General features: G+C 43.7%; 1 long non-coding RNA gene across 1 annotated transcript; it reads right to left on the bottom strand.

Annotated features, from left to right (window-relative positions):
* Positions 1–49,721: 49,721 nt before the first annotated feature.
* Positions 49,722–65,278, bottom strand: LOC116978794. The gene is made up of 3 exons (XR_004413556.1): positions 65,232–65,278; positions 54,328–54,331; positions 49,722–49,732 (listed from the first exon to the last, which is right to left on the bottom strand). It is a non-coding gene; the product is annotated as an uncharacterized LOC116978794 (long non-coding RNA).
* Positions 65,279–72,089: the final 6,811 nt, after the last annotated feature.

Below are 72,089 nucleotides of genomic sequence, written 5' to 3'. Positions count from 1 at the left end.
GCAAAACAAAGTTTCTCATTGTACCTCTGTATACGTGACAATAATAAACCTAAAGTTAAACCTATGCAGAGTGGTTGGGCTCTCATATGATAAAAGTTGGACATACTTAGTTTAGTTTAGTTAATTGTCACATGCACCGAGGTACGGTGAAAAGCTTTTGTTGCATGCTTTCCAGTCAGCGTAAAGACTTTACATGATAACAGTCGAGACATCCACAGTGTACAGACACGTGATGAAGGGAATAACATTTGGTTCAAGATAAAGTCCAGTAAAGTCTGATTAAAGATAGTCCGAGGGTCTTCAGTAAGGTAGATTGTAGCTCAGAACAGATCTCTAGTTGTTGATGGGATGGTTCAGTTGCCTCATAACAGCTGGGAAGAAACTGTCCCTGATATTTCCCTGTCCCTGAATACTTGGCCCTGTACCTTGTACTATTCAGAAGAGTGAGAGAGTTTAGCTGTTTAAAGCATAAAGGAGATGGGATTTCCTCTGTGCGGTTCATGTCTCTTCCTCAAAGGTTGGTGGTAGCATAGTTTTTGACTATTTTTTATGGCAGAGATAAATAAGTAAGGAGTAAAGTAAGTAAGGAGGTGAAAAGTTACCAGGAGTAGGCGTCAATGTACAATTGAACATAGCACATAGAACATAGCACAGGAAGAGGACCTTTGACCCACAATGTCTGTGCTGAACATGATGCCAAGTTAAACCAATCTCCTATAGAACATAGATTGGTATGATGAACCATTAATCACCGGCACAGTGGCGCAGCAGTAGAGTTGCTGCCTTACAGTGCCAGAGACCCGTGTTTGATCCTAACTACGGGTGCTGTCCACACAGCATTTGTACTTTCTCCCTGTGACTGCGTGGGTTTTCCCCAGGTGCTCTGGTTTCTTCCCACCCTCCAAAGACGTACAGTTTTGTAGGCTAATTGGCTTCAGTAAAGATTGAAAATTGTCCCTCATGTGTAGGATAGTGTTAGTATACAGGGTGATCGCTAGTCAGGAGAGGTTACAGAAGCCTCCAGAAGTAACAGGACGGAAAGTTTAAGAAGGGAAAAGATAATAAGGTCAGGTAAAATTGGGACCAATGTGAGTGCAGGGGTGGTGAGTACCGAACTAAAGGTGTTGTATTTGAATGCACGTGGTACAACGAAAAAAGTGGATGAGCTTGAGGTTCTGCTAGAAATTGGTTGGTACAATGCTGTGGGGATTACAGAGATGGGGCTGCAAGAGGATCGGAGCTGGGAGCTGAATATCCAAGGTTACATGTCCTATCAAAAAGACTGACAGGGGGGCAGAGGGGGTGGGGTATCTCTGCTGATGAAGAATCAAATCAGTACTTATCAAGGGGTGACATAGGATCAGTCCTTGTGGGTAGAGCTCAGAAACTGCAAGGGTAAAAAGACCCCAATGGGAGCTGTTATTTACAGAAAGTAAGCATGCAAGTAAAACAGGCAGTGAAGAAAGCTAATGGCAAGTTGGCCTTCATAAAGAATGGAGTTGAATATTGGAGCAAAGAGGTCCTACTGCAGTTGTACTGGTGAGACCCTGGTGAGACCACACCTGAGTATTGTGTGCAGTTTTTGTCTCCTAATTTGAGGAAGGAAATTCTTGCTATTGAGGGAGTGCAGCATAGGTTCACGAGGTTAGTTCCAAGGATGGCGGGACTGTCGTATGATGGAAGAATGGAGTGACTGGGCTTGTATTCACTGGAATTTAGAAGGATGAGAGGGGATCTTATCGAAACAGATACAATTATTAAAGGGTTGGACACGCTAGAAACAGGAAACATGTTCCTGATGTTGTGGGTCCAGAACCAGGGGCCACAGTTTAAGAATAAGGGGTCGGCCGATTCACTGGATGCATTCAAATGAGAGTTAGATAGATCTCTTTGGGCTAGCGGAATCAAGTGGTATGGGGAGAAGGTAGGAACGGGGTACTGATTGTGGATGATCAGCCATGATCACTTTGAATGGTGGTGCTTCCTCAAAGGGCCGAATGGCCTACTCCTGCACCTATTGTCTATGTATCTACAACCGCCTAAAAAATATTAATTGATGACCTCCACAGCCTATGACCGCATCTATGACAACCTACGTCCACCCACGACAAGCTACAACAGCTACGACCCTGTCGGTGACAACTGAAGACAAATCAGCCGTTGGTACCTGTCGCCAGTTGACGTAGTCGCCAATGGAATTCACCAAAATCAGCACCGGCGAAAACCTACGTCACCTGGCGACAACCTACGACAACAGGCGACAACCTACGACAGCACCTACATCAGGAGAAGTCAAGCTACGCTCATTGGCGTCAACTCACTGTCGCCAACATTTTTTGAACATGTTGAAAATCCAGCGGCGACCAGAAAGACGCTACGACTGTTTGGCCGACTGAGGAGACTACTCACGACCATACAGGCGACACCCCGACGACCATGTAGCGACAGCCTAGTCGCCTAAAAAATAGCCTAAGTGGGACAGGCCCTTTATGCTTTATCCAGTCAACAAAACAAGCAGTATTCTGCCTGCCCTCCATTTTTCAAGTTTCGTTAATTTATTGTTATACTGTTTTAATCCCTGTTTGTACATTTTATTATATTATTATCCCTTTTATTATAAAAATGTAATCACAAAGCTTTTCCCTGAAGGAAGCTGACATTGTTACAAAATGTGGAATTAATATTTGTGTTCAGACACTCATTTACTTAATCGAATGCATTGGATTTGTTTAGTTTAGATTAGAGATACAGCATGGAAAACAGGCCCGTCTGCCAACCCAGTCAGTGATCACCCCGTACACTCACACTATCCTACACACTTGGGGCAATTTTACAGAAGTCAATTAACCCACAAACCTGCACATCTTTGCAATGTGGGAGGAAACCAGAGAAAACCCACGCGGACACAGGGAGAGCATGCAAACTTCACACAGACAGCACCCAATGTCATGATCAAACCCAGGCCTCTGGCACTGTAAAGCAGCAACTCTACTGGTGCGCCAGTGTGCCACACATACTGTATGTGTGTCACTGGCAGACGCAGCATGTATTAGTGATGTTTGGTGGACTCTGTGGGGTGGGAGGACCCATTGCTCCTCCCGTGCAGCAGGTGGCGCTGCACAGGACAAAGGGAGATTGGTCTTTATTTTTGTGTTATTTCTTAAAAGATTTAATTTAATAATCTGTTTCAAAACTTAAACTCTCTAATTATTTGTCATGCTTATAAATTATGCACCAGAGGAAGGATATGATAAGAATTTCATTATTCTGTTGTCAGTACAAATGACGATTAAATATTCTTGAATGCTAACTCTCCTGACTCTTGATTGTTGAATTTAGTTTAGTTTATTATTGTTACATGTACCGAGGTACAGTGGATGTTTGAGTGCTATCCAGTCAAATAAAGGACTATTCCTGATTACAATCAAGCTATTTGCAGTCTATAGATAACGGATAATGTCTTGTATATAGTTGATTCCAAAGATTATAGAGCAGAGCAAGATGCGCCACTCTGCGAAAAAAGCGTAGTATGACATGGGTATGACACGACGCCATTTTATTGAGCAGCAATTTACAATAATATTAATAAAATTTACAAGAATATTAACTAAATATGTGGTGACCGATTATATATAACACACTTTTCCCTACAACACTGATTACACCAAAGATGATAGAGCGGATCAAGCTTTGGAACGGATTACACCAAAGCTACTAGAGAAGCATTGCCCGCTGCCTCGGGAGCGCCGACCGCGGGCAGACGCTTGAGGCTCTCCTGCCGGCCGCCTTCATCTGGTATCGGGGGACTGAGAATCAGTCCTGGATCAACTCAGGAGTGGAGGAAACGTCCTCTTCCCCCAAAGATACTAGAGGAGCCTCTAGTATCTTTGCTTTTCCCTGCAACCTGATGTAAGAGCAGATTTGATAACTGTGGAGTCCGTCCCCGCTACCAAAGATGTCGCGTTTGGCATAAACAAATGGTGGCCGTGATGTTCCGTTACGTACTACACGTCAGCCCATTGGATTTCGGAGGAGTGGTCTATCTTGCACTGCTCTATAATCTTTGGTTGATTCTGTGCGTTGCAGCCATTTTGAGTTGTCTTGCTACCAGCACATGGGTGATGTTGAAGTAATGTAATAAAGATTTTTGTTGTACCTTGAAGACTCTCAAGTACTTGTGCAGACCTAGAAGATGAACACGAAAGTAGTGTTCATTATTTGTCTGTACCAGCCTTCTATTCCCAAAGGTAGACACAAAATACTGGAGTAACTCAGCGGGACAGGCAGCATTTCTGGAGATAAGGGAATGGGTGATGTTTCGGGTCGAAACCCTTCTTCAGACTGATGTCAGGGGAGTGGGCGGGACAGTGATAGAATGTAGTCAGAGACTGGAAGACTGGAGGGAGAACTGGGAAGGGGGAGGGGATTGAGAGAGAGGAAAAACAAGGGCTATTGGAAGTTATAGAAGTCAATATTCACACTGCTGGGGTGTAAACTACCCAAGCGAAATATGAGGTGCTGTTCCTCCAATTTGCTCTGGGCCTCACACTGACAATGGAGGAGGCCCAGGACAGAAAGGTCAGATTGGGGATGGGAGGGGGAGTTAAAGTGCTGAGCAACCAGGAGATCATGCTGCCTCGACAAAGCTACCAGCATAATCAATCAGGAGATCAGGAAGGTTGAGGCGGACTGAGCGGAGGAGTTCAGTGGAAAAAATCGCCGAGCATGCGCTTGCTCTTTATTTTTGTGTTATTTCTTAAAAGATTTAATTTAATAATCTGTTTCAAAACTTAAACTCTCTAATTATTTGTCATGCTTATAAATTATGCACCAGAGGAAGGATATGATAAGAATTTCATTATTCTGTTGTCAGTACAAATGACGATTAAATATTCTTGAATGCTAACTCTCCTGACTCTTGATTGTTGAATTTAGTTTAGTTTATTATTGTTACATGTACTCAGGTACAGTGGAGGTTTGAGTGCTATCCAGTCAAATAAAGGACTATTCCTGATTACAATCAAGCTATTTGCAGTCTATAGATAACGGATAATGTGTAGAACATATAGTGCAAGATAAAGTTCTATAAAATCTGACTAAACATAATTCAATGGTCTCCAATGAAGTATATGGGATGTTAGGACTGTACTCAACGTAACGAGAGGACGGTTCAATTGTCTTACTGCAGATGGGAAGAAACTGTCCCTGAATCTGGAGGTGTGCATTTTCAAAGGGGAGACGAGGAAGTGACTGAGATGAGATTGATTATGCTGGTAGCTTTGTCGAGGCAGCATGAAGTATAGATGGAGCCAATGAAAGTGCAAGGAAGGGTGCATAGGAGATTCACCAGGATCTTGTGTAGGGAGCAACTGCAGATGCTGGTACCTTCCCCTGCAACCACAGGAGGTGCAACACCTGTCCCAATCCCACCTCCCTCATCTCCATCTAGGGATCCTGACAGTCCTTTCAGGTGAGGCAGAGGTTCACTTGCACCTCCTCCAACCTCATCTACTGTATCCGCTATTCCAGTTTTGGTCTATATATCGGCGAGACCGAGCGCAGACTGCAATAATTTCATTGAACACCTTTGCTCAGTCAACCTCGGCCTACATAATCTCCCAGTTGCCAAATACTTTTAACTCCTGTTCCCATTCCCACACTGACATTTCTGTCCTGGGCCTCCTCCATTGTCAGCGAGGCTAAACATAAATTTGAGGAACAGCACTTCATTTTTTATTTGAGCAGTTTACAACCCAGCAGTACGAATATTGATTTCTCTAACTTCAAGTAAACCTTGCATCCCCTCTCTCTCCACTCCATTCCACTCTAGTCGTCGTACTAGTTTTACCGTTGTCCTGTTGCATTCCACTGTCTGTATAACTCGTTATCAGCTAACCCAAGCCAACAATGGACCATTGTGGGCTCCATATTTCCTAGATTATTGTTGCTTTTTGCATATTTCCATTCATTTGCCCAAGTACCATCTATATCTCTATATCTTTTTTCCCCTTTCCCCTGAGTCTCAGTCTGAAGAAGGTTCTCAATCCGAAATGCCACCTATTCCTTTTCTCTGGGGATGCTGCCCGACCTGTTGAGTTACTCCAGATTTTTGTTTCTGTCTTCACCTGGCATGGAATGTTTCAACAATGAGGTGAGATAGGGTGGGTTCAATTCCTTGGAGAGGAAATAGCTGAGAGGGGCACTAGTTGAGGTGTACAACATGATGAGGGGCATGTAAAGTACAAAACATTACACCTTAGCTGAGGTTTCTGAAAATGGAGACCTTGGGTTGATGGAAACGAATCAAAAGTCTAGAGTCAAGAGTATTTTATTATCATACATACGGACAGGAAGCAATGAAAGGCCTTTCCCACGAGTATGCAACCTGCATGCGGCAAGCGCGACGAAACCAGAAGCGGGGGCCGCGCGGAGGTCGAGTGATCCCCGTACAGGGCCGGTCCCACCAGCATGTGCAAGCATGTGGCGAGCGCGACCAAACTGGAAGTGGGGGCTGCGTGGAGGTCGAGTGAGTGACGTGAAGTTCGAGCGAAGTCCGCGGGAAGTTTGCGCGTGACGTACGGCATCAAGATGCTGCGTACAGCGTTGAGACGCCTGTCGAGGCGGTGCATATGCCGTCAAGGTGGCTGCGAGCCGGCAGGCCGTTGCCGCGCTGAATTTTTGAACACGGTCAGTTTTTCGGAGCCCCGCGCGATGTCGGGACCAGCTCCGCACAACTCCATACGGCTCCGGCGATCGAAGTGGGACCGGCCCAGCGAGGCCGTACGGCTCAAGTGACCACCTTAGGTCGCGCTTGCCGCATGGAGTCGCATGCTCGTGGGACAGGCCCTTTACTGTGTCGGAAGGAATTGCAGATGCTGGTTTAAACCGAAGATAGACACAGAAAGCTGGAGTAACTGGGACAGGCAGCCAGGCATGGAAATCGCTATCAAAATATGGAGGGGACAGGGGGGACACAATTTCTTGGCGGCCGCACGAGCATGCGCACACACACACACACACACACACACACACACACACACACACACACACACACACACACACACACACACACACACACACACACACACACACAAGTGTGCGCGCTCGTGAGGCTTCGGAGGCTCAATCTAGCGCTAAATGCAGCTCACCTCTGCCTGTTTCGCGCTGGCTGTACACCTGGGCCATATTTCCCGCAAGTCTAGGCAGGGCTGTAGGTTAACCTGACAGAACAGCAGAGTTGAGTTGGGTTTAGCGCTGCTTCTCTGCGCTGGCTGTGGGCCGGGGGGCACAGCTCCCGTCTGACTCCCGACGTCTTTGGCCACCCACTAGCATGGGGGGGAGGGGGGGCACTCAGGTGGGGATGGAACAGCGCAGGAGAGCCGGGATCGATCCTGGCTGCGGATGAGGCGCAGGTCTGTGCTGTGAGTGTTTTGGCACGTCTCCCTCCTCCAATCACCGCGCTCTATCCTCAGTTCCCCCCCCCCACTCCTCCCTCCTCCAATGATCGCGCTGAATCATTATGTCCCGCCCCCATTGCCTGCTGACCGACGTCTCTCTCGTCCAATCGGCGCCCTCGATCAGCAGTCCCACCCCCACTGTCTCGCGGAAAGTGGAGATTTCACTGGGTTTTAAAATCCGGATTACAAAAACTTGGTGGGGTCTGTCCCCCACTTCTCAAACCGGGGGGGGACGTGCCCAATCTGCCCCACCTGCCCCCCCCCCCAGGATTTCCGCCCCTGCAGGCAGCATCTCTGGAGAGAAGGAATGGGTGACACTTCTTCGGGTTGAGTCCCTTCTTCAGACTGGTTAGGGATAAGTGAAACGAGAGATATAGCTGATGATGTAGAGAGATAAAGACCAATGAATGAATGATTTGCAAAAAAGTGACAATGGTAAACAAACCAGGCCATTGTTAGCTGTTGGGTGAAAATGAGAAGCTTGTGCGACATGGGTGGGGGAGGGATAGAGAGAGAGGGAATGCCGGGACTACCTGAAGTTCTTATTTATTTCCTACATTTTTACTTGCACAACAGGTTTGGAAACACAACAGATAATATAATAAGCAAACAAGCAAAATAAATTCAATAAATAAGATTTGGAGGGATTTGAGGAAGATTTTATTGTCGAGTTAGAAGTTGAAACTTTTGGAGACAGGGTCAACTTGAATGAAGTCAATAAACTTGTTTCTCTATCTATATTTACACTGCCTTTCTCTACACTGTCTTGTACAATTCATGTGTAATTAAGGATTTTGTGTGTTGTCTGCATCTATATGCCTGTGAAGATACTGCAAGCGAGATTTTCATTGACTTGATATGTCTATGCAAATAATTGGTGCTGCATTGCCCTTTACAGGTGTTTTGTGGAATAATCCCTTTTGTGGTATTTTATCGAAGACCTTCTGAAAGTCCAAATAACGGGTTTACCATTATCTGTTCTGCTAGTTAAAAATAAAATATAAAATGATCCATCAAACGCAATTTCCTTTTCAGAAATCCATATGGATATCTGCCCGATCCACTATTTTCGCAGTGCTCTTTCACCACATCCTTAATAATAGATCCCAACATTTCCCCCACTACTGATGCCATGTTCTCCGAGAGGACAGATGAAATGTTGCATCTGCCAGAATGAATTCCTTTCTTGGTTTGTTTTTCAGAGTTAAGTCATTTTGCTCAGTCCTCAGGAGTGATTCTTGCTGTCCTGCTCGCTCTCTGCGTTGCTTTATGTTGTAAATACGTTCAAGAATTCAGTGAGCGCTTTCCCCTGTGAATTTCTTCGGTAGCAGCAGCTGGGAGACTTCTTGCATCTACATGCTGATTGCTATCTTTCTGTATTGATGTATCTGGTGCCTGCCAATGTGAGCAGTTTACTAAAACACTATCTAGATCTTGAACTTCTCCTTGGCCTGAAGTACAGGTATCCATCTGCCAAATTACAACGTTTCTTTTCTCTTCCTTTTGTGAATGACAGGCTCCTGTCAGTGCACATTGCTTCTTCAAGGTTGTTAAAACTTATTTCATGGGGTTGTGACCATTGGTATTCAGCATTTACTTTCATTAGTTATTTCAGGTTCGTCATTCACCAGGTTTCATAGAAAGACAATTTTGATGCAATTAATCTTTGGCTTCAGAGCAATCCTTTCCCAACGACTTTCCCCTGCAACTTATTCCTTCACATTCCCATCAACTCGCCCAATACTCTACCAGTTAACTGCTCAATTACTTTAACAATTCAGTTCTAACATCTGCATTTTGGCCTTAGTTTAACCAACAATGTGTTTCAGCCAAAAATTAATAAATGTAAAGAAACCTGGCGAATAATATCCATTTCTCTTGGAGTGATCTTCATGTTGAAATGGGAAGAACTATGAAGGGTGGACTCCACAATGAATTCCACGGATTCACCACCCTCTGAAAAAGAAATTCCTTCTCATCTCCTTTCTAAAAGTAGGTCCTTTCGTTGTGAGGCTACTTTTATTTGCCTTAACTCCATCTGGTGAGCATTTGCCTTCATACGTTCATAGTTCATAAGTTGTAGGAGCAGAATTAGGCCATTCATGGCTGAACTATATTTTCCTCTCAACCCCATTCTCATACCTACTCCCCATAACCCCTGACACCTTTACTAATCAAAAATCTGCCAATCTCCTCCTTAAAAATATAATTGACTTGGCCTACAGAGCTGTCTGGGGCAATGAATTCCACTATTTGATACACCACCTTCTGAATAAAGAAATTCATCTTTGTCTCCTTTCTAAAAGGAAGTCTTTTTATTCTGAAGCTATGGACTCTGGTCCTAGACTCTTCCTCTGGTGGAAATATCCTTTCCACATCCACTCTATCCAGGCCTTTCACTATTTGGTAAGTTTCAATGAGGACCCCCTCATTCTTCTAAACTCCAACAAGTACTAATTCTTTGAAGAGTTAACATTCTTTTTCCTTAATTGAACATTTAGCGAGTCCAGTCTTCTCAGTTCTTTCCATTTCATCATGAAGTTCACTCTAGGGAAATGGATGTTATTTGCCAAGTTTCCTTACATCTTATTGATTTTGTGCTAAAACATATCGTGGCTTACTCTAAGGCCAATAGGCAGATGTTAGAAGTGAATTGTTAAAATAATCTGTTAAACATCAACAGTAAAGATTTCTCATCGAAGTTCACCTCTCAATACCAATCATTTTGCACCAGATGCGTAGAAAATGTTAGCTTGACCAGCTTATAATATTCAGCATGAATTTTGTGCATGATTTCTACCTCTGTTCACCCACCTTTCAGATGTTCATGGTCTTGACGTTTATCACATATCGGTATTGTTCAGCTTTGAGTACATGCTCTCTCATTCGGTATAATTGTTGGGATTGTTTTAAAATTATTAATCTAAAAGCAAATGTTTCCAAATTGCAACAAATGAGAAGTGTCTACGTTTTTATTGATTTATATCAGAAAAAAGTTAAAAAAATAATTTATTCAAGCTTGGCAGTGATGTAGAATTGCATTATAGCATAAAATGTAAATAAGGAAATCTACATGAGAAAAGAATGTCAAAGTAACTGTTGCATCAAATGTCGTTAAGCTGTACAAGTATCACATGTGCATCAAATTTTTATGATTTACTTACAAGACTATGAGAGTCAAACCAAATCATTTTGAGTCTAGCTGGTAATTCAAACATAAACTATCTGAATTCAAACACCACTTGAAGTCAAACTTGTTTGGGACAGTGTTTCTATTTTCATGAGATTAAACCTATTTAGATATCTCCAAATTTAAAAGCTATACAATGAGACGTACTTCAATCAGTCTGAAGACAGGTCTCGACCCGAAACACTACTGATACATGTTCTTCACAGATACTGTCTGGTCCAGTGTTACTCCAGCACTTTGAGCCCTTTTGTGTCCTTTAATCAGCATCTGCAGTTCTTTATTTCAGCATTTTAAAACCTATTCTTTAAATAAATGTTAAAATGAGTAATCCGTAATCATGGTGAACATTTGATGACACAATTGAAAAAACTGGTGCGAGTAAGCATATTTTGTCCTAGACTAGATTGATGTTGTGATCAGCATCATCATGGCAGGCCGAAGGGACTGTTCCCGTGCTGTACTGTTCTATGTTTGATGATAAATTAACCATCATATTAACCTGAATTTTATAAAATTCACATAAATCTGTTCTAGTTACAATAGTAAATTAGTTAGGAAATTAAAAACAAAATAATCTTTGTCTATGTACTGATTAGCACCTTTGCTTCCAAAAGATTCAGGTTCAGTTTAGTTTAGTTTGGAGATATGGCATGGAAACAGGCTCTTTGGCCAATCAAGTCCACAACGACCAGCGATCACCCCATTCACTGGAACTATGCTGCACACTAGGGACAATTTACAAACTTTACTGAAGCCAATTAACCTACAAACTTGTACCTCTTTGGAATGTGGGAGAAAACTGGAGCACTCAGGGAAAACCTATGTAGTCAGGGAGAGAATGTACAAAATCCATAGACAGCGCCCATAGTCCGGATCAAACCCGGGTCTCTGCCGCTGTAAGGCAGTAACTCTACCGCTGCGCCGCAGTGCCGCCCATATCTGTGTGTTCTCCTTGGTGGCCTGCAAGTTGCGGAAACTGCTGCTGATGATTAGTTCACCCAGAGAGTGCGGTCAGTTTTTGTGAGGTTGCTGTGCTGTGGACAAGGTCAGGTGTTGAGATTATCAGTTTGAATATAACGCAAAGAATCACAGAGAACAATCTGTGGCTATCCCCTGTTTATGTAAAATCATAATTTAATTAACTATGCAAAAAATAAATGTCACTGTACCTCAGTATATGTGAAAATAAAGAACAATTGACTATTAATCATTGAAATCAATTTATGCTGAATGCATTGAAAATTCCATAAATATTTCTTCCCTGCATTGAAGATAGACAAGAGATGCTGGAGTAACTCTGTGGGTCAGGCGGCATCTCTAGAGAAAAGGAATAACTGAAGGAAACTAGAGGTATGAAAAGGTACAGAATAAATCAAAGCCGGCATCAATGTCTATGGAAAGGTGGTGCCCACAATGGTTGGCTGTGGAAGAGGTGATAATGAAGGGATACGAATGGGGAAACCAGCAGGATGGCTGGGGTGGGGGAGGGATGGAGAGCGAGGGCATGCAAGAATTAATTGAAATGAGAGAGAATCTTCCCAACTTTATTGGGAGTACAATGCCAGAAATAATAGAAGCCAATGAAGTGAGTCTTAGCCAATATTGACTTTAACCTGAAGGAATCAGCATCTCATCCAAGGTTGCATATCGATGTTAAGTCTAATTGGACAGGAAGGCAATGGAGTGGCCAAGTGTGGAAATGGAGAGGTGAACAGCTGTCATTAGTTTTCAATGTTCTACCAAGGTCCACATTGTGGAGAAACAAGAATTTGCTCTGTAATCATTATTCATTGATCCCAGGTTGGAAAGTGCAAATTGAGTATTTTAACCACAGTGGGAGAATCAAGAATCAGAGGATATAGGTTTAAGGAAAGAGGGGGAAAGATTTAATAGGAACCTGAGGAGCAATTTATTCACAGAAGGGATGGTGGATATATGGAATGAACTGCACTTGGAGGCAATTAAAACAAGTAATATCACACCATTTAAAATACATTTGGACAGGTACATGGATAGCAAAGATTTAGAGTGATATGGACCAAATGCAGAGAGGTGAGAATAGCGTAGATGGGACATCTTGGTCAGGGTGGGCAAGTTGGGATGAAAGGCCTGTTTCCATGGCCCTTATGACTTTAACCCACTTCTAGTTGCTCCTGCCCAATCTGGTGTTCAGTTCTTCCTCAAAGGGATCTTTTAGGAAATTAATCATTGTTTTTAAAGCCTTTGTATGTGATAGTACACACTGTAGCCGATGTGTACTTGTAATGGAGGATTTGAATGCCTAGGATGGTGGAAGTGAAACTAATACCTAAGTAGGATTGGAGTGGCTCTGCATCATTGCAAACAGATAATACATGGTAATTTTGGTGCATTGAGCCAGTGTTGTAACTGTATTGGAAAAGTATACCAGTATTGGGGTTGATAATTTATTGATTCTTTTGTTCATTACAGGGTGGCACAGTGGTGCAGCAGCATAGTTGCTGCATTAGAGTGCCAGAGATCCGAGTTCGATCCCGGCTACGGGTGCTGTATGTACGGAGTTTGTATGTTCTCCCAGTGACCGTGTGGGTTTTCTCCAGGTGCTCAGATTTCCTCCCACACTCCAAAGATGTGCAGGTTTGTAGGGTTAATTGACTTCTGTAAATTGTCCTTATTGTATTGATTGTGTTGTGCTGATTAGCGCGGAGTTGGTGGGCCAAAAGGCCTGTTTTCACACTATCTCTAAACTAAACTAAATATATTATCTTTGCTTATTGTGTTTACAGACCTTGCTGTTGCAAGTACAAATTTCAGCAACAATGTTCCATTCCTGGTACATATTACAATTAAACACTCTTGACTTGACTCTCTTGAGTCTTGAGTGCCTGGTTGGAGACACGGTAAATGCTGGAATTGTAGCGGATGAATTATGACAATCGGTAGGTTGGAAAATAATTTATTCACAATCTTCATTCACCGATAACATTGGTCACAAAACACAACCGGCCACAACAGTGGTCCTGGAACGACTGGTGGGCAGAGCCCAGAAACCATGCAAAAACCCGACCCCTCCCAGAGTCACGTGCGCGCGGCTTCCGACCGCAGGGTTCGATACTGATGAGCACCAGTAGATGCCGCTACATGCCCCCCCCCAGAAACTGAGGTACGGAAATGCACCAGGAGCTGAACGGTACGGCCTGAACACGTAGTCCTCAAACGCGGGACGGGCGTGACAACGGGACCGGAAGAACAGAACCGGAGGGAAGCGAAGAATGCGAACAAGGGGTTGGCGTAACAATGGTGATAGGCGAAACAAGGACGGGAACAACAGGGTCAGGGGACAGCAGAACGGCCGGCAGACAACCTCTAAGCCTTGGTGCAGCCACAACCTCGTCCACGTGCGCGGGCTTATGGCGGCCAATGGAGACAAACTCCTCCCGGCCGTCCACATCCAACGTGAACGTGGCGACTCCAGTCCTCAGCATCCTATATGGCCCCTCATAAACCTGCTGTAGCGGCGAGCGGTGAGCGTCCCTGCGAAGGAAAACATAAGCACAATTCTGTATTGAAACTGGAACATGCAACGAGGCCAGCCCGTGCCTGGAGGTGGGGACGGGGTCTAACGCGCGCACCCGCTCATGCAGCTCGGCTAGCACCGCCAAAACCAGAACCTCCAGACCACGGGTGGTGGGCAGGAAATCCCCCGGTACTCGTAAGGTCGAGCCATAGATGAGCTTGGCCAAGGAGGCGTCCAGGTCCACCTTGGGCGTTGTTCTGATGCCCAGGAGGACCTAGGGCAACTGGGCAATCCAATCGGGGCTGGTAAGCTGGGCCTTCAACACCGACTTAAGGTGTCTATGGAACTAGTCTATGGAACTAGCTCAACTAACCCATTTGCCTCCGGGTGATAAGCGGTCGTCTGGTGTATGCGGGCGCCGTATAGCTGTGTTTAGCCGGACCAAGGTAAACTGTGCCCCACGGTCTGTGGTGACGTCAGATGGCACCCCGAAATGAGCGATCCAGTTTGACACGATAGCCCAGGCGCAAGCCTCCACGGAGGTATCTGATAACGGGATAGCCTCGGGCCACATAGTGAACCTGCCCACTATAGTAAGCAGGTGCGTGGCACCACGCAAAAATTGTAAGGGACCGACAAGGTCTACATGAATATGTAGGAACCTGCCATCAGGCACAGCGAAATCCTGCACGGGTGGCCGTACATGTCACTGAAAATAGGTATGTTGCAAAGCCTACCTGAAGCGTCTTTGAAAATCTGCCGCTGCGGGTGTGCGCGATTTTGGCGCCGTTTAGAGGGGGCGGGTTTAAAACGCGATTTTCTCTAGGCTGTTCAAATCGAAGATGTTCAGCCTAGTTAATTATTAACGAAAAATCGCTGGAAGACCCCGTCGCAAAAGCTATTATTAGGTTTAAAGGCCTCGTATAATAGTTATAGTAGTTTAAAAATCAATCTCTAAACCCGTGACCGCCAGCAACCGCAGGGTCTCATAAAGCAAACCACAGAAGGTAGGTTGTATATTTTAACATTAAAAAGGGCTTCTAAAGATCCCTTTATACAAAGTTTAATATTGCGAGTAGCTCATTTTGGGCCCATTATATCGCGCAGTATTTTTCTCGGCATTTGGGGCACAAATCTACCGCAATGTGAACGTTCTAAACCAGCGCGTTCCACAGGGACCCACTGGAAAGCTGATTTAAAATGGGCATTTATTTACAGCAATTGAACACTGAATTCCTTCCATTTGGCCTATAAATTAATGTAAATGAGATTTTAAAATCATGTTTTATTGTGAATTATTTGTGAATATTATTTGGACATTTAGGCTATTTAAAAATGTTAATCATTTATTAAGAAATGGATAGATGTTTAGATCTAGTAATTGAAGTCTGAAATTAGCTACAATTAGGTAACTAACTAATTATATGCTTTAATTTCAGGTCATCCAAGTAAGATTATTTTATATTTGTTTCAGAATGCTTCAATCTATGATAACTGAAAATTTCATTCAGTTCTCTTAATTTTTAAGAAAGTTATGGGCTTTTGACTGTTCACGATCACAACTTTTTTGTTATGTCCATAGAAAATCAATAGGGAACAAGATGCTCATTTCCGAGTATGACAATGGCCATAACTTTTTAAATACTTGAGATATGAAAGTGAATTAGGTGTCAAATTAAACTTATTTTTATGCTTTATCTGATGGGATAAATTACAGACTTGATTTTTAAAATCTCAAAATTTTGTAACATTGCTACTGAAAATTGGTGGTCTGGCATGGTATGCAAGCACGGGCCCAAGCGGCCACCTGCTTTCATAGCACGTGACAAATGAATTTGGATGCTACCAGAGCGGACGTGGCACGAATGGACAGGTGGGCCAAACTGTGGACTGTGTCAAAAACTCGCCGTCTCCAACTGACTGGAATAACCGGGCGGGCTCTACCCGTGGAGATATCACAGAGGACCTTGACCCCAGCCACGCCGCAAGGCACCTCGGCTAGCTCAAGGCCTGTTGGGCCTCTTCCAGCTCAGTGTAGTCAACTCCCATGTCTAGAGCTGAAACCGACGGGATGGCCGGACAAGCCAACGTGCGGCCACGACATTAAGCTTCCCCGCTACATGCGAATGTCAGTCGTGAACTCGGAAATGTATGCGAGGTGCCGCTGCTGCCTGGCGGACCACGGGTGGGCGATTTTGCCCAATACAAAAGTGAGCGGTTTGTGGTCCGTGAAAGCAGTGAAAGCTCAGCCCTTGAGGAAGTAACGGAAATTCCTGATCGCTAGGTAGAGCGTGAGGAGTTCCCTGTCAAATGCGCTGTACTTACACTCCAGAGGCCGAAGCTGCCGGCTGAAAAACGCCAGCGGCTGCCAGTGGTCACCGACCTGCTGCTCCAGAACTGCTCCCACAGCGACATCCGAAGTGTCGACCGTGAGTGCAGTGGGAGCGGACGTCCTCGGGTGCACCAGCATGGTGGCATTAACCAGCGCAGCTTTAGCATCTTCGAATGCCGTGTCGGCCTCATCCGACTATACCAGGTCCCGCGGTTTACCCGCGAGGCACTGGAATAGGGGGCGCATGATAGCGGCGGCTGATGGCACGAACCGATGGTAAATATTTACCATTCCGATAAACTCCTGCAGACCCTTGACAGTGAGCGGCCTAGGGAACTGGCGAATGGCGTTGAACTTCTCAGGCAGTGGCTCGGCGCCATGAGGGGTAACCCGATGCCCTAAGAAGGAGATGGAGCGCAAGCCAAAGTGGCACTTTGCAGGATTAATCATCAACCCGTGCTCGGGTAATCGCTCGAACAAAAGGCGATGGTGACTAACGTGTTCTGCCTGCGAACTGCTGGCAACCAGGATATCGTCTAAATAAATGAAAACGAAAGGCAAACCCCGGCCGACCTGATCCATAAGCCGCTGGCCGTTTCGGTGGTAATCAAGCTGACGCAACCGGACGGGTGATGCAAAGACCTCCTGTCGCCTCGTGGTTCATAGTTTGTTGGCCCTCTCGGCGAGCTGCTGGGGGTTGCTGAAATCAACTCCAGCGAGTATTAAGTGTATGTGTACGACCTGAGTCCTGGGTTCAGCCGCGGGCCAGCGGCTGCGTCCGCTGGACTGGAGGGCGGCAGCTTCGACCACCCCGGGCCGCGGTGTTTGAACCGGCCCGTTTGCGGGGTTCGGTGAGCCGCGGGACTGTTTGTGCCATCGCCCGGTGGGGAATCGCCTCAGCGCAGAGGGTGAAGAGGAGGAAAGAGACAGTAACCCTAAGATTTTTGCCTCCACCACAGTGAGGAGGTGCTTGGAGGATACACTGTGGTGGATGTTAATTTGTGTTTATTGTTGTTTATTATTGTATGATTGTATGTATGACTGCAGGCACGAAATTTCGTTCAGACCGTAAGGTCTGAATGACAATAAAGGTATTCAATTCAATTCAATTCAATTCAATTCAATTGTCGGGCATCTGCTCTACGGCTGACCCCGAAAGGTATGCAGCAACCGGGCCTTGAGGCCGTCATACTTGGCCGTCGCTGGCGGGTCCCCCATTTGAGGCCGCAAATATGAGGCCGACTCCTGCGGCAGGGCCCCCATCACGTGGAAATAACACGTCTCGTCCGCGACGATGCGGAGCAGGTGGAATTGCGCCTCTACGTGTTCAAACCAAACCTGTGGCTGATCAGGCCAAAAATGAGGCAGTCGAAGGCTGACAGAGTCCTGTTGAGCGGGAAAATAATTGTCCTGCATGATCTTAGATCTAACTACGGTTAGACTCGACGGGGTCACCAATTTATCGGATGAATTATGACAACGGTAGGTTGGAAAATAATTTATTCACAATCCTCATTCACCGATAACACTGGTCACAAAACACAACCGACCACAACAGTTGTCCTGGAACGAAACCTCGCGAAAACCCGACCCCTCCTAGAGTCACATGTACACTACTTGGAATCTCTTGATGAACATGGCAGTAAATGCTTCAGCCTCGTCTTTCACAGTTACTTAGGCCTCTCCATCACTATGGATGGGATGTTCTTGGAGCCTCCTCCTTCAATTTGCTTGCTCATTCTCCTCAACCATTCAGTGACTGGATGTGGTAAGACTGCAAAACTTTGATCTGCTCTATTGACTGTAAAATAACTTGGTCTACTGCAGATTGTCAAGGAAATTGACTTAGAAAGAAATTAAAGGAAATACGGGGACTTTGAGTTTCGCTTCAAGAGGTTTTATTGCATGATATCATGGAGAGATGGTGGCTGTCAACTGCTCACTCGTTCTCTGTCTTTTCAGCAGAATTAGCCGACAGTTATACAGTGCAGTAAACAACTTTTCTTTTGTTAAATACAATTATACGAAAATATATTTCGTCCTTGGCTATATGTTTTCCTGTTATTACTATCTATTACATGGGTATTAATTATTTCATTGGTCATAATATACTTTTTGTTTATGTTAATCTTATTCAACAATGATGGTTGATATGTCAAACATAATATAAGGGGATCTTGACATCTCATCTTTCCCCGCTCCCCGAACCAACCATAAGCCCCCATTGTCTGCAACGTTTCTGCGCTACTAGCGGCAGGGGGCGCGGGTGGTCTACCCAACTATTGCTGTTGTGTGTGGTTCACCAACATTACACCTTCCCAACCAATAAACACATGCTAGGAGATAACATGTCTGAAAATTGTTTTGCTCTGCAGCTGGTCAACAAGATATGACAATTGCCACATATGTACACCCCATCGTTACCTTCTTTAATTCCAACCATAATTAAGTATCTGGAGATTAAAAAAATTATTCTACACAGATGTTTTTGCTGTCTCGTCGCATGTTCATCAGGTCGTCACCTCACTTTGGCACTGGTCTTGCTGTGCCTTTCTACATTCCTCATTGACCAAGAGTTGACCCCTGACTTGATCGTAATGTTAGAGTGAAAGATATGCTTTGATATGAAGCTCTGGATTGTAATAGTGTAGATTTCTGCTGGTCCTCACATCTAACAGATGTTCAGTTGTATTTTTCTAGATCTGATGGAGGATATCCCAGAATGAAGGTAGTCAAACCAGCTAACAAATTATTCTCCATGAAGGTATCATTGAAGGTATGGAATTGGTTTTAAGTACACATCTCTTCCAATTACACCATCTACACTTCACACTGCCTTGGCAAGGTCACCAGCATAATCAAGGACCAGTCTCACCCCGGACACTCCCTCTTCTTCCCTCTCCCATCAGGAAAGAGGTACAGAAGTGAGCAATTTCATCCCAGATGTCATCAGGGAACTGAACCGACCTCTCACCACCTAGAGAGCAGTCCTGATCTTCCATCTAACTCATTGGAAGCCTGTCATTATTCTATCATTATTCAAACTTTATTGAATTTTGTCTTGCACTGAATGAAATACCCTTTATCCTGTATCTGTACAGTAGGGACCATTTGATTGTAATCATGTATAGTCTTTTTGCTGACTGGATAGCATTCAACAAAATGCTTTTCACCGTACCTCGGTACACATGACAAAATGAAAAAAGCTAACTATAGTGTCAATTTTACTTCGGGGTCACATGAGTGACTACGTGAAGAACCCGCTCAGTGCGCAGGCGCGGCATTACACCAGCAGTGCAACAGCGGCTGCCACGGGAGTTAGGCTTTCCCGTTACAGGATGAACCGGACCGTCAGGTGAGTACCCTGAGGTCGGGTTTTCTTTTACAGGTGAGCCTTTTTCTGCTTGTGTTTTTTACAGGCAGAGAAAAAGGCTCTGGAACAAAACTGTCCCCCGTTTTCCCGTTGGGGAGGGGGGCAGCAACAGGCGGTAGGAGCGTTACCCGGTGTTCCGTAATTCCCCGACACCGTGCCGAGGCCAGCCCGCTAGTACCTGAAGCAGCGGGCTGGACGCATAGCCACTCGAGAGGCATCCGGCAGGTGTTTCCCGATGTCGGATGGGACGTCTCTCCATCCGCACGGGGGGAGAGAGAGCCGCCTGAGCCGCTGGAGCGGCTCACGGAGCAGGTGCCTGCGAGACGCGCTGCTTGAGGGGCGCTCTCGCTACTACAAGGCACAAAAGCTCCTGAAGAACCTGTCCCCCGCTCGACTCCAGCGGAGGAGCGTTCCATTGCAGGGGGGGGCAGCAACAGGCGGTAGGAACAATTACCGGTCGCACCGCTATCCCCATCACCGCGCCGAGCCCAGTCGCGCTAGTGCCTGAACTGCGGGCTGGATGTCTAGCCATCCGAACAGGCATCCGGCCGGTGGCGTCCGATTCGTCGGACGGGGACATGTCTCCACCTAAATGGAGGAGAGACAGCCGCCTGAGCTGCATCCAACAGCAATTGGAGCAGCTCCAGCGAGATGCGCAGAAAGAGCGCTCTCGCGGAGGGAGGTCAGGCACCCCCTCCACAGTGCTTCATGCACTGCCCTCTGCTCCCTCATTACTGGAGGCTAGCATTGGTGACCAGGGCTGGGCTGGTCTGGAACAGGGGCAGGCGGACGAATTCGGGAGTATGCCAGGGGTGCAGGAACATGAAGAGCTGTTGGGTGTGATGGACCGCTTGTAGCAACCCCACGGGCTGGAGCACCGCTGGAACCAAGAATGGCGGCCAGCATCAACCATTACTGGAAAAGGTGCTCGCTGAGGTGCTGAAACAACACAGCACCAGAAAACGGTGAGGCCCTCAAAGTAAAAAGTGTCAACAGCCAAATCTGGGGGCATGTGGGTCACACATCCAGACCCAAGAACTCAAGCTACAGCGGATCCTAAGGCTCCTGACGTCAGCCATCACAGCCTTTGCTCGTTCCATGGAGACCACGGAGATGGATACCTGCCAGCAGGATGTGCTGGCATTAATGTGTACCACACAATTTGAGATCAACAATCTCCGGATGGAAACATAAGACCTGCCCTCAATCCCAAATTTGCTGGCTTGTGTAAAGCCCCAGCTGCGGAGACGGACGCGCTGCAATTTGGGAAAGATTTCAATAAAAAACTGAAGGAGATGCAGGAAGCATCAAAAACCTTCGGCCTAATGAGGGCAGGCCCCGGGACGAGCAAACCAAGACCTCCGATACCCAAGCGGCAGCACCCCACGGCATCCACCAGTCGACGTCCGCAATATGGGACTGGTGAACGCTTGGGGTCCGCACATTATCCCCAAAGATCTTTCAGATCAGGGCCCGCAGTGGACCCTCTGGAAAATGCGCCTCCCCCCAACGTCGCCAGCACGTCAGAACAAAATCTTCAGGAAAATGAAGAAACAGAATCGCCAATAACCATGGAGGTAGGTGGGTCTGGTCCCTACCAGCATATAGAGAATAAGGGTGCTTTATTAACAGGGGGGAGATTACACTTGTTTAAAGAAGCATGGGGTATGGTCACGAGTGACAAGTATATACTCAACAACATTACAGGATATAAAATACAATTCATGTCAGAAAAAACGCCGCCAGTTCAACAATGGCCCCAAAGGGTATTTCTCCCTCCGTCAAAAAGAAACGTGAGGGACAAGCTGAACTGGTGAGACTTATCACAAAGGGGGTCATCGAAAAGACCAAACATGAACCTTTGGAATTTGTATCGAATATATTCACTAAAACCAAAAAAGATGGTGTCTGTCGCATCATCATTGACTTAACATCACTAAACAAATTTGTTAAGTATATACATTTCAAAATGGAGACATATGTTACTGCCAAACAACTGAATTCCAAAGGACACTTCATGGCAAGCATTTATCTTAAAGATGCTTACTATCTAGTACCCATATACAAGGATCATCGCAGATACCTAAAATTTATCTGGATGGTACAAAGCATTGCCCTATGGGCGAACTTCAGCCCAAGATTATTCACCAAAATATTGAACCCAGCCATAGCAATACTAAGAAAACAAAAACATATTGTCATGGCATATCTGGAGGATATTCTCATAGTAGGGAAAACGATGGAATTGGCTGTGGCAGCAGTATCAGCTACAAAACAGCTCCTCGAAACTCTGGGGTTCGTCCTACATCCAGTTAAATCTAAGTTGAAGCCATCCACTATCATGGACTACCTGGGCTTCACAATTAACTCAGTCCATATGACTGTTACCTTGCCAAAGGCAAAAATGGTTGAATTAACACAATCATGCAACAAATTAATGGTCAACGAGCGACCAACTATTCGACAAGTAGCAAGAGTAATTGGGGAAATGGTAGCAGCATTTCCGGCTACACAATTCGGACCTTTGCACTATCAAAAAATTTACAGAGAGCAAAGGTACGGGCAATAAAACGACATACAGGTCACTATGATCGTGTCATGAACTTACACACTGAAGCAATATCAGAGCTACAGTGGTGGGCAGAAAACGTTTGGCATAGTTTCAGCCCTATCTTTATCACTAACCCTACTTTAGTTATTCAAACAGATGCCAGTGCTCAAGGCTGGGGAGCGACTAACTCCATATCCAGCACAAGTGGTAGATGGACTAAACTAGAGTCATCATTACTACTTACACTGGGCATTAACTATCTAGAGATGTTGGGCGCCTTTTATGGTTTAAAAGCATATTTATCTAATATGCAGCACTTGCATTTTCGGTTACAAATTGATAAATACTACGGTGATGGCTTATATTAACCATATGGGTGGCATAAAATCATTATCATGCGACAAATTGGTCAACATGATTTGGCAATGGTATGTCGAAAGACATATTTGGCTATCAGCTACTTACCTACCAGGTAAGCTAAACACCCATGCCATGAGAAAATTAAACGCCTGGGTTGCAAGTTTGAACAGACCTTACCTGGAACTGGGATTGTCCAAACAAACCATCACCACCATGTCGGCATCCCTTCGAACATCCACCAAGAGGCAGTACTTAACCAGCATCAAAAAAGGGAGAAGTACTGCCAGGAAACATGGACAACATACGCAACAGCTACAGCCACCAACATACTGGAGTTCCTGGCCATCTACACCACGATGTAGGGATCAGCTACAGTGCCATCAACACAGCGCAGAGTGCTCTTTCTGCTTATCTCAAACCAGCGGCAGGACAACAGGCGATGGGATCCCATCCACTGGTGGTAAAACTGATGAAGGGCATTTACAATATCAAGCCCTAAGCCCAGGTATACCCATATTTGGGATATCAGTGTGGTCCTGACATATCTCAGGGAATGGCCACCAGCCAGATCCCCCGGCCTCGAGCAAGCTACACTAAAGACGCTCATGTTGATGGCACTTGTATCCGCTCAGAGGGTCCAGTCACTACACCTATTGCGACTGGACAACATGATCACAGCTCCAGACCAGATCTGTCGTTATCCAGCGACTGGTCAAACAGAGCAGACCAGGAACACATAATCCAGTCGTGGCTTACCCACCAGAACCACGGTTATGTGCCATGACCCACCTGCTATCCTATATAGACACAACCAGAATATTCGAGGGAGATGAAAAGCCTTGTGGGTCAGTCACAAAAACCTTATGGTGGGGTACGAGCCAAACCATTGCGAGATGGCTCAAGCAGGTGCTAGAAACTGCTGGGATAAACACTAACATGTACAAATTTTATTCCACCAGGGCAGCATCCATGTCGACGGCTAAAGAATGGACATGCCTATAGACCACATCCTGGCTACAGCAGGATGGTGGGAAGGGAAAAGACCGTTCAGAAATGTTATAATAAGCCGTTGGCAAAACCTGGTTTATTTGCAGTAAAGATTTACGAACTGCAAATATTTAATTTAAGCCCAGGGGAGCAACTTAATTCTTTGTTGTTATTGTTTAAAAAATACCATTGTGTTTTTCTACAAATAGACTCATTGGTTCATTACGATAACACTTCCTCCCTCAAGAACTTCGGCAGTGAGTGAAATGAAACTGTTACACGGTTTGAAATCACAGAGCTTTGAAATCTTCACGTAGTCACTCACGTGACTCCGAAGTAAAATAGTAAGATTAAACGAGAACTTACCAGTTTGAAGTTTGATCTGTATTTTATGAGGAGTTACGATGAGGGATTACGTGCCCTCCGCTCCCACCCTCATTATATGGATCAAACTAATAAATTGATGTCTCCTTATCTTTACTATGTTTACTTCAAAATAACTGTGTCTATCTGTGATTCCACACCGCTGCTTGGAAGTATGCCGCGCCTGCGCACTGAGCGGGTTCTTCACGTAATCCCTCATCGTAACTCCTCATAAAATACAGATCAAACTTCAAACTGGTAAGTTCTCGTTTAATCTTACTATTACTGGTCATAATAAATCTCTGGATAATTTTACTTTTCTTACCCTTGTTTCTCACGTTGGATCTTTCGCCTCAAACTTTAAATCTATGTCACCTGGTCTGATGGAAAACAATATTTCCTTGGATGTTCTAGCAAATCCAAACATGATTGAGAAAACTTCAGTTATGCCCCTGTCCCACTTAGGAAACCTGAACGGAAACCTCTGGAGACTTTGCGCCCCACCCAACGTTTCCGTGCGGTTCCCGGAGGTTGCAGGTGGTTGCCGGAGGTAGTGGAAGCAGGTAGGGAGACTGACAATAACCTCTGGGAACCTCCGGGAACCGCTCGGAAACCTTGGGTGGGGCGCAACGTCTCCAGAAGTTTCCGTTCAGGTTTCCTAAGTGGGACAAGGGCTTTCATCTCTGCTCAGACTCTGTAGGGGGAATCTTGTGCTATACCCTTACCCTATATCTGAATTTATTCAGATATGCACAGACACATAGTAAAACAGCTGGTATATCAGTGGTGAATCTATCGAACAAGTCAGTTTATTAAAGGCCTTATCGATCTACATCGGGAAAGTATGAGGAGACTCAAACTGCTTTAATAAGCTATCGTAACCACAACATTTTTATATCTTAATGATAGTGGTTACTTGTGGAGTTGAAATAAATCATTAATAAATGAATCTGCAAACTTCCATCCTTGTATTTCCCAAGAGTTAACTTTATCCTTACGTCTCTTGTTGTTTTAAAAATCTCTCTCCTTTCTATCTAATAAATAGATACCATAAATGTTAACGTCCCTGTAGGGAGAATTGATTCTACTCTCTAAATGGGGTACCCTCTTTAAAAATTCCCGCCAACAGCCTCTGTATAACCTTGCAGCTGAAACGTCCCATCCCTGGAACCTTTTGTGGAAATCTTCTCTGCACCTTCTCCCAGACGTTCATATCCTTTTAAGTGTAGTGTCAGATATTGGAAATGAATACTTAAAGATTAGCTATGATCTTACTGAATGGCAGGCTAGTCAGTGAAGTGCCCTCTTCCTATTCCATCTCTTATATTATTATAACTTGGGCTTTCTGAATGTACCACATAGCTTCACTGCTCCTATACTCTATATATAAATCCATTATGCCGTCATGAAGCGGTGGGAATATTTGGCAGTAAGAAAACTCAAGCATAAAGTTTCAAATAACCAGGGAGGAACATATTTAAAGTGCTCAAGATTTGAAACATGGTGTCTGAGATAAACAGATTCAAATGGAGTCTTCAAATAGAAATTAGATGAACATCTTCCATACAGTTCTATTGTCTGATTCTATGAGTCAGACTTGAAGACAGGAGGGACAATTTCCAATGTCAGCTGAAAAGTTACACAATGCATATTATATTATCTTATACATCTTTTTTCATTCAACAAGTTTAATGTTAAACAAAAAGCAAAGTGTTGGAGGAACTTAGCAGATTAGGTAACCTCTGTGAGAGAAAAGCACAGAGGTAGTCCTCTTCAGTAAAAGTGGTTTCACCTCTGCACTATGGATAGAGCCGTCACCTGTATCCTCTCCCTTATTTCCCCTAGTTCTGCTCTTGCCACCATGCTCATCACAGACAGAGCAGGGATAGATTTCCCCTGGACCTCATCCCATCAGCCTCTCTGCCCAACATATCATTCTCCAACATTTCCATCACCGGCCTGATGAAGGGTCCCACCTGACATATCATCATCCTTTTTGCACCACAGATGTTGCATGACCTACTGACTTCCCCAACACTTTGCTTTTTGCTCAACACTAATAATAATAATGGATGGGATTTATATAGCGCCTTTCTAATACTCAAGGCGCTTTACATCGCATTATTCATTCACTCCTCAGTCACACTCGGTGGTGGTAAGCTACTTCTGTAGCCACAGCTGCCCTGGGGCAGACTGACGGAAGCGTGGCTGCCATTCTGCGCCTACGGCCCCTCCGACCACCACCAATCACTCACACACATTCACACACAGGCAAAGGTGGGTGAAGTGTCTTGCCCAAGGACACAACGACAGTATGCACTCCAAGCGGGATTCAAACCGGCCACCTTCCGGTCGCCAGCCGAACACTTAGCCCATTGCGCTAAAGCATCTGCAGTCTCTTGCGCCCCAAGGTTGAAATTAACCCTGTTTATGTCATGCCCTTCACAATGCGCACAAGCAAACCAAGCAAACTGCATTCCAATTCCACTAGTGATGTTCATTTGCCATGTTAAACCAGCAGGATGCAAAACAAGGTATTTGTTTTATGTAAATTGAGCAAATTTAGGTAAATGTAGATCAAGTTAATTAAGAAGGAACTGCAGATGCTGGAAAATCAAAGGTAGACAAAAATGCTGGAGAAACTCAGCGGGTGCAGCAGCATCTATGGAGCGAAGGAAATAGGCAACGTTTCTGGCCGAAACCCTTCTTCAGACCTTGGATGCAGATTCTGGAATCTTGGATAAAATACAAAGTGCTGTAGTAACGTAGCCAGTCAGGCAACATCTTGTTAATCCTGGCTAAATTGGAGCAGCCGGGATATTAAAATTGAGCAAAGGCTTGTGTGCTGCTAGGCCATTTTGGCCGTTAAATGTGCCTTTTGCAGAACTGGGTCAAGCTGCTGAATGGTGCCAGTTTGTCTGTAGCCTAGATAAGAGCTGCAGGGAAAGAATGGGACATCTGCAGATTCTTACAATAAGGTGTAAATTGCATGGAACTGATTGGGTCAATGCAAACCAAATATACATAGTGTAAATAATGCTGCAATGCCTTATTTGGATAGTTGTTAATTGGTTAAGATGTTGAGCTTTTTCTGGGTTGTCTGAATCCCAAAGCACTAAACTTCCATCTAGAAGCTTCGTCAGATACATTGTATTAGTTACTGTGTTATTGGGTTTCGGAACTGTCTATCATGTACTGTGTTAATCGTTATGTGTTATTGGACAGTATTGAGACCATCCCCATGTGGTTCAGCCCTTCAAGGTTCGGGGACCTATGAAAGGTAGCTCCCATGAGGTCCGATGTTGATCTTCTGGTAGAACGCTTGGGACTGTGACCTTTTGGAGTGTCTGCTTGAAGGAGGCTAGAAAGGCTTGGACAAGCAGATACAAGGATCAAACCCACTGTGGTTAGGTATTGAATAGGGGAATTTGTGTTGTGTTATCCAAAATAAAGTTTAGTTGCTCAAGTGCTTGATTCAGTATTTTATTGACTGAAACTGGACTGTGGAGAGCTATTTACAAAACAGGGTATTTGTTTTATGTAAATTGAGTAAATTTACGTGAATTTCGATCAAATTAATTGATGTCAGCTAAATATTTTTGATGATAAATGTTTTATTTTTTTCATTTTGTGTGTATTGGCTATTGGCAAAACAGAGAAAAAACATGAATACACAAGGAACTGCAGATGCTCGAATCTTGGATTAATACAAAGTACTGAAGTAACGTAGCCAGTTAGGCAACATCTATGGAGGTGAGGGATAGGCGATGTTTTGCGTCACGACCCTTTTTCGGTGTGATGAAGGGTCGCAGCCCAAAACGTTGCCTATCCACGTCTTCCAGAAATGTTGGCTGACCTGTATTCTGTGTGTTTTACTAGGAAAAATCTTGATGGAAATCAAATATTTTAAAATCTCAAGGCGTTAGTAATTTCTTCTGATTCTCGCTCTTAACCAAAGTGTTTGATTGCTTTACTGGATATAAAATGGGAGAATATACATTTTCTAGCACTACCATTCCTCAACAGTGACACTTATCATGCACTATACCATAATATAATCAAATTCTGGTCCTCAAGATGCAATTAAAAAAAATATATATATGACTACAATCTATCACATTTTTATATAGAATAGAATATAATACCTTATTGTCAGAGTATAATTCTTTGCTTGCATACCTTGCCAAGCAAAGTAAGCCCATAAAGGCCGCTTAAAAAGTTACCGATTCCCCCACCCCCCTTGCCAATTCCCCCTTTGTTCTTCCTCCACTCCCTCATTGCCGTCCCCCACGCCAGGTCCCCAATGCCCATTGTTCTTCACGGTGGTCACGCCACGCCGGGTCCTCCATTGTTCTTCCCCCTCCCTCATGGCGGTCCCCCCATGCCGGGTCCTCATTGATCAAAGTAGAGCTGATTCAATGCCCTGACTTTTGTTGATATGCATTTACAGACTATTACTAAATTGGATATCATTTTCAGCACTAGACTGATCCTTGCATCAGCTCACTGAGCCTCCATGTACTGTATCTGTGGGTGAATTCATGGTGAATGATGGATGTAAACCAATTTATATTTCTTCTAGAAATCAGTGACGGTTCTGTGTCATTCCTATTCTATTTCTCTTTCTTAAACGTCTCCCTGATTCTTGGTTTGCTTTTCGGAATTGGGTTTTCATGCAATTTACTATGAAGTTGGAGTTTTCTTTTTCACCTTTCAGTTTTCTCATCTTCCTGGCATACTTGCAACAATGCTTTTTTTATCATTTGTCTTCTCACTGCAGCTAAACCTGACTGTATTCTGGTCCACTGCACTATCTGGTTTGAACATATTTTGTTCATTCATTATGTGGTTAAGAGATGGCCTTTAATAATCAAAATGAACATGGTCATAGCGGCAGAGTCACACTGGAAACAGGCCCGACGGCCAAACTTGCCCATGCCGACCAACATGCCCTAGTCTACACTAGTCCCACCTGCCTGCCTTTGACCCATATCCCTCTAAACCTACCCTATCCACCTGAACATTTCTTAAACATTGCAGTAGTACCTCAAACACCTCATCCAGCAACTCGTTCCATACACCCATCACCCTGTGTGCAAAAAAAATGACCCCTCAGATTCCCATTAAAGTTTCTCCCCCAACACCTTAAACCGATGTTATCTTGAACTTGATTCCCAACATCTATATAATTAAAAGTCTCATCTTGACCACTTCCTGTTTGCACTGTGCTTTGATTTTTGAAAAAACGCTACCACATATGGCTGTCATTTTTTGGCCATCTTACTCAGAGTCCTCCTCTGCTGTGCAGACACTGAGGATTTTTCCCATCGATGAAAAATAAAAGACTTATTAGTGTTTTTAAAATCTTGAGATTCTCTCTCCTGTCCATCACCGCCATGAAAGACAGAAGTGTGGGCGTGGCTCAGTCTGTCTGCAAGATGGCGAGGGAGAGGTCACAACTCTCTGTCTGAGCTGGGAAACTACAGAACACTGTGAGTATGCAATAAACTTGAATAAATCATTTGTTAGCCCTTAATGAAAATGAAATGAGTTGTTTGGCCTGCCTTGTGCTTGAAACTGCAATGACAATGGAAATGGAGTGAAAATGCAATGAGCTGTTTGGATTGGGCCTGCCCTGTGCTTGAAACTGCAATGGCAATGGAAATGAAGTGAAAATGCAGTAAGCTGTTTGACTTGAGCCTGCCATATGCTTGAAACTGCAATGGCAATGGAAATGTAGTAGAAATGCAATGAGATGTTTGGCTGGAGCCTGCCCTGTGCTTGAAAGTGCAATGGCAATGGAAGGGAAGTGAAAATGCAATCAACTGTTTGGCTGGAGCCTGCTCTGTGCTTGAAAGTGCAATGGCAATGAAAATGAAGTGAAAATGCAATCAGCTGTTTGGCTTGGGCCTGCCCTGTGCTTGAAAGTGCAATGTCAATGGAAATGAAGTAAAAATGCAATCAGCTGTTTGTCTGGAGCCTGCCCTGTGCTTGAAAGTGCAATGGCAATGGAAATGAAGTGAAAATGCAATCAGCTGTTTGGCTTTGCCTGCCCTCTGCTTGAAACTGCAATGGCAATGGAAGTGAAATGAAAATGCAATGAGCTTTTTGGCCTGCCCTGTGCTTGAAACTGCAATGCAATTGGAAATGAAATGAAATGAGTTGTTTGGCCTGCCTGAAACCAATAATTTCGGCCCACAAGCCCCTATTAGCCGAGAAACCAGTTCCTTTTGCCCAAAATGCCCGGGAGGAGCATTTTGGCCAAAAGGCCCGTGCCAGGCCAGGAAAAGTCCAGAAAAAGTGCCTTTCTCTGTGATTTCACTCAGATTTTTTTTTAATGAGCCCCATTGGCCCATCAGGCCTGTAGTAGCCCAGGAATCCCTTCGGCCCATCAGTAAGTATTCCCCCTGCTAGTATTAAACCTCACCTCAGTATTTTTCTCCCTCCCTTCATTTGCTCCCTGTGAGATCCAGGCCAGGATAGACTTTCCCCCTTCATTGCTGTGATCTGCAGAAAAAGGTGAAAAATGTCTAAAATTGATTCTTCACCCTCTCCCCTTCTCTCTCACAGAGTCTCTCACCTGTTTTGGGCAGATTTTCTCGCAGTTTCTGAGCTGCCAGCCCACCAGGCCTGAGTGACTGAGCTACCAGCTCACCAGGCCTGAGTGAGTGAGCTGCCAGCCCACCAGGCCTGAGTGACTGAGCTGCCAGCCCAAGAATCCATTCGGCCCACAATGTTCATACTAGCTCTCTGGAAACCAGTCCCTTCAGCCCACAACACCCATACTAGCACTCCAGAAAGCCCCCCCCCCCCCCACCCACTGGCCAGTAATATTTGAATTGGTGGAGAGGTGGAATATTGCTTTGGGAGACCAGCCCTCCCGTGTGAACATGGGACCCAACGGGTCCCACTCAGTCTAGTGATTGCAAAATTTAACCAAAAATATTTCATAAGTATAAGAGAAATTGATCCAATTCAGCAGTTGAACGGTATTTGATACAGAGCATCAATAAATAAATAGCCTATTTGATCGACAGGTTATTATCTTCATTCACTAATCCTCTGGGAGATTGAATCGACCCCAAAGCTCACATGTCTAGATTTTCTAGTATCTTTCTCTGCAGATAAGAATGAATGAAACTTGTTACAGCTGGGACATATAATATGCCATGGGTGTGATCTCTTGTCTGATCATGTGAGTTTTTGAGCAAACCAGTTTCAGGAAATTGATCGTGACATTGTGGAATGCCTACTAAGTGTTGTTCTGAGACAGGAAATCAATATTTTATTGGCCTGCGCTACGCGAAGGGTGCTCCTGTCTCTCTCTCACCAGCCTGAGACATGGTGTTCTCATCATGGCCAAATTCTATTTACCAGCAGACAACCAGTCTATATCTAATCTGTACATGATCATTAAAAATAAGGATACATTGCACTTGGATTAAATTCAATAAGAAATACTGTTTTATGGATTCAATGTTAATTTAATCATATTCTTCAGCCCTGCATGATTGTGCAGGGGCGGCACGGTGGTGCAGCGGTAGCATTGCTGCCATACAGCGCCAGAGAGTTCGATTTTGAACTTGGGTGCTGTCTGCGCAGAGTTTGCACGTTTTCCCCGAGACCATGTGGGTTTTCTCTTGGCGCTTCGGTTTCTATCCCAAAGACATGAGGGTTTGTTGGTTAATTAGCCTCTGCAAATGGCCTTGAGTGTAGGGATTGAATAAGAAAGCACAATAACTTAGAACTGGTGTGAATGGGTGATTAATGTTCAGTGTGGACTCACCCAGTTTCCATGTTGCATCTTTCAATCGATTCTCGCTCGCCCTCACCCTGATACCATACAAATAAACCTTCCCTGCGTCCTCTTTAAAATCCTGACATACTCTCAATTAGTATGACATTTCTTTGTGCATGATTTTATAGGAATCTTTAATCATTTAAGAGGCATTGTTTATGTTTTATAGTTTTATAATGATGGATGTATACCTATTATTTATTGAATACTTTATATTTAGAGGCATAGTCATAGAGTAATGTATTGTGGAATCAGGCCCTTCAGCCCAAATTGCCCACACCGACCAACACGTCCCATCTACATTGGTCGCACCTACTTGCATTTGGCCCATATCCCTCTAAATCTATTCCATTCAGGTACCTGTGTAAATGTTGTGCCAGTCTTGGTTTATTATTGTCACATGTAATGGGATACAGTGAAGAACTTGGTTTTGCATTCTATCCGGGCAGATCATACCATACATGAGTACAACAGGTAGTGCAAAAGGGGAAATAAACAAGGTACAGAATATAGCGTTACAGCTACAGAGAAAGTGCAGTTTAAAACAAGTGTGAGATTGCAAGATGGAGAATGCATCCTTAGCACATGAGAGGTCCGCTCAATAAGTCTGATACCTGCAGGGAAGAAGCAGTTCTTGAATCTAGTGGTATGTGGTTTCAAACCTTTGTATTTTCTCCCCGATGGTAGAGGGGAGAGAGAGAATGAAAGTAGACAAAATTGCTGGAGAAACTCAGCGGGTGCGGCAGCATCTATGGAGCGAAGGAAATAGGCAACGTTTCAGGCCGAAACCCTTCTTCAGATTAATAAACCAAGACTGGCACTTACATTTCTAGCATTATTTTGAGGGCTATGACAAGGGCAGCTATCTATTTAGTTTATGATAATTTGTAACTTTATTTATGATAATTTATGATAATTATGATAATGGGAGTGGTGAATCTCTGGAATTCTCTGCCACAGAATGTAGTTGAGGCCAGTTCATTGGCTATATTTAAGAGGGAGTTAGATGTGGCCCTTGTGGCTAAAGGGATCAGGGGGTATGGAGAGAAAGCAGGTACAGGATACTGAGTTGGATGATCAGCCATGATCATATTGAATGGCGATGCAGGCTCGAAGGGCCGAATGGCCTACTCCTCCACCTATTTTCTATGTTTCTATGTTTCTATGTAACCCCAGCCTGAATTGAGCCCTTTTCATTTGCCAACGTTATATTCTGTCTATATTCTAATTGTTTTACTCCTGTGGTTCAATTTTATAATCCATGTTTTCACCATCAACAAGGTGAGAAGATGTTAAGTACTTGTTTAATTTATCCAGATATTGAGCAAACAAGAGCACACTTTAAACGAAATAGCTTTAAGGTGAGCGGGGATACTTTTTTAATAAAAACCTGAGAAGAAACTTTTTTTACCCAAAGGGCAGTGTGTGTATGGAACGAGCTGCCAGAGAAGGTAGTTGAGGCAAGTACTATCACAACATTTACACAGGGACCTGAATGGAATAGATTTAGAGGGATATGGGCCAAATGCAAGTAGGTGTGACCAGTGTAGATGGGACGTGTTGGTCGGTGTGGGAAATTTGGGCTGAAGGGCCTGATTCCACAATGGGAGAAAGAGAATGACTTGGGTATTAGGGATCCTTGATTATGTTGGCCATTTACCCGGTGAAGTGTGAAGTGTTAATGAAGTCCTTAAGGCAGAGTGGAAAAGGAGGTAAGTAGAGATGATGTGTGTGATATTCTGGATTGTACCACAACTCTCTCCCATTTATTTTGGTATGGGGCAGAGCAGATGCCGTACCAAACATAAGCTGCATCCAGATAGGATGCTTTCTATGATGCATCTGTAGAAATTGGTAAGTCATTGGTGGCAGACTGAATTTCCTTCGTCTACTGTGGAAATAGAGGCATTGGTGTGCTTCCTTGGCCAATCAATATGGTTGGACCAGGTTAATTTGTTAGAGATATTTACAACTAAATACATGTAGGTCCTGACCATGGCCTCTTTAGCACCATTGATGCAGAATGTCCATACCCACTTCCTGAAGTCAATGACAGCCCCTTTGTTTTGACGACATGGATGGTTTAGTTTTTGTCTTGATACCTTGTGGCCAAGCTCTGTATTTTATTCCTGCAGTCTATCTCGTCATGTTTTGAAATCAGGCCCACTACAATGGTGTCATTTGCAAACGCGTAGATCAGGTTACAGCAGAATTTAGCTGTACAGTCATGCATGTATAGGGAATATAGTAAGGGACCAATGAATGACACAGCCTTGCGGAACACTGATGTTGAGAATGATGTTCACAGACCTAACCAACTCTCCATTCTTCAAGGCATCTAATTGTAAAAGGCCTAATAGGAATTTTATTTGGATATCCCAAAACAAAAAGATTCAAATTATAGAAACAAGGAACTGCAGATGCTGGTTTATACAAAAGGACAAAAGAGCTCGAGTAACTCAGCGGGTGAATCAACATCTCTGGAGAACATGGCTAGGTGACGTTTTGGGTGGGAGCCCTTTTTCAGACTGACGGTAGGAGGGTGGTGGGAGGGGGGAGAAAACTGGAAGAGAAGAGAGGGATTGCATTACTTTTTATAAGAACTGTGTTTTTAGAATTGAATTAAGGGAAGAGAAATATATAGAGAACCCGAGAGGGTTGTGTCGATCATGAGAGAGTTGAGTGCCTGGCAATTCATCTCTTGTTTCACAGAAATAGTTTAGAAAATATTTGTAATGCCTATAATGACCTATGATCTATCAGACAAATTATTTATACACTTCAGATTATAAAGATATCTGACAGCAACCAATTCTAACCCGAGGGCCTGAGGGCAAGCAAGAAAGCAGCTAATTAATAATGCATTGTGGACAAAAAATACTGCATTTTCTGTCACTTCATGTTATTTTCAAATGTTATGATTGAAAGCATAGTGGCTGATTTTAGAGTTAGTCTAGAATGGTGCTAATTTGTCAGCAATGTGTAAACCTACTGCATTAAGGGATCAAATTACAGTACCAAATGCAAAAAGCTTTCTTTCTGTCAGATTTAATATTAATGAGGCTAAAGAGAGCCTGCTAATGAAACCCATGAACCTCAATGAACTAATTCCCCTCAATAAGATCCCGGTGTCAGAAAAAATATGATGCATTGTGATTGTTGTCACAATTCCTAATTAAACAACTGATATGGATGGACTAACACCTCTGAATGTTGTATTGAAATTATTCATGACAGCTTGAATATTATCTATGATCGATGAACTCACCAGAATTCACTGACTGCTTGTCCTTCAAAGTGTTTCATTTTCATAATCACTATTCTCTTCTTCATTTCCTTTCTTGGACCCACTCTAGCCCACATCTAAAATATTCTTTGGCTCTTCAGGCAAAACAAAAGCCCTGCTCGACTGAATTTGGCCTTTCATGGGAGGTATTCTTGTCTTTGCTGCCTGGCAAATAATCCTTCAGAACTGATCTTCCACCAGTTATAAAATCTATACAATTTCTCACCCATTGGATTGATAGGATTGAAAATGGACAAGCTATGCATACAAGCAGATTACCATCCACTTGGTGTTTGTGAAATGTAACCTACCCCAAATTTCTTACACTAGTTTCCTGCTCTGGGACTTCGAAACCCTCACGACTCATAGAAATGTTACACCATCAAACGAGACAATTTAATCCATCAAGATTGTGCAGAGTCTAAGTGGAAAAATCATATTGGCCTCATTCCCCCAAAGGTATTTTCTTGATATTCCTTCTCTTTATATTTTCATTCGTACCTGTGGTACTTTGTCTTCCAGCATGTATACCATGAATACCTGAAGCCACTGTGTCCATGTTGACCATCGATATCCTATTCATGGTTACATCTCGTGCCAGCCATGGGGGATAGGAAATGACAACAGGAAGAAGATGGCCTTTTGTTGCCAACAACCCACTTTAATGTTGAGGTGACATTCTGTTAAAGCTGCATATGTCAATGAAAACAGGGTTTGGAACCCTCTAGTATATTCAAGGACACTTCCTCTGGCTTCTTGCCAACTTTATAGTTGCCACACTTTCAGGAAGATCAGGACTGCAGTCCTCACTTGAAAAGTTGCTTGCTTTAATTCGACAAATGTCAGGTGTTATCATTTTAATGTTTGGTATTACAACATTTTGTATTATGGTGTTCAAATCAAAGCAAATAATGGTTTCTTGCAATCTTTTTTTCCTTGGGATCATTCCTTCCCCCTCTAATCCACTGGTTTTAAATCACAAGCCTGGCAACACGTTAAGACTCCTCGTTGAATGTTTTATTTGATGTTCTCTCCTTGTCCCTTTAGTCTCAGTGCAGTTTGGCCTTCAGCTTAATGAGAAAACGCTATCTCCTCCCATTGCACTTTTGCCAAATACTTCAAAATATCACGCTGAGAGCTAATTGAACTTTTCCTTCCTTAAGCCTTTTTAAGTCATTTGAAGAGTGTTGCAAATTGGTGTTGTTTCATTATGTGACCCAACACATACAGAGATTATTTCTTGTGAATTATAAACAGTGCATATCATTAAATCAAATTATTCAGAAAGATCTGCAGGGGAATATTTAGCTTAGATTTTGCATCCAGTAGTGCTGTTCCAACAAGCCAAGACTTTACATATTGGCTCATACTGCTGGGTCATTAGTAAGTGTGGAGGATATATTGGCTGTGGATTCTAACATTCGACTAATTCCAGTTGCAGAATGTGCAGGCAGATACACATGAAACCCAAGATGTTCAAAATAATGTGATCTTCTTTATTTAAGGGCTCCTCGGAGATCGCTTCTATGTTGTGGTAGCCCAGACAGTCACATAGAACATAGAACAGTACAACACAGGAATAGGTCCTACGGCCCACAATGTCTGAGCTGAACATGGTGCCAAGTTAAAATAGTCACCGCCTCATGATATGTAGTCCTGCATTTCCTGTATATTAATGTGTCTATCTAAAAGCCTCTTAAATATCACTATCGCATCTGCTTCCACCACCACCCCTGGTGTCACATTCCAGGCACCCACCACGTTCAGTGTAAAAAAACTTGCCCACACAACTGCCTTCAAATAAATTTCTCCCTCTCTCATTTTAAAGCTCTACCCACTAGTCTTTGACATTTCCACTCCGGGAAAAGGTTCTGATGGGCGACCCTACCTATGCCTCTCATCATTTTATATACTTCCATGAGATCTCCCCTCAACCTTTGACACTCCAGAGACAGCAATCCAAGTCTGTCTAACCTCTCCATATGGATAATACCCTTGAATCAAGGTAGCATTCTGAAAATGTATAAAATTATAAAAGGACTGGACAAGCTAGATGCAGGAAAAATTTTCCCAAATGTTGGGGGAGTCCAGAACCAGGGGCCACAGTCTAAGAATAAAGCGGTGGCCATTTAAAACTGTGATGAGAAAAAACTTTTTCACCCAGAGAGTTGTGAATTTGTGGAATTCTCTGCCACAATAGAGGCCAATTTACTGGATAAATTTAAAAAGAGAGTTGATAGAGCTCTAGCAGCTAACATAATCAAGGGATATAGGGAGAAGGCAGGCACATGTTACTGATTGTGGATGATCAGCCATGATCACAATGAATGCTGGCTTGAACGGCCAAATGGCCTCCTCCTGCACCTATTTTTTATGTTTCTATGTTTCTACGGAAACCACTTCACATGAACAACAATCACATGAATAATTTAGACAGGTATATGGATAGGATAGGTTTAGAGGGATACGGGCTAAACACAGGCAGGTGGGACTAGTGTAGATGGGATCTGTTAGTTGGTGTGGGCAGGTTGGGGTGAAGGGCATGTTTCCACGCTCTATGACTATGGCTCTATAATCCTTAAAAATATAACCTCCTTAATACAACAATTGTGTTGTACAATGAATATTAGATTGACCACACTGCATCGTTTGCTTTAAAAAAAAGCTAAACTGCATTGACTTATTAAAGTTTACAGGTTTACCTGAGCCCCTAGAATGCATGCTATCTCAGCAATCCTGATGACACCCCCATTAGCTTGTAGTGTCCCCAGAAGTTATTGAAGTGTTATCCAACTTGAGACTCAATGTTGTTGCTTCTTCATGACTGATCAACAATATTGTAACTTGTCTCTTTATGACATGATGCATGACTCCCTCTGGCAAGAACCTTAATCTTACAACAGAGGCACAAGAAACTGCAGATGCTGAAACGTTATGCAAAAGAACAAACTGCTGGAAAAACTCAACAGCTAAGGCAGCATCTACGGGGTACATAAACAGACGATATTTCTGGTTGGGAGCCCTTCTTCGACCAATCTCTCCACAGATGCTGCCTGACTTGTTGAGTTCCTCCAGCAATTTGCTTATTCTCACTCTTACAGTGGTGCATTGTAAGATCTTAACATAGCGTGAATGGACTGCATAAATTCAATGCCACACTCACAGGTCACTTTCATATTTAATACACTATATCAAAGGGTTGTGCATGATGTTTTCCATAATCTACTCCTGTAACTTTAGAATTGTTATTTGTCTTCCATGCTAACAACCCTGATCTTTCTAAGTTAGTTGTGATGAAACAGCTTAATGTCCAAACTTCTAATGTTCAGAATACGTTCACAATACAAAAGTAAATCTTTCCGCAATGTTTCTTCAGGCAATCCATCATAGCATTTATTTTAGTTTTATACTTGATGTTGTAGTCATATCTAGACGGTAGCGAGGCTCCCCTGTGCATCAATAGATACAGACATAAAGGGAAAGGCCAACAGAAGATTTTAAACATTAACTAAACAGTCTTTCCTTGAAAGTCCATTGAAATCTTCTCACTCCAAATAACCATATAACAATTACAGCACGGAAACAGGCCATCTCGACCCCTCTAGTCCGTGCCGAACACATAATCTCCCCTAGTCCCATATACCTGCGCTCAGACCATAACCCTCCATTCCTTTCCCATCCATATAACTATCCAATTTATTTTTAAATGATAAAAACGAACCTGCCTCCACCACCTTTACTGGAAGCTCATTCCACACAGCTACCACTCTCTGAGTAAAGAAGTTCCCCCTCATGTTACCCCTAAACTTCAGTCCCTTAATTCTCAAGTCATGTCCCCTTGTTTGAGTCTTCCCTACTCTCAGTGGGAAAAGCTTTTCCACGTCAACTCTGTCTATCCCTCTCATCATTTTAAAAACCTCTATCAAGTCCCCCCTTAACCTTCTGCGCTCCAAAGAATAAAGCCCTAACTTGTTCAACCTTTCTCTGTAACTTAGTTGCTGAAACCCAGGCAACATTCTAGTAAATCTCCTCTGTACTCTCTCTATTTTGTTGACATCCTTCCTATAATTAGGCGACCAAAATTGTACACCATACTCCAGAATTGGCCTCACCAATGCCTTGTACAATTTTAACATTACATCCCAACTTCTATACTCAATGCTCTGATTTATAAAGGCCAGCACACCAAATACAATCACCAATGGCTCTATCTCAATTGTTTTCACATTTTGTCAGTGTCAAATTATGCAGGCAAATGATGCCCATGTCATCTCTACATGTTGTAACTACTCTTTGATCCAAATTCATAGTTTGAAATTATAACCTAATTTTAGCACATATTTGGACATTTGGACAGGCACATGGTGGAGAAGAGTAACATGACGATTGCCAACTTGACACAAAAGCTATAAATTTGTTTATTTCAGCAGTAAATGCAAAGTTAGCGTTAGTCATCTCAATTCACAAGTTTATCTTAATCACAAGTTCACTTTCGCAAGATATGACTAAAATATTTTTGCTGCGATCAGCAGATGTACATTGCCGAACTAGCTCAACAGTTTGCACACATCTTCATGCACCATGTTAAGGAACTTACTTACTACTTTGTGGAAATATCTGCGTATTACACAATAATTGTTGTGATCTCAGCCCTTGATTGAGGCTTTCTCCTCTTGCGGCAAGTGAAATAAAGCATGCTGCTGATGGTTAACGTAACGAGTCTTTGAGTCTTACTTTGGGTTGAGATTTTGACAATGGATAGGAAAGGTTTAGAGGGTTATGGGGCCAAATGGGGCCAGGTAGGACTAGAGTAGATGGGGCACCTTGGTCGGCATGGGAAAGTTGGGCCAAAGTGCCTGTTTCCATGCTGAATGACTCTAAGACTTTATGATAGCACAGTAGTGCAGCGTTAGAATTGCTGCTTTACAGCGCCACAGACTCAGGCTTGACGCTGACGACCGGTGCTGTGTGAACGTACATTCTCCCCATAACCGCGTGGGTTGTCCCCAGGTGCACCGGGTGCGCCCAAAACCCTTATTTGGACTGTCTCTGAAGTCTGATGGCAGTCTGAAGAAGGGTCTCGACTCAAAACGTCACCTATTCCTTTTCTCCTGAGATGCTGCTTGACCCGCATAGTTACTCCAGCATTTTGTGTCTATTATAGGCAAACTATTGCGGCATAACAGAGGTTCCCTGATTTACGGCCTGTCCTCAGGGACACACATAGAGACGGACATCAAGTGCTCCTCCATCAATTCAGTGAAAGACGCTTTTTTGTCTGCCCAGAGCTTATTGATCTTCCACACTGCGAGATGTCTGCAAAGGAGTGTTGCCACAGCCCCAATCCAGACTACAGGAGAGCATACTGAGGGAAGCATTGAAACTTGGTGCAGCCAACACCAAGGCCCTATGGGGGAGGACCACAGTCTGGAGTCCTTCCGTTGCTGGACATTGAAGGGCTGAGTCTGGTGGGGACATCCCTCAAACAAGGGAAGGGATATCAATTCAGGGGGACCACATGAATGGCAAGGGTGGTCCTAGAGGGAATATACTACTCAAAGGAACACAAAGTCCTGGAGTAAATCAGCGGTCAGGCAGCATCCCTGGGGAACATGGATAGGTGATGTTTCTGGCCAAGACCTTCTTCAAACTGATTGTAGCGGAGGAGAAGAAAGGAGAGAGGCAGGACAAAGCTTGGCAAGTAATAAGATAACATAGGTGCGGGGAGGAGTGTTTTAATAGGCAGATGGTTGGAACAAAATACAGAGGTAAGATGATCTAATATTAACTGTTATAATCCCTCTACTCTTTTAAATCTCTTTTCTACACTGTAAATCTAGCACCATTCATAGTTATTAAGCATATTGTGTACTCGATCCTTTCCTTTGCTCTATTTATTGTACTTTGGCAGCTTACAACCCACCGATATGAATATTGACTTATTTTAACACTTGCATCCCCTCTCTATATCCCTCCCCCACCCTCGCCATCCATCTAGTTTCACTGTCTTCATGCTTAGTTTAACTACTTGTATCCACTCGTTATCACCTTCTCCACAGCAAACAATGGAGCATTGTGGGCTCTACCTATCCTTGATCATCATTGGTGGTTTTGATTTGTCCTTTTCGTACCTATTTTTCTCTTGGTACCTTTGCATATCTCTAGTTTCCCTCTCCCCTGACTCAGTCTGAAGAGGGGTCTCGGCCCAATACGTCACCTATTTCTTTTCTCCAGAGATACTGCCTGGCACGTTGAGTTTCTCCAGCATTTTGTGTCTATCTTTGGTGTAAATCAGCATCTGCAGTTCCTTCCTACACATACTTGGCTTGATTGTACTTATGCATTGTACTATCTGATCTGATTGGATAGCATGCAAAACAAAGCTTTTTACTGTACCTGTGAATGTGACAATAATAACATTAAACCAAAACCAAAATTCATAATATTTAATATACACTAAGAATGTATCAAGAGTTTTTGCACGGTTTTTGTTTTTTTTAATAGTTTTACTACAAATAAAGTTTATTTTTGAAATAAAAAGCTCTTGTTTAAAGCCTGACTTTTTGCACTCTAGGAAGCAAACTACTTTTGTCTCCTGATTACAGAGCGTGTAATGTGCCAGGTTAGCACAGATGAGGCTCAATCAATCAATCAGTTTTATTCGTCACATTGCACATAGAGTGCAAGTGAAATGAATTTGTCAGCAGCGGTACAATAATAAAGAACACACAATACACAATAAAAATTTAACACAAACATCCACCACAGCATTCATCACTGTGGTGGAAGGCACAACATTTGGCCAGTCCTCCTCCATTTCCCCTCGTGGTCGGGACCAGAGTCCAGAGTCAGTCCAGGATCGGCTCTTCCCCACCGGAGACCGCGGCTTTAGGCTGGTGTAGGCCGCAGGCTGGCGGTCGAGATTTAAAGTCCCCGCTGAATCTATTGCAAGCCTTTGGCAGTCAGACACTTTGCACAACCTCCATTACTGGAACCACATCTGCCCTGCAAAAATAATGAACCCAATACAGTCACGATGAATATTATTCAGGTAAACGACTGCCACGATTAAATTCTCCAAAATCAGCAATATGTATCTACCCTGCTGTAACTGACTCCTTCCACCTTCCACCTCCCACGCCGCTGTATGAGGCTGCTCGTTACCTCAATGTCTCATTGTTCCTAAGGTAGGTCTCCAGAAATCCCAAGCCAATGTTTCATGGAAATATTCAATCAACCTGTTTATCTCTGGATTGAGAGAGAGTTTCTTCCAAGCTGTTATCAGGCAACTGAACTGTCCTCTCACCAACTAGAAAGTGTTCCTGACCTCCAATGTGCCTTTCAAACTATCTTTAATCGGATTTTATTGGACTTTATCATGCACTAAATGTTATACCCTTTATCCTGTATTTGTACATTGTGGACAGCTTGATTGTAATCATGTATAGTCTTTTTGCTGACTGGATAGCACACAGCCATAAGCTTTACACTGTACCTGTTACACGTGACAATAATAAACTAACTCAACCCGTGGGTCTGAATTTCAATTTGGAAGTGCATTGTAAGAAACATGAAATTAGGAAGTTTCTTCCACGTAATTTGTTTTGCAGTGGCTATTGTTCATATAATTGAAGCAAAATACTGTGTTCATATGGGTTGTGATATTCCACGGTTTCAGTAGAGAGACTTTAATCTCTGTAATCAACACAGTTTCTTACGTGATCGAGAAACTAACAGAAGAAACAATTGTCTTTTCCACAATGAACAATTTACTCCTGAAACAGTGGAAACTGTTGATTGACTGAGAACAGATGTAAGATAATAGCTTGCATTCTGTGCAGACCATATAATCCTCCAGGCCCAATCTGTTTCTCTGAAAATTTCATGTTATTCTGCTTTTAAAAGCAGCGTGTTTGTTAAAAATACAGATTTGAATCCACGTTATTTTTTCTTGGTGGACAATTTAATTAAATTGCATAATTTTCCTAAACTATTTATATGTCTAAGCGAGTGGATTTATATTGTTTGTGGATTTGATATCATGTAGCTCTAAATAAATTGATTGTACTCCAGTTCTAAGCAGTTTCTTAGGTACATTTATTGCATGTCAACCATAAATTAGGTCAGAAACCGCAACGGCACAGTAGCACAGTGGTAGAGTTGCTGCCATACAGTTGGTTTGATCCTGACTATGGATGCGGTCTGTATTGAGTTTGTACGTTCTCCCCATGACCTGCGTGGGTTTTCTTCAGGTGCTCCGGTTTCCACCCACACTCCAAAGACGTACAGGTTCGTAGGCTAATTGACATGGTGAAATTGTAAAATGTCACTAGTGTGTATACGATAGTGTTAATTTGCGGGGATCACTTGTTGACGCGAACTGGGTGGACCGAAGGACCTCAGCAGCTCAAGCTGCATTTGTAGAGGCAAAGACATGGTCGACATTTCAGAACTGGTGCAGGGTCTTGACCAAATAGGTCAATGTTGTGGGAGAAAGAGTAGTGAGAGCTAATAACTAGTAAATAGGAATGTGGATTGTGCTAATATGGTAACAGGGAAACACAGAAAAAAAAACTAAAAATAGAGTCATGGAATGCAGCAATTTAGACTTGTGGATCATCATTTTATTCTATTTGTTACTTAATTAAGTATTCATGTATGCTCCCTTTCTTTAATCAAGACCTCATTTTATTGTTAATCAAGTGTCTGTGTAATCTTGTCATCTAAGAATTTAAAAACCATATCAAAGTCACACTCACGAAATAAACAATAGACAATAGGTGCAGGAGTAGACCATTCGGCCATTCGAGCCAGCATCGCCATTCAATGTGATCATGGCTGATCATCTCCAATCAGTACCCTGTTCCTGCTTTCTGCCCATATCCCCTGACTCCGCTATCTTTAAGAGCCCTATCTAGCTCTCTCTTGAAAGTATCCAGAGAACCTGCCTCCACCGCCCTCTGAAGCAGACGATTCCACACTCACAATTCTCTGTGTGAGAAAGTGTCTCCTCATCTCCGTTCTAAATGGCTTACCCCTTATTCTTAAACTGTGGCCCCTGGTTCTGAACTCCCCCAACATCGGGAACATGTTTCCTGCCTCCAGCGTGTCCAAACCCTTAATAAACTTATATGTTTCAATAAGATCACCTCTCATCCTTCTAAAGTCCAGAATATATGAGCCCAGCCGCTCCATTCTCTCAGCATATGACACTCCCGCCCAGTGCCGGATTTACGTATAAGCTAAACAAGCTATAGCTTAGGGCCCCCACTTTTTAGGGGGCCCCCCGAAAAAATTGATGGGCCTCGAGGTCTAGGGGGGCCTCCGGCCAAGGCAGAACACCTACCGTTCAACTCTGGCTGGCCCCCCTCTCTATCTCTCTCTCTCCATCTCCCCCCGCTATCCGTGTCTGAGCCGCCGGGCTCCGCTCGCTCCTCATCCGCCGGCACGGCAGGCCGCCTTGCACATGCGCACAACCACGGCCAGCACATCATCGGCCGCCCTGCGCATGCGCACTGCAACGGCAACTGGTCGGCGCTGGGCACTTTCTCCCTCGCTTTGAATTGTGGGAGATTTGGCCGCCATGGCTGTCCGGTCGTTGGGGGCCTCACAAGTGGAACAGCTTAGGGCCTCTCTTCATCTAAATCCGGCACTGCTCCCGCCATCAGCTTTGACGTGTTCTGGTGTGCACCAAATTAAATAAATTGCCCGTTACTATGAACACCAACTACGTGTGGCCTTTCCAATTTGCTCCAACAGTCACCCATCCTTTTGCCTCCACAGACACTGCGTGACCTGCTAAGTTCCTCCAGGAATTTAACTTGTTTCGGGATACAGTGTGGAAACAGGCCTTTTGGCCCACCAGGTCTGCACTGACCAACGATCACACAGACTCTAGTTCTATCCTAGACACTAGGGACAATTTTTACAGAAGCCAATTAACCTACAAACCTGCACATCTATGGAATGTGGGAAGAAACCGGAGAAAACCCACATGGTCACAAGGTAAACTCACAGACTCTGTACCGATAGCACCTGTAGTCAGGATCGAACCCGAGTCTCTGGTGCAATTCTACCGCAGCACTCCATGCCGTTTGAATTGAAGGGCTTTGTCTAAGGGTCAGAGCCCTATATAGTTTAGTTTAGATATATACAGTGTGAAAAAAGGCCCCTTTACCCACTAAGTCCACGCCGACCAGTGATGACCTATACACATGTTCTATCCTACATACCAGGGACAATATGCAGAAGCACAGAAGCCAATTAACCTACAAATCTGCACGTCTTTGGAGTATGGGAGGAAACTGGAGCACCTGGAGAAATCCCATGCAGTCACCTGCCTGACCCGCTGACTTACTCCATTACTTGTTTCTATCCTTAGTTTCATCATAATCATAATCATAATCATAATCATAATTTATTAGCCAAGTATGTTTTGCAACATACGAGGAATTTGATTTGCCATACGGTTATACCAAAAAAGCAACAAGACACATAACTGCATAAAATAACTCCTCCAAATTCCTCACTGTGATGGAAGGAAATAAAGTCTTATCTTCTTTACTCCTTTACTCCAGCAGTGGGGGGAGTCGAACCTTCCGCAGTCAGGGCGATCGAAACTCTCGCAGCCAGCGATCGAAGCTCCTGCGTTGGGGCGATCGAAGCTCCCGTGATCAGGGCGGTCGAAGCTCCTGCGGCCTCGTGCTCCCAAAGTAGGTCCCAAACCAATTGACCGCCAGCTCCATGATGTTAAAGTTCGCAGGCTCCCGCGGTTGGAGCTCCCGAAGTCCGTCCCCATCAAGAGGCCGCCAGTTCCTCAATGTTAGGCCGCAGTGCGACATGGAAAAAATTGCATCTCCATCCAAGAAAGAGATTTTAAAAAGTTTCCCCCAGCCCCCCACCACCCCAACATGATACAAAACTAAAAGTACACTAAAACATACATTTTATAACAAACAAAAAACACCAAAGAAGCAAAAAGACGAGGCAGCCAGCGTCGGCGCCATCTGGTGGTCATGTGCAGATCTTTGTTTCTACAATCTGCTTCTTCTTGCGTTTGAGGCAGCAGAAGTTATGTAATGCTCTCCAGGCGCTGTAGCCAGTTAGGCCTTCCGCATTCAGCTGCAGCAGGGTGATGCCATCCAGTTCGACATCAATAGGTGTCTGCCCTAAAAAGGTTGGCACCAAGCTGCGGCAACCGAGGCTGCATTAGGGCTGCAAGCTACGGCGACTGAGGTTGCGTTATGCTGTCTCTGTTTGTTGTTGTTCGCCTGACTGAGGTCAGTTGACAGGACTCACCACGTGGAGGTCGACAACATGATCCCCGTTTCTACAATGTGAACGGGTGATCAATGGTCGGTGTGGACTTTGTGGGCCAAAGTTCCTGTTTCCATGCTGTATCTCCAAGCTAAAAATCTCACTGCTTGTAGCATGATGCATGCCCTTTTGAACATTGTGTTAATAACATGTATTGAAATTATGATCTTTGGATCCAAATTATGCTGTTTAGCATTCATATTAATGATGCCATGTGGAAAATACAACAAAGTAATGGACATTGGTATTCATATGGATCATGCCAGGAAATGTCCAGTCCAATCTTCCAATGGGCTGGAAAAGGGTGCCAACACTGACAATTGTGTTGATGTTCTGTTTAGTCAGATAGAAATTGACTTTCTCTTGCATCCAATTTTTATGCTCATTTGTCATCAAAGAGGGAGGACAGTGCTTGCCAGCCATGGTTTTAGTATTCAACTAGGCAAAGTGAAGTTGCTCCCCCAATGCACCCGTTCCCTACCCATAGCCCCCACGGGAGGCGTGGTCCTCCAACTCAAGCCGTTCCCAGAATGTAAGATTCCAGCACTCTCCTTGCCTCCCTCAGCAGTGCTCTTTAAAAAAAATTCAAATTGCACTTGCCCTGCGTGTTGCAATAGCAATTCACCCTCCCTCTGCTTGTCTATCCATTGTGACGTCATCAGTTGATGCTGCCATTGTGATGTCATCAGTTGAAGCTGGTCGGTATGAAATTCAAGGTATTTTGATTTTTTTAAACTTTAATCAGTAATAAGTCAAGAAATAAAGCAGAAAATGATCAGTGAAAGTGATCTCTGCCTAGAGAGGGAAAAATGTGAATCAGATATGTAAACATCTTGTGAAAGTTGACATTTTTAGCCTTAATCGTGTATAACGTGTCAAATATAGGATGAAATCTTCATTGAATGATCTTTGCCAGCTGAGCCATTGTGACGTCTCAGTTGAAGCTGGTGGTTTTAATTTCAAAGTCTTTTGACTTTTTTAGGCTTTTAATCAGTAATGATTCAAGAATAAGTCGAGAAATAAAGCATAAAATGTTCAGATAAGGTGTTCCGGCCTCGAAGGGATAAATGTCAATTGGAATATGTAAAAATTTAATCTTTACCTCGTAGTTTTTGCGAAGATGTGAAGCCAACCACATATACACACACACATATACACACGTACAAGATCATACTTTTAATATGTATATGATATAAGTATATGATATGATGGTTCAAAGGTTCCAAGGTCCTTTGTTGTCACATGTAACGGTGCAGTGAAATTCCTTTTTTTGCATATTGTTCAGTAAAAGTATTACTATACATTAGCACAATCACAGTTAAGTACAAGTGTATAGTAAAAATCCACTGAGACAGTATTCACGAATCGTCATGTTTTGGCGCCATTTTTCATAATTCAAGTCAAAGTTGTTATGAATGTAGAGTTCTTTACTTGGCCTTAAAGGTCCATTGTCCTGCTGGCGTTGCATAGTCGGCCTGGCCAAGCAAACCGTTAGTGTCATCCACCGCTTCGTACCGCTGCAGGCCGTGCCTGACCCGCGCGCTTGGCCACTTCGAGCGGCGCCCAGTCCATTCGACCGCCAGGCTGCTCCAGGGACTCAAGTAACCCAATCCATCAGCACCTTGATCCGGACACATTGACCCACAAATCGTCATCCCTTGCTTCACCGGCCTACCGTTCGGTCTTTGCGCCTTCAGTGCGCCTCCCTCTGCCAACATCATAGCACCCAGAATGTTTTTGTGGGCGCTGGAGGTAAGAGCCCAACGCATTTCCTGGCATTGCTGATCCCTGCGTCCACCACTGCCGCCATCTTGATTGCTGAACCACGTTCATAGAGAGGAAAGGTTTTGTGGGGTATGAGCAGGAGGGCTGAGATTCACACTGAAACAGAAGATTCTTCACTTGTCTGTCTTCAGAATCCACAGCACATTATTCATCGGACCATTTCTTGCTCTGCTAAGGGATTGCCATGCTGTGTTTCAGGCAAGTTATCTTATCCTTATCCTTGGGCATGGAAGGAATTGTGAAAATGCAATAAAAAGAGAAAATGCTGTGGATATTGAACAGGTTGGGCAGCACCTATAGACAGAGACTGCTAATGCTTTCGATCAGACCTTTCATCAGAGATGAACATCTGAAGAAGCTGTGACCTGCACCATTAATACAAAATAGATACAAAATGCTGGAGCAAAGCAACGTGTCAGGCAGCATCTCTGGAGAAAAGGAATAGGTGACATTTCGGGTCAAGACGCTTCTTCAGACTTCCTCCTCTCTCTAACAAGTATTCTGCAATACCCTCTCTCGCTGCTTCCTCCTCTCCCGACCTGAACCGTTAACTCTAGTTTCTCTCTTCGTGGGTGCTGCGCTGTGTGACTCAAACTAAGAACTGTAATCTGAATCATTTTTTTGTCAAGAGACTCAAGAATATAATAAACAAGAAAAAAAGTTTTGTGTGTGTGTGTGTATCTATTCACATACTCACGTCTAGTAAATTTGCATTATAAAGTGTAAAGATTGAGTATAGTTCTGTTACAAAGCATGTTTCAATAATGTTTCTGTTCCCATGCTGTACTATGGTGGTGGCACATCAGATAGCGGTGTTTTAGAAGCTTTTTGACAGGCACATGGATGGACAAGGAATGGAGAAATATGGATCAAATGCTGGCAGAGATTAGTTTAACTTGGTGGCATGTACGCCATGGACATTGTGGGCCGAAGAGCCCGTGTTGTACTGTTTTAGGTTCTATATTCTGTGTTCTATGTTCTAAAGAGTTCCTAACCTTACAATTATACCCGTTATTTTCTTCTTTTTTTAAAATTTCCAATTTCCAGCTGAAGCACTTATTTTTGGCTTTTCATCTATTATCTTGCAAGTTTTTAAAAACTATTTTTGCCTCGTGGTTTAGAATTCAGTCCATCTCTCTAAATCTTTATATCTCCGCAGTAACCATGCATTCCCCCTTCCTTTAGACTTAAGACTTTAAAGAGATGCAGCATTGAAACAGGCACTGAGTCCGCACCGACCAGCTATCACCCCATACTTAGGCACTTATCCTATACACTAGGGACAAGTTACAGTTTACAGAAGCCAATTAATGTACTAAAATGTATGCCTTTGGAGTGTGGGAGGAAACCGGAGCACCGGAGAAAACCCACATGGTCAAAGGGAGAACGTACAAACTCCGTACAGACAGCACCAGTAGTCAGGATCAAACCAGGGTCTCTGGCACTGTAAGGCAGCAACTTTACCGCTGCACCACTGTGCCACCCAAAACTCTAACCAATCTCCTGTCAGTGGAATGAGGAGTTAACATTCTGAAAGGTAGGCTGAATATTACCATTAGGAAAAAAACATCTTTGAGGGGACTAGAATCATATCCTAAAACTCCAAGAGACTGAGGATAGTGTTTCTCACTTCCCTCAGTGTTTGTATCCTGAGACAGGAGCAGAGAGACCTAGATGGTTGGTTCAATGTTATCGGTCCATGCAAGGACATTGCAATGGGAGAGAGAAAATCATGATGCATTGAAAATCATAAATATTATAAATGATTTTGAATTGGAAAAAGGCAAGAAATGAGCTCGAAGATTAAAATAATTTCAATGAATTTTGCAGTTAAATTATTCATATTTGTGGACTATTATCTCTCTGACCAATATATTATTCTCAAGCCCTGGCTCACAAGTCCCATCTGTTTGCACCTTGATTGAGTTTGACCTATATGCAAGTTCTCCATGTAAACTATTCTTGGACCACTTTCTTCATCCATCTGATTTCAGTGACCAAGAAGAGGCAAAGAAGGGTCTCGACCCAACATGTCACCTGTTGATTTTCTTCAGAGTTGCTGCCTGACCCGCTGAGTTACTCTAACATTTTGTGTCTATCTTTGGAAGAGACATCTGTTTTTGAATATGTTTATCACACTTGGTGACTATGTTTCCACAGGTCAACAGATAGATGGTTAAAGTGAGGGTAATGTCTGCTACATTTATCCAGTGAAGATGACTCACAGAACAACACTATCCAGAACAAAGTTTATTAAGACTAAGTAAATGTCACAATCAATATAACATAAATATGAGAACTACATGTGGGGACTAGATAGGCTGAATGCACAGAATATTTAACCCAGGGTTGAGGAATCACAAACAAGAGGGCATATGTTTAAGGTGAGAGGGATAAGACTTAATACAAATCTTAATACAAAGTACAACTTCTTCACTCAGAGGGGATGAGTACATTGAATGAGCTGCCAGAGGAGATAGTTGAGGCAGATACAATAAAACCATTTAAAAGACACTTGGACAGGTACACGGATAGGATAGATTTAGAGAGATAAAGGCCAAACGTGGGCAAATGGGACTAGCTTAAATGGGCATATTGTTCGGCATGGACAAGTTGGGCGGAATGGCCTTTCTCCATGCTGTATAATTCTATGACCATGACTCTCCATATCAGATCATATGCAATATAGAACTACTAAAGGCATAGCATTAAATGGTGTAAAACATCATAGATTTATGGTGATGGGGCGAAGTTTAAGGAAGATGTGTGGTTCAAGTTTTTTCCACAGACGGTGGATGGTGGCTAGATCACTTTTTGATTGATTGAATTGAATCCTTTATTTGTCATTCAGACCTTTCGGTCTGAACGAAATGCTGTTGCCTGCAGCCATACATGTAATAATAACAAAACACAATAAACACAAATTAACATCCACCACAGTGAGTTCACCAAACACCTCCTCACTGTGATGGAGGCAAAAGTCTTAGAGTTACTGTCTCTTCCCTCCTCTTCTCTCTCTGCGCCGAGGCGATACCCCACCGGGCGATGGTAAGTCAGTCCGCGGTTCAAGCTCCGCGGCCCGGGGGGTGGTCAAAGCTGCCCGCGCTGTTGCAACGGGTGCTCCGGGAAACAGGCACCAGCCTGTGACCTGCGAGCTCCTGACATTGTCCTCCATTGGCCCGCGGCCGAGCCCCGGATCCAGGTCGCCGCCGCCTCAGCCGCCGTAGCACCGTCTCCGCTCCGCACCGGGCTGCCCCCACGTGAGCGCCTTCCAGCCGGTAGCCGGTCCGCCCGCACGGCAGCGTCTCAGCCCCGCACCAGGCTGCTCACACGGGAGCGCCTTCCAGCCAGTAGCCGTGCCGGCCGCACGGGAGTGTCTCAGCCCCGCGCCGTCCGCCCTCACCGGAGCGCCGAGTCGTGCCACTGCCCGGACGTCGCCACAGCTCGAAGACGGCCAGCCTCGCGTTGGTGAGTCCTGGCTGGCTCTACCTCCGGACCCTCGAGGTCGGTCGCAGGTTGGAGGCCGCCAGCTCCGCCATTAGGCCTCAGCGCAGACGGGGGAAGAGAAGGGGAATACGACAAAAAGTCGCATTCCCCCGAAGGAGAGACAGAAAGCTCTGTTTCACCCTCCCCCCACACACATAACACCACCTAATAACCAAAAAATGTACTAAACTAGACAAAAATAACCAACATAAAAAGTAAAAACAGACAGACTGCAGGCGAGCCGCAGCTGTATCACAGCGCCGCCACTTCCGGAGCCAGGATCACACAGCCAGGAGTGGTTATGGAGGTAGATGTGATAGTGGCATTTAAGAAGATTTTAGATAGGCACACAAATGCACGAGAAATGGAGGGTTATGGGTCAAGATATAGTCTGAAGATTGGTCCCAACCCAAAATGTCACCCATTCTTTTTCTCCAGAGATGCTGCCTGACCCACTGAATTACTCCACAGGTATCATGGGCCGAAGGGCCTGCTCCTGTGTTGTAGTATTCTATATTCAGTTATACACTCAAATGACATCTCCACTTTGCACCTAACACGCCTTTAACTCTTAACTGTAATTATGACTTCTACTCATCCATACTTCTCTCTAACACTGACTCTGAAAGTAATTCACACTAAGGAGCCTGGATCCATCTATACAGGCATTCACCCCTGTCCAGGGTTTCCTTGCAAGATGTATTTTTAACAATCCCAAGCCCTTGATGATTCTGAACATCTCATCATAGTGATCATTCAGAGGACAGTTCCCATGTGTACCAGGGAATAAAGTCTATTCTGCCTAAAATTTGCTCATGTTTGTCCTGAGCATTCCTTATTTTATAATACAAAAATCACTATAATACAAAAATCACTCCAGTGACAAAATGCAAACTATCCATAAATTCCCACCCCTAATTGCACCATTTCCATCCCATTTTCCTAATGCAACTGGACCGGCACAGGGGAGCAGTAGTTGAGCGATCCGGAACCTGGGTGCTGTCTGTGAGGAGTTTGTACATTCTCCCTGTGACTGTGTAGGTTTTCTCTGGGTGCTCCGGTTTTCTCCCACATTCCAAAGTCGTGCGGGTTTGTAGGTAAATTGACTTCTGTAAACTTGTCCCTAGAATGGAGGATACAAAAGTTGGATAACATAGAATTAGTGTAAACAGATGATCGATAGGCTTTGTGAACTCGGAGGGCCAAAAGGATGGCTTCAATGCTGTATCTCTGAAATAAACTGTTCTCGACAGTGTTGATGTTCAACCATTAGCAGAACAAAACATACTTTGATGAGATAAAAAGGCTGAGGCTTTTAGAAGCAAGATAAGTTGGTGAACATGTTTTATTCTGCAGTTCTGCTGTTTACCGGTTTCAAAGGCTGGTGGAGATCGAACAAGCCTCTCTGAGGTCATGATTTTTATATATGTGTTGACCTCTAATTCCTGTTGACAGTCACACCACAGGGGTTCAGAACAGAACACAGAATGTTATATTCCAACTGCATCTTGTTTGTGTTTGTGCCGCTTTATCCAACATTTCCTTTCAGCTTTCAGCCTTCTTGAGAAGTTCACACCAAGCCCCTTGATACTTTATGGCATGTGGCGGTAGAAATATTTGTGATTTTTTTAGTCGATGAAGTTGGCCGCTAAATTAATGTACATATTTCAAGAATTGTTAAAACACTGGACAGGTGCATGGACAGGAAAGGTTTAGAGTGATATGGGTTGAAACCGGGTCGATGGGACTAGTGTAGATGGGGCAGCTTAGTCGGCATGGGCAAGTTCGGCCAAAGGTCCTGTTTCCGTGCTATATGACTCTATGACATTTTGACTCTGAATGTATTCATAATTATATGATGATTACTGCTGGAGAGCAAAAAAATAATAATTTCCTTCAATGTTCCACTGCATTGTTTTGTGTGGTTCCAGGGAAATCATTATACATGTGTACAGCAGATAGTGCAATAGAAAAATATATAAACAGAGTGCAGAATATTGTGTTCCAAGTTACAGTGGCGAGGGGCGGTGGTAGAGTGGTGCAGTGGTATAGTTGCTGCCTTACAACATCAGAGACCCGGGTTCGATCCTGACTACAGGTACTGTCTATGTGGAGTTTGTACATTCTTCCAGTGACCGCATGGGTTTCCTCTGGGTGCTCTTGTTTCCTCCCACAATTTCAAGATGTGCAGGCTTGTCGGTTAATTGGTTTCTGTAAAAAAAATGTTTAATTGTCCCTAGTGTGTAGGATAGAGCTAGTCTACGGGGTGATCGCTGGCCAGCAAGGACTCTGTGGGCTAAAGGGCCTGAACCATTCTGTCAACAAATGGAGAGCAGACCTGAGCAGCTATCAACCTCACTGGAGACCTTCAGACTATCTTTAATCAGACTTTACTAGACTTTATCTTGCACTAAACTTTATTCCCTGTATCATGTAACTCTACACAGTAGATGGCTCGACTGCAATCATTTATTGTCTTTCCGCTGACTGTAAGCATGCAACAAAAGCCTTTCACTGTACCTCAGTACACGTGACAATAAACTAAACTGAACTAACCTAAGCCTGTTTCCCGCTGAATCTCTAAAGTCTTAAGTCTAAAGTTTATAAAGGCCAATCTAAACTATTACATGACTTGGAATAAATACGGTACAAAAAATATTAATAATTATTCACATTAGATTTTTTTAATTTCCATATATTGATTTCCTTGCCTATGAGATGATAAATTAATTTCTCCATGACAATGATTGTATACACAATGGCAGAGTTGCTGCCTCACAGCACCAGAGACCCGGGTTCGACTCTGACTTGGGGTTTGTATATTTTCCCTGTGACCGCCAAGATTTCCTTAGGGTGTTCTGGTATCCTCCCACAATCCAAAGACGTACAAGTTAGTAGGTTAATTGGTAAAATTGCACCTAGTATGCAGGATGTGAAAAAGGGATAATATGGAAGTATGGTATAGGCGATCGATGGTCGGCGGGAAGGGCCTGTTTCAATGTTGTATCTCTAAACAAACCAACCCAAGCAGACCCTTCTTCAGACTCGAGTCTGAAGAAGGGTCTTGACCCGAAACATCACCCATTTCTTCTCTCCAGAGATGCTGCCTGTCCTGCTGAGTTACTCCAGCTTTTTGTGTCTGTCTTCGGTTTAAACCAGCATCTGCAGTTCCTTCTTACACATAAACCAAACATTGCTTTGTCCTATGCCTTTATCTAAATTGTCAAACTTCTTCACTGTGGGAGCAAGCGTATGTAATGGCCAATTTATTTCCCTTTAAGGTGCCTTGAAAGATGGAGATTGTTTTATCTCCATCCCTTTTTATTCATGAATTTCATGCCTTGTAAAAAAAATCCAGCCTGCTTTCTTGAGTGTCAGAATCTTTGTAATGGGGAGCATCCAAATAAATAATCTCTTGTCAACAAATCTAAAACGGCAAACTGCTAATTTATAAAGCAACGAAAAGCTGGGAGATTTGTTTTGATCCAAAGATTGGTCGGACATCACCAGAAACCAAATTGAAAGCAGGATTCATTTTACATTTTAAAAGTGAAGCAAATAAAAAAAACATATTTGAAAGGATGTTGAGGAAAGGAGAGAGGAATGGGATTAACTCTGATGGCACAAGAATGATAATCCGAAGGCCTTATTGTGATAAACAGTTCCTTCTGTTAAATTCTGAGAGTGGGAGAATTTAATTTTCACTGCACGGAACAAGATCCTGATTTCAATTTCCTTGTGAACAGTCTGTGGTTGATTATCATTGTGTGTTATCATACAGCTGGAAGCGTCCAAATATCCACATTAATTCAGCTGTGGCAACTGGGCTTCAAGATCATGTGCAGATACCAGAAGAAATAGGTCATCTGGAGCAAAATATATCAAATCTGTGAATCATTAAGGAAGAACCACTGCCCAACCCTTTTGACCTCCGTAACCACCTTCAGCCATTAAAAGTTTGCTGTGCAAATTATATCATTCTATTAATTCTCCTCTGAACCCAATCAAAGGCATCAGTTTCTTCAAAAACTGCATACGCCAGCTGAGGCTAAACCTAATGAATTACTGTTAAAACACAGAGTATAACATCAGGATGCTTTAACACCAGGATGAACACTCCACCAAGAAAACCAAGCCCAATGCCAAAGTAGTATCTAATCCACCGATACACACATATGTTGTAGGACAATAAGTAACTCCATATTCAGTAAAAAGCTGTCTACATGTTAACAAACACACAAGATGAGTGTTTAACCAAGTAACCTCATCCCAATGCCACATAAGAATCTAAAATGCCTTTACACTATGCAACAACTATGGGGCAACAAAAACTAGGCATGTAGATGCATGAATATTATTAGGGTTATTAAAACAACACCTCCCTGTGGAATCCCATGTTGTGGCGCGCGGTATCGCGTGGCACTCTAGGATTTCGTAGGGTACCAAAATCCTCGCGTGCCACCCGCGTGACATATCGCTTACACACGCTGATGCATTGGTTACGCACGCTGATGTCCCGACGTCGCACGTGTATCGCGTGGTGACATCACCGTGGGTCAACATGTGCGTCACCGTGCCTCCTTAAACATGCGACGCCGCTCGACGCCCATATGCAGTCAGCCCGCCTTTTACGCATCATGTAACCTCGAACCTCGTCCACACAGACCTCTTCCTGGGTTTCTTGCTAGCCTTTCTTGTTGTACTCCTGCCTGGTTGTTCTGTAAGTATGAGGGCTGCTGCTAACAGAAGTCTGTTGTTGCTGTAGCAATAAAATCTGTAGTTCTTCCATGATGGTCATGATTCAGAATAGGGAAGCAGGGTATTCTAATTATGTCACGCGCACCAGACGGCTGTGCTGACGCATGATGACGTGTGATTTGCGCGTGACAGTCGCGCGACCGTCGCGCGTCAGTCACTATCGGCCTGTCGCGTATTTGACGCGCAAATGACGCTCAAGTGGGACAGGCCCTTAAGCAGCTAACTATGCAAATCAGCTAAGTAATTCCTCTCTCATTCCTCCCTCCTTTCCTCTACATCCTTTCAAACAGATTGATTTTAATTTGCTTCACTTTTAAAAGGTAAAATGAAACCTGCTTTAAATTCAGCTTCTGGTCATGTCCTACCAATCTTTGGATCAGAACAAATCTTTCAGATTTTCCTAACCATGTAATTTCTGTGTAACTATCTACTCAGTAAATTAAACTATAGACACTGAAAAAAATGCTAAACGCCCGGGTCCTATCTTACATCCTATCTTACATCCTAACCCTCTATCAAACAATCGTACTAAACAACGTAGGTAGACAAAAATGCTGGAGAAACTCAGCGGGTGAGGCAGCATCCATGGAGCGAAGGAAATAGGAAACGTTTCAGATCGAGATCCTTCTTCAGACCCAACAGTACTAAACAACGTACTATTTATAGATTTTCATAAATCTCCTGGGCTTTAAGGTGAATTCAAAGGTGATGAAGCATACTGATCTCTTTGTAGAAACAAGAAACTGCAGATGCTGTTTTACAAAGAAGGACGCAAAGTGCTGGAGTAACTCAGCAGGTCAGGCAACATCTCTGGAGAATATGGATAGATGACATTTTGGGACACAACATATTTTCAGACTGATTGTAGTAGAAGGGGGAGGGGGGGGGGGGCTGGAAGAGAGGAAGGGCTGGACAAAGCCTGATTGATAATTGTTGAACACAGGTGAGGTGGCGGGGGGGTGGGGGGGGGGGGGTTGATAGGCAGATGGTTGGACAAGGGCCAGAGTTGAAAAAACAGAAGGTGTGACAGAAAAGGATTGAAGAGTTGCGAATTGTGAAGCCAGAGGTGGGAATGTAGGTCGAGGATGATGGGGTGGGGAGAAAAAGGTGGGAGCCCAGGCAGGATACAGTGATGGGGGGGGGGGGGGGTAGGAGTGGAAGGCAGTGGTGTTGTGTGGGAAAAGGGGGCAGGCTTGTTAGTAGTTACCTAAAAATGGAGAATTCAATGTTCATACCATTGGGTTGTAAGCTCCCCGAGCAGTATATGAGGTGCTATTCCAACAGTTTGCATGTGGCCTCACTCTGGCCATGGAGGAGGCTCAGAACAGAAAGGTCAGCATGGGAATGGGAAGGAGAGTTACACTGGCTAGCAATCAGGAGATCCAGAAGGCTTTGGCGGACTGAACACAAGTGTTCCTCAATCTCTATGTTTGTTTAATAGCCTTATACCTTTTTCTGCCCCCTTTATACAGCAACAAATCTCATTGGGTAGAAAGCAACTATTGATGTTGGTTTATACCAAAGATCGTCACAATGTACTGGAGTGGCTCAACGGGTCAGGCAGCATCTCATCGCCCCTGTCACACTTTCAGAAATGTGTTATTTTCACATTTAATCAAGATGGTGAACTTTCATAAGTTCTAGGAGCAGAATTAGGCCTTTTGGCCCAACAAGTCTATTCTGCCATTCAATCATGGCTGACCTACGTTTCCCTCCCAACTCCATTCTCCTGCCATCTCCCCACAACCCCAGACACCCGTACTAATCAAGAACCTGGCAACCTCTGCCTTAAAAATATCCATTGACTTGGCCTCCACAGCCGTCTGTGGCAATTAATTCCACAGATTCACCACCCTCTGACTGAAGAAATTCCTCCTCATCTCCTTGCTTTAAACTGTTCGAGAATGGTAAGTGGATTTAATTAGTTGAGATTTAGCTGCAAATATCTAAGTGCTTTGACTCGATAGTCACCCTGCAACTGGCCATGACAAACAAAGCTCATCAACTGTTGCCGAGTACCAATATCTAATAAAGTTGCTCAATCATATTGCTCCTAAAGGACCGATCAAGGCTGTAGAAAAATTAACTTGAACAATTCATGTCACATTAAACTTGCAATATCCCCTGTTGTTTTGGCATTTCTAAGCTATCTGCTTGTGCTTAAATATTTATGGGTCCAATGCTGATTGAATACGTCAGTGGGGATCATATGACTGAAAAATCCCATTGCTCATTGGCCTGTGCTAACTGCTGTTCATTGATTTTATGTTAGTTCAAGAAAATAGAGATCGGAGAGTAATGCAGTCAGAAACTGACCTGTAAATAAATATTGAATGTATTTGTTTTGCACATTTCTGGGTCATGGTTATTTTCTCATTATCCCCAGATTTTATATGCTTACCTTCACTTTATCTATAGCCATTTTCTCTGGACCCTTCAAAAGACACAAAATGCTGGAGTAACACAGTGCTTCAGCAGGCATTCCTGAAAAACATAGATAGGCCACATTTTGGGACGTGATTCTTTAAGGATCCAGACTGGAAATATCAGCTATCCATGTTTTCCATGGCCTGACCCGTTGAGTTACTCCAGCATTTTGTGTCTTTTCTTGGTAAACTGGCACCTGCAGTTCCTCATTTCTACATTCTATGGACTCGTTTTTTGTTTAGTTGAAGCCCCTTCCCACAATATTTTGCTTTGCCCATCTGCCTTGTCTTGCATCCTATTGTGTTCCCACCTGTAAATGTATTTCCCAAGTTTCCCCTCTTGAAAATGATTGAAAGATACAGACCTTTCAGTCCATGTACATTTTGGAGGTCTCAAGAACGACAACGGAAGTTTTAAACAAACTTTTATTCGAAAATTCACTTTTCAGTAAACAGGTTTTCTAGACACGTCTGGCCACATCGGTGGTCAGTGCTGAACTGGCGCGCGAAAACAAAACCGCGCGAAAACAAGCAGCCCCTCCCGAGTCATGTGACCGCGGCTTCCGAACGCCGGGTTCGATACATGCGTGCGCCAGTTGGCGCCGCTACAACATCATCGATTACCCGTTCACACTAATTCTATATTATCCCACTTTCACATCCACTACCTATGCACCAGAGACAATTTACTCACACGACTTTGGGATAAGGGTGAAAACCAAAGGTCTTGGAGGAAACCCAAGCAGTCACAGTGAGAACTTGCAAACTCCACACAGACAGCACCAAAGTTAGGATCAAATCCATATCTCTGGCACTGTGAGGCATCCACCATCTACTACATTGTGATGCCCCTTATAGATTTACCTTCAATCTATTTCAGATCTGATAAAAAGACACCAGCCTGAAATGTTACCGCTGCTTTTCTTTCCAACTATGTTTCCTGACATGCAGAATATTTCCAGAATTTTAAGATGCCATTCTCGAACATGCCCCATTTTATTTTTACTTAGTCAATGTATCAGCAAGATAATGTAAGATGTGTCCTTAGTTTTCTGTATCTCTGAAAACACCTGTGCGCGGACATGACGTCGAAGGATGAGATGCCAAAGCTAAGAAGCTGAAGCCAAGATGCCGAACATACATTGTGCCGAAAAGCCAGGATACCAAACGGACACGACGCCAAAAGGACACAAAGCCGAATGGACATGACGTCGATAAGCCGCCAAACTGACATGACATCGAAAAGCCATGACGCCGAATGGACATGATGCCGAACGGACATGACATCTCCGGGGATGGGATTGGTCCAACACGTTGTCAATCATCAACAAAGGTCAGCGATTGGTCCAGACCCCCGCGTCTATCATATCACTGGCTCGGGGGAGACGGGAGGGGGCAAGCTTGAGCTGGCATTTGTAAAATGGTGGTAGTGACTACAAGCTGCTGCGATTGCCACAGAGGCAGTGATGTGCATAACTGGCCGGGGGGAGATTGGAGGGTGTGGGTATGGGTGGGGAGGGGGGGGGGGGGGGGGGTGCTTGAGCTTGTGTTTGCAAAATGGTGGGAGTTTGTCCAAGCTGTTGCGTTTGATGTGATGGACACGGAGGTCTGGACCGATCTCTGACCTTTGTCGATGACTGATAAGGTGTCAGACCAATCCCGTCCCCGGGGATGTCATGTACCTTGTTAAAATGTAACAAGGTACAACAATTCTTGCAGCAAATATAGATTTTTTAAAAAGTGTTTCATAGCTATTTATCATTTCAGTTTCATGTCCATTTGGCATCATACATTTTCGACTTCATGCCCGTTCGACATAATTTCCTATCGACGTCGTGTCCTTTCGGCGTTGTGTCTATTCGGCATCTCGGCTTTTCGACGTGATGTCCGTGTAGCATCTTTGCTTCGACTTCTTGGCTTTGGCTCCTCGTCCTTCGGCGTCCTGTCCGGATACTGAAAACACCATCATACAGTTGCATTTATTTTGAGTAGGAAGGAACTGCAGTTGCTAGTTTACACAGATGATAGACACAAAATGGTGGACTAACTCAACAGGTCAGGCAGCATCTCTGGAGAAAAGGAATAGGTGACGTTTTGGGTCGAGACCCTTCTTCAGGTACTGGAGAGCAGGAGGGATCACAGAGGGGGAGCAGTGAGAGAGGGTGTTGCAGAACTCCCATCAGAGAGAGGAGAAAAACGTCTTCAAAGTAGGCATACCTTGAGGAGATTTTACAGTGGAGCAGCCAAAATGTGTAGGAAGGAACTGCAGATGCTGGTTTACAACAAAGATCAACACAACGTGTCGGAGTAACTCAGCGGGTCAGGCAGCATCTGTGGAGAAATGGAATAGGTGAGGTTTCAGGTCGAGACCCTTCTTCAGACACTTCAGTCTCGACCCAAAACATTTGCCTATTCCTTTTCTACAGAGATGCTGCCTGACCTGCTGAGTTACTCCAACATTTTGTGTCTATCTTACATTTATTACGCTGTTTTAATGATATGGCCATGCACAAGAATCATTTCCTGTGCAAAAGAATCACAAAAGCAGTTACAAGAATGAATTGCTCCTTTAGTTCTGCAGTGAAGTAAAAGTCTAGATGATGAACTCAACCCGTCAAACTTTAACACCAGCATGGAGAGTTATAATAAGTTAATCAAACTGGAAAAATTCTAATTATGTGTGATGTTATGTCTGATTCTGGCATGCTGTGTAGTGATTAAGCCCTTTCCCTTTGGCTCAATAAAGCCTGTTCCCTCCATCTAATTATGTTGAACATTCTCTCCAAACTTCGTCATGAAAAATGGGCCCAAAGTTTCGAGTTAATCAGCATGGAGCTCAGAGAGTTGGAGTTCAAAATTAACAAGCCTCAAAGGAGAAGGGAGAGAAGAAACTCCCCCATCCCGAGATGTATGTGCATGGCATAGACGTGCAGTTAAAGCAAATTATGAGATAGTAAACTCCAAGAGAAGCATTCTTAAATAAAATGCTGAAGTGTACTATAACGCATTGCTAAAGTTGGGACTATTTGCCGTGCCACTGCGATCTTTCAACATTGTGCTCCCACAGTCATAGGGATATTTTCCCACAGAGTTAATAAAATGAAAAGTGTTTTATTGTCATATGCCCCCTAAACTGAACAATGAAATTATGATGCAGTAGCACAATGGATATGTAAACATAGTATCTGTAAACATCATAACAAAACAGCAGCCCCTTCTTCATATATATGTGTATATCTATCTATATAGATATATATATATCTATATAATTAAAAGCCTAAACTTGACCACTTCCCGTTTGCACTGTATATTGATTTTAGAAAAAAACGCTACCACTTATGACTGTGATTTTTGGCCATCTTACTCAGAGTCCCCCATCAGCTGTCAGGGCCAGAGGATTTTTCCCATCGATAAAAAAAAAAAGACTTATTAATGTTGAAATTTTTTTGAGATTCTCTCTCCTGTCAATCATGCCATGAAGGCCACGCCCCTTCTGGCGGGAGGGGGGAGGGACTATAAAACCGGGAAGTGTGGACGTGCCTCAGTCCCTGCAAGATGGGGGAGTGAGAGGTCACAACTCTCAATCTGAGCTGTGAATAACACTGAACACTGAACACATGTCTACTAAACTGTGAGTGTGGTTTTACTAACCTGTAAGTGCCCTTAATGTGGTTTGAAAATGAAGTTAGAAAATGAAAATGTGGTTTGAAAATGAAGTTTGAAAATGAAAATGTGGTTAGTTTGCAAATGTGGTTTGAAAAAGAAAATGTGGTTGGTTTGAAAATGTGATTGGTTTGAAAATGAAAATGTTGTTGGTTTGAAAATAAAAATGTGGTTGGTTTGAAAATGTCATTGGTTTGAAAATGTGGTTTGAAAATGAAAATGTGGTTTGAAAATGAAAATGTGGTTTCAAAAGTAAAATGAAGTTTGAAAATGAAAATGTGGTTTAAAAATGAAGTTTGAAAATGAAAATGTGGTTTCAAAATGAAGTTTGAAAATGAAAATGTGGTTTGAAAAAGAAGTTTCAAAATAAAAATGTGGGTGGTTTGAAACTGGTTGGTTTGAAACTGAGGTTGGTTTGAAAATGTGGTTGGTTTGAAAATGTGGTTGGTTTGAAAATGTGGTTGGTTTGAAAATGTGGTTGGTTTGAAAATGTGGTTTGAAAATGAAAATGTGGTTTGAAAATCTATATAATTAAAAGTATAATCTTGACCACTTCCTGTTTGCACTGTATATTGATTTTAGAAAAACGAGTTTAGTGGCCTTGCACCATGCTTGAAATGGTATGAAACTGCACTTGAATTTGGTGGCCTTGCACCCTGCTTGAAGTGGTAGGAAACTGCACGAATTTGGTGGCCTTGCACCCTGCTTGAAATGGTAGGAAACTGCACTTGAATTTGGTGGACTTGTACCCTGCTTGAAGTGATAGTAAACTGCACTTTGGTGGCCTTGCACCCTGCTTGAAGTGGTTGGAAAATGCACTTAAATTTGGCGGCCTTGAACCCTGCTTGAAGTGGTAGGAAACCAAGCACATTTTCAAACCAACCACATTTTCATTTTCAAACCAACCACATTTTCAAACCAACCACACTTTCAAACCAACCACATTTTCAAACCAACCACATTTTCAAACTAACCACAGTTTCAAACCAACCAGTTTCAAACCAACCACATTTTCATTTTCAAACCAACCACATTTTCAAACCAACCACATTTTCATTTTCAAACCACATTTTCAAACCAACCACATTTTCAAACCAACCACATTTTCAAACCAACCACATTTTCATTTTCAAACCAATCACATTTTCATTTTCCAACCAACCACATTTTCAAACCCACATTTTCAAACAAACCCCATTTTCATTTTCAAACAACCACTTTTTCATTTTCAAACCAACCACATGTTCAAACCAATCACATTTTCATTTTCAAACCCTCCACATTTTCATTTTCAACCAACCACATTTTCAAATCAACCGCTTTTCAAATCAACCACATTTTCATTTTCAAACCAACCACATTTTCAAACCAACCACATTTTCATTTTCAAACCAATCACATTTTCATTTTCAAACCAACCACATTTTCAAACCCACATTTTCAAACAAACCCCATTTTCATTTTCAAACAACCACTTTTTCATTTTCAAACCAACCACATGTTCAAACCAATCACATTTTCATTTTCAAACCAACCACATTTTCATTTTCAACCAACCACATTTTCAAATCAACCACATTTTCATTTTCAGACCACATTTTCAAACCAACCACATTTTCAAACCAACCACATTTTCAAACCAACCACATTTTCATTTTCAAACCAATCACATTTTCATTTTCAAACCAACCACATTTTCAAACCAACCACATTTTCAAACCAACCACATTTTCAAACCAACCACATTTTCAAACCCACATTTTCAAACAAATCCCATTTTCATTTTCAAACAACCACTTTTTCATTTTCAAACCAACCACATGTTCAAACCAATCACATTTTCATTTTCAAACCAACCACATTTTCATTTTCAACCAACCACATTTTCAAATCAACCACATTTTCAAATCAACCACATTTTCATTTTCAAACTACATTTTCAAACCAACCACATTTTCAAACCAACTACATTTTCAAACCAACCACATTTTCAAACCAACCACATTTTCATTTTCATTTTCAAACTTTTTCAATCCACACCATTTTATATGTATGACATTATGTATGACATTATATATGACATTAATAGTGTTGACATTAATTAAAAAGTCTATGCAGCACGGAGCTTAGTTGGATGTCGTAGTGGTTAATAGCCTGATGGTTGTAGGGAAGAAACTGCTCCTGGACCTGGATGTTACAGTTTTCAGCCTCCTACATCTTCTTCCCGATGGCAGGAGTGAACATAGAGTGTGGCAAAGGGTGATGTTGGTATCTGATGATATTGGCTGCCTTTTTGAGGCAGCGACTCATATAGATCCTTTTGATGGTGGGGAGGTCAGTACCCGTGATGGACTGGGCAACGTTCACCACTTTTGTCAATCTTCTTGATTTCTGGGCGTTCGAGTTGCCGAACCAGGCTGTGATGCAACCAGTGAATATGCTCTCTTCTGTACACCTGCAGACATTCAAGAGAGTATTTGTTGACATACCAAGTCTCCTCAATCATCTAAGGAAGTAGAGGCATTGTTGGGCTTTCATTATGATTGCATCAATGTGCTGGGTCCAGAACAGATCTTTAGAGTGATGCACACCAAGGAATTTAACGTTTTTGACTCTATCCACCACCATCCCGTCGATGAAGGTAGGTTTGTGGATCTTCAAGCTTCCTCTTCCAAAATCAGCAATATGTTCCTTGGAATCCCTCAAACTCTCTACAACTGGTGTGGAGATGGGATCAGTGGAAGTATTTAAAGAGCAGGCGGATATATTTTTGAAAGTTTGGCGAATTCAGGTTCTGTGCATGTGGCTCAGAAGAGAAGTTGAGCCTTGGGGGAGATCCAGCCACGATCATACTGAATGCAGGGCAGGCTTGATGGGCCTTCTCTTGGTCCTATAGTCTTGTGTACTTCTTATACATCGAACATACTAATTCCTAAGCCCTACAATTTCTTCACAGAATCTCTTTGCTGGTGTACCACTCACTATCCTTTTGAGGTACCACTTCAATCTTCCTCTAAAAACAAACCTTTGTTTACCTGTTTAACTACCTCTCAGTATCACAAAATGGCTGACTATGCTCCATTGAATTTGCTTGATTGCGCATGTTACAGGACACCACTGTGGTGTAGCTTTTAGAATTGCTCCCTCACAGAACCAGAGGTATGGGTGTAATCCCAAACTCATAATTGCTGTGTGTGGTGTTTACACATTTTCCCTGTGACTGCAAATATTTCATATGAGTGCTCCCGTTTCCTCCCACATCCTAAAGTCATGTGTATTGACAGGTTGATGGGCCACTGTAAATTGCTCCTCGTGTGTAGGTGACTGGTCGTATCTGCTGAGTGTTAATGAGAATTTAAGAAGAAATAAATGAAATTGATTAGTACCAATGGGCATGTGATGGTTGGCAAAGACTTGATGGCAAAGACCTGTTGCCATGCCATATCTATCTGACACTCAAAGCACTTATTTTCATATTGTTATTGGCTCTGCTACATGAAATATACTGCTGCTGTTAAATAGTGGGATGAAACATTAAGCATCACTCCCAAATTTGATTTCTGTCAGACGTAATCTGGAGACACAACTTCAACCACCATGCATCACAATTTTATATGGGAGCTGCTCTGCCCAAGATCATGAGAACTTGCTGAGAGTTGTGGTTGTAGACCAGTCCATCACACCTGGACTGAATATACTATATCCAAGCTTGCTGTTGGTACAAAGAAGGTTCACTGGATCGGCAAATGTGCACCTTAGTCTCTTCCCACCCCGCCACTCTTCCCCTTTGCTCTGCCCCCCCCCCCCCCTCCCCCCCATTCCACCTTCCCCAGTATCATCTCCATTTATACTTCACGATGCCTCGGGAAAACCACTAACATAATCATGGACCAGTTATACCCTAGTCATTCCTTCTACTCTCTCCAATCGGGCAGAATATATATAAGGTAGATGCCACCAGATTCAGGGACATTTTTTAACCCACTGTTACCAGAGTGCTGGATGGTCTTCCCATAAGCTAGAGTGTAGTCCAGTTCTTCCAACTTGGTAGAAGACGGAGGAAGGGTTTCAACTTGAAACCTAGTCTGTCCATTTCCCTTCAAAGATGCTACCAATTCATGAGTTGCGCCTGCAGTTTCGTTTTTGCTCAAGATTTCAGCATCTACAGTCTCTCGTGTCTCTTTGGTCTTTAATCTTTATTTATTGTCATGTGTCCCGAGGTACAGTGAAAAACTTTTGTTGCATGTTGCCCAGTCAGTGATAATACGATTATAATCAGGCTGTCCACAGTGTATGTGGACTCTTTTTATCCTGAGGGATCAAACAGTGCAAGTCCAGTCCAGAAGATAAAGTCCAGAAAAGTCCTATTAAAGATTGTCTGAGGTGGTTCCTGAGCTAACGTCTACCAATGAGGTAGACGTTAGCTCAGGATCGCTCTCTATTTGTTTATAGGATGGTTCATTTGCCTGATAACAGCTGGGAAGAAACTGTCCCTGAATCTAGAGTTGTGTGTTTTCACACTTCTGTACCACTTGCCTAATGGGTGAGGGGAGAAGAGGGAGTGGCTAGATTGAGACTGGTCCTTGATTATGCTGGTCTCCTTGCTGAGGCAGCGTGAAGTGTAAATAAAGGTAATGTAAGGGAGTTTGGTTGATGTGATGGTCTGGGCTGCGTCCACAATTCTCTGAAATTTCTTGCAGTTGGAGCTGTTCCCATACCACACTGTGCTGTATCAAGCTTTAGTTATTTTAAGAATCCAGTTGAGTGGTGATGGACTGAGTTATCTCCTCCTGTAGGTATCATTTAAATTGCTTTCCTTTCACACAAATATGAGTCAAAAGATCTCATCAGTTGCAAGTCAAATAATTCAACACAGCATATTGACTAAACTCTGCTTATAATTCATTCACAACAGGTGGTGTATCTTCAAAATGAACCAGAAGGAAAGCTTAATTCAAAACATTAATACTGTACATCAAGATTCAGAGTGCTTATTTAATTTAAATTATCCCTTTTAAGTTGCAAAGACTACATACTCACTGCATCCACATGAGAACCTAGGTTTATTTATTATAGTCTATCCTACATGCTAGGGGCAATTATAAACCTGTACGTCTTTGGAGTGTGGGAGGAAACCAGAGCAACCGGAGAAAACCCACGCGGCCACAGGGAGTATGTGCAAATTCCGTACAGACAGCACCTGTAGTCAGGATCGAACCCAGGTCTCTGGCACTGTAAAGCAGAAACTCTACCGCTGCACCCTAGTGCCGCCATTTCCTTATGGTGTTCATAAGGTCATAAGTGATAGGAGCAGAATTAGGCCATTCGGCCCATTAAGTCTACTACACCATTATATCATAGCTGAAACCACATTCTGTGGTATTCTGTGGCAAATAATTCCACAGACTCACCATCCTCTGACTAAATAGATTTCTCCTCATCACCTTCCTTAAAGAATGTCCTTTAATTCTGAAGGCTATAGTCTCTAGTCCTAGACTCTCCCATCAGTCAATAAATAGAGAATAGGGACCTGTCACTGGTTTCATTGTGAATATTCAATCCATGCTGTGGTAATCCAGGTGGCACTGTTACAACACCAGACACCTGACTACAGGTGCTGTCTGTATGAAGTTTGTACGCCCTCGCCTTGACCGCATGGGTTTCCTCCAGATGCTCTGTTTTCCTCCCAACTCCAAAAGACGTGTGGGTTTATTGGTTGGTTTTTGCTTCTGTAAATTATCCCGAGTGTGTGGGATAGAACTGGTGTACGGGTGTTAGCTGGTTGGCATGGGCACCTGGGCGGAAGGACATGTTTCCACATTGTATATTTAAAGAAAATAAAACATCAAATCAGATGCTGAACTTCAGAATAAAGTGCAGAATTTTCACGAAGTACACAGGGAATGTGTGAATCACAAGCAACAGCATTGGAGATCTGAAATACAGGCAAGGAATGCTGAAACCATTAGTTGACTGAGGCTGCACCTGGAGAGAGGGAAATAATTAAAATTCCAAGTCAACAGCCTTTCAATGCAACTGGAAGAAGTTAGAGATTTAACTGAGACATGATAAACTGCAAATGCTTGCTTCTCCTACTGCATTTAGCTGAAGAAGTGTCTTGATCTGAAAGGTTATCTGTCCATTCCCTTCACACAAAGTTGCCTGACTCGCTGAGTTCCTCCACCACATCGTGTTTTGCTCAAGATTTAACAGCTTCTATGCAAATAATGAACTAGTGGATACTGAGGCAGGATGTGTGAGGAGGAACCAAGGAATAATAAGGAATAGGGAACCAAGGAACAGAAAGGTGAGCAGCACAGTTACACAGCGGTAGAGTTGTTGTTTTATACCGCCAGAGACCCAGGTTCGATCCTACCTATGGGTGCTGCCTGTACGGAGTTTGCATGTTCTCCCTGTCTCCGCGTGGGTTTCCTCCGGGTGCGGTTTCCTCCCATATTCCAAAGACACGCAAGTTTGTAGGCTAATTGGCTTTTGTAAATTGTCCTTAGTGTGTCGGATAGAATCAGTGAGCGGGTGATCTTTGGTTGGAGTGGACTTGGTGGGCCTGTTCCCATGCTCTCTCTATAAAAATAAATAAGGTATACGTATCTTTGACTGATTTCTTTTCTCGTCAGAACGTCTCTTCCATGTATTCTCTTCCCAGGTGCAAATCCAGTGAACCTTCTGTTGTACCAACAGCAACTTGGATATAGTATTTTCAGCACCATCAAGACACTGGTGTACACTAGGCAGCACAGTAGCGCAGTGGTAGAGCTGTTGCCTTATGGCGCCAAAGACCCGGCTGGGTTCGATCCTGACTACAGGTGCTACCTGCATGGACTTTGTATATTTTCCCTGTGACTACGTGGCATTTCTTCAGTTTCATCCCACACTCCATAGACATACAGGTTTGTAGATTAAATGGTTTCTGTAAATTGTCCCTGGTATATAGGATGGTGCTAGTGTTCACAGTGATCGCTGGCCGGCATGAACTCAGTGAGCCAAAGTTTAGACTTAGTTTCCAAACTCTAAACTGAAGCCTAAATAGTCAAATGGTCAAGGCGTAAACATTGATCAGTTCATTACTCATTGCGTTATTACCAGTTAGTTCTCTGTTTTCTGTTCATTGACGACTCTGTAATCCTGCCTAACTTGCTGCTCCAAGCTATAAGCCCCAATCAATGTGACAACAATTTGAGTGGCTCTTTATTGGGTCAGTTATACACTACGTATGATCATTCCACTTATCTATCCAGATGGTTACTCCCCCAAGAAGTTCCAAACGGGAGCACCCAGGGAAACCCCACATGGTCAAGGGAGATATACAAACTCCTTACAGACAGCACCTGTAGTCAGGATCAAACCCGGGTCTCTGGCATTGTAAGGCAGCAACTCGACTGCTACATCACCATGCGGCCCCATGCACTACCGTCACTGTGAGAAAATAGGAGGAAATTCTGACTGTTGTGATAATTCAGATTAATTTACTGACACGTACAGCAGCGTGCAATGCAATTGAAGACACAAGGAACTGCAGATGCTAGAATCTTGAGCAAAACATAAAGCTCTGAAGGAATTCAACGGGTCAGACAGCATCTCTGGAGGGAATGAATAGGCGATGTTTCAGGTTGGGATACTTCTTCAGATTTCTTCTCCAGGGTGAACAATGGTCCTGAACTGAAACATGACATGAGTGCAGCCTGACCCACTAAGTTACTCCAGAACTTTGTGCTTTGCAATTCATTCTGCAGAGAATGCTCAAAGGGCTGGATGGCAGAAAGAAAGAAAGAAAGAAAGAAAGAAAGAAAGAAAGAAAGACAGAAAGACAGAAAGACACGCGAGATGACGAGAGAGATAGAGGAGAGAGAGGAGATGGAGAGAGAGAGAGAGAGATGGAGAGAGAGAGAGAGAGAGGGGTGGAGAGAGATGGAGAGAGAGAGAGAGAGAGAGAGGAGAGAGATAGAGAGAGAGAGAGAGAGAGAGAGAGAGAGAGAGAGAGAGAGAGAGAGAGAGAGAGAGAGAGAGAGAGAGAGAGAGAGAGAGAGAGAGAGAGAGAGAGAGAGAGCGAGAAAGATGGAGAGAGAGAGCGAGAGAGAGAGAGAGGCTGTGTCTTTCTCAGCTCCAGTGGCTGAGAAGTTTTAAGCAGCCTTTCAAGGATTTGGTCGATGGAGAAGGGACAGGGGCAGAGGGGCTTCATAGTTTAACTTATTGTTGGACTGTTGAAACTTTCCTTTGCTTTAAAAAATCCTCCACAAGTGTGAAAATCCCTGAGATTTCTCTACATTGTCAAGGGAGCGGCTGTCATTGGCGGACTGCCAAGAGTGCCTGGATAACGATGGTTTGAAGTTTTTCGGTGCCTTTGTCGTGTTTTGGCACTGTTTCTCTGCCCCAAAGTCATTTTGCACAGTGCGGCTGCCTGGCTTAATGTGAAGAAGGTGCTTTTGCGTTCGTCAAGACAGGGTAAGGTGTTCTCGGCGGTGGATTGAACTTGGAGATTTCCCTGCTTCAGCTGGAGGATTTGCTTTCTGAAGATTGTCCTCGAATGTGACTGTCCCTGGGAATTTAATTGGAACTGAGCTGCTGGGGGCCGGGAGCTGGTTTGTGCCTCTGACCGGATGGCGATGGCGGGGGCTCGGCCGAAGGGGAGGAGCTACGCAGCGGTGACATCAGCGGCGGAAGTGAGGCCATCTGAATATGAGCCTCATGTTGACTTGGACTGGGACGGTTTTGGTATCTCGGTTCAAACTGGGCCCCAGATGTCCAGGGGAGTAATTACGAAGGCTATGAATGCCCTTCTTGGGAGGGGGGCCATTGTCTCTTCCGAGCTCGAGAGGGGAAAGGTTGAGATGATATTGAAGGCCCGGGAGGATGTGGCCACAGCGTTGGAGAGGGGGATTTCAGTGGGGGGGGGGTCCATATACAGGTGGACCCATGGGTGTCCAGGGTGAGACCGGTTCTCCTCCGGAGTTGCCCTACATGCGACACTCATTCCGTACCTGTCTCGGATTGGGGAGGTGCGGTCTAAGTGCTTTAGGCTCATGCACCCCGGGGGGGACCCGGAGGAAAAAGGGATTCTCAGTTTCAAAAGGAGGGTGTTCGTGAAGGTGGGGGAGGGGGAAGGCGATGAGGGGAGCTTCGAGGTGGAGTGTAGGGGTTTCCCTAGAACCGTGCGTTCGAGTTGGGGAAAGGCACGGTGTCATGCGTGTGGTGGTTATGGACATCTCCGTAGGGAATGTCCTAATTACGGGGTCGCTGCTAGAACTTCTAGCACAGCGGCCCAGGAATGCACTGCTGGCCCATCAGCGGTGGCTCGTCATGCCTCGGTGGGGCGGGGTGGAATCGCTGACCTGGCTGGGGCTGCCGGCTCTGCCTCGGTGATCCGGGGCGGCGGGGATAGCCCTTCTGGGTCTGCAGTTTCCGCCTTGGGGACGCGGGGCAGCGAGGGCCCCCGCCCCCTACATC

This window comes from Amblyraja radiata, chromosome 11, assembly GCF_010909765.2.
Source record: "Amblyraja radiata isolate CabotCenter1 chromosome 11, sAmbRad1.1.pri, whole genome shotgun sequence".
Taxonomy (NCBI): domain Eukaryota; kingdom Metazoa; phylum Chordata; class Chondrichthyes; order Rajiformes; family Rajidae; genus Amblyraja; species Amblyraja radiata.
Note: the sequence above shows the minus strand (reverse complement) of the source record. Positions and strands in the feature narration are given on the sequence as shown.